The sequence below is a fragment of the Meriones unguiculatus genome, chromosome 11 (genome assembly GCF_030254825.1).
Source record: "Meriones unguiculatus strain TT.TT164.6M chromosome 11, Bangor_MerUng_6.1, whole genome shotgun sequence".
NCBI classification, from domain to species: domain Eukaryota; kingdom Metazoa; phylum Chordata; class Mammalia; order Rodentia; family Muridae; genus Meriones; species Meriones unguiculatus.
Genome location: NC_083359.1, coordinates 72673590 through 72745678, shown reverse-complemented (window position 1 = coordinate 72745678; position 72089 = coordinate 72673590). Strand labels below are relative to the sequence as shown.

The 72089-nt window shown below is 42.4% G+C and overlaps 3 long non-coding RNA genes and 1 pseudogene across 5 annotated transcripts; 1 reads left to right on the top strand and 3 right to left on the bottom strand.

Moving 5' to 3' along the window:
* Positions 1-6004: 6004 nt before the first annotated feature.
* On the bottom strand, positions 6005-11182 carry LOC132646489 (uncharacterized). The gene is made up of 4 exons (XR_009584785.1): positions 11114-11182; positions 10109-10187; positions 9812-9910; positions 6005-6170 (listed from the first exon to the last, which is right to left on the bottom strand). It is a non-coding gene; the product is annotated as an uncharacterized LOC132646489 (long non-coding RNA).
* Positions 11183-14223: 3041 nt separating this feature from the next.
* LOC132646488 (uncharacterized) lies at positions 14224-17455 on the bottom strand. Of its 2 annotated transcripts, none has more exons than XR_009584783.1 (3): positions 17393-17455; positions 15320-15530; positions 14224-14744 (listed from the first exon to the last, which is right to left on the bottom strand). It is a non-coding gene; the product is annotated as an uncharacterized LOC132646488 (long non-coding RNA). The 2 variants fall into 2 exon arrangements; XR_009584784.1 differs by having other exon boundaries at positions 17389-17448.
* Positions 17456-36542: 19087 nt separating this feature from the next.
* Positions 36543-37355, bottom strand: LOC110561904 (large ribosomal subunit protein eL13-like; annotated as a pseudogene).
* Positions 37356-42181: 4826 nt separating this feature from the next.
* LOC132646370 (uncharacterized) lies at positions 42182-53443 on the top strand. 2 transcript variants are annotated; one of them, XR_009584586.1, is made up of 3 exons: positions 42187-42313; positions 43011-43096; positions 52770-53443. It is a non-coding gene; the product is annotated as an uncharacterized LOC132646370 (long non-coding RNA). The 2 variants fall into 2 exon arrangements; XR_009584587.1 differs by lacking the exon at positions 43011-43096 and having other exon boundaries at positions 42182-42313.
* The last annotated feature ends 18646 nt before the right edge of the window (positions 53444-72089 follow it).

The following is a 72089-nucleotide window of genomic DNA, read 5'->3' as shown; positions in this document are numbered from 1 at the left end:
TTCAGTTGTGGTGGTACATGCTGTTAATCCCAAATAATGAAGGTAAAGTTACTTTGTAGAAGGAAGTACCCACGTTTCAAAGTGATGCTTAATTGAGTGGAAGGAGCACTGCCGAATCACAGAAAGACTTGACAGAACAGCATATGCCCAACTCTCATGGGAAGAGAGAGGAAAGAGAAATTAAGGTACAATGCAGAGAGAGAGAGAAAAGGCAGTTTTACTGGGACAGTAATAGAGAGACAGGTTGAAGAGAGAGAACTCAGGTGAAGACCAAATGAGCCAGAGAATGAGAAGGAGACAAAAGATTAGAGAAGATTGCTGGAGCTAGTTTGAGGCCAAGGAGAGCAATTCAGGAGCCGAGAGAGAAGCCAGATTAAGTCAGTTGGGAGAGAAGTTTGAGCCAGAACAGCTGACTTGAACCAGCCAGTCCAGAGCTCAGAAAGCACAAGAAAGGGTGAGCTTATTCAGCAGTAAGTCTCAGAGTCTGAAAACATTCTAAGCCTAGATTAGATTGTACGGAGGCTAGAAGCTTCCAGGGCTAGGCCTAGGTTAGCAGAGGAAGTAATCCCTTGTGACAACTCCAGGAGAATAAAAGCTACATTTACACACACAATAAATAAATTGTGTATCACTGGGTGAGTCTCCAGGAATTAACAGCAGTGAGCTATTTTCAGTAACGAGCTAAAAGGCTGAATACGAATATTGTCTCTTCCTTTCTCTGATGCATAGTTGGCTTGACAGACAGCCATAGTTTGCACCCAATGATTCCCATAGGCAAAGGGATGGAGGTACAATGCCTGCTTTTATGTTTCTGCAGATTGCTTCTTCCAAAGTGACTTTTTTTTTTTTTTTTTTGCCTCCCAGTACTGGAAGTGACCCAGCTCACAGTGCTTGATGAAGACAGTGGATTCCTACCACAGTGGCTCAGAGTGACCTTTTCCATCCCAGGTCTCTCTTTCTTTCTTTCTTTCTTTCTTTCTTTCTTTCTTTCTTTCTTTCTATTATAAAAATCTTGTAGGACCTTGGACTATTGTTGTTTCAACGCAAGGGGCTTGAATGTGGTCACTGGCATGGTCATCAAAAGGCAGGTGTTATGGTCATCCAAAATCCTGGTGTTATGTTATTTTACATCTACTGCCTTGAACTTGGTCATTAAATACTAATATTTGTGACTTCAAAATGCCAGTATTTCCCAAGAAGTCAGGGAAGTCTGTTTCTACTGTATTAATCTCTGGCCTTTAGAAAATAGCCAATGAGACCTCCTAAGACTTCTCAACAATGCAGAAGCAGTTTTATTAAAAAAAGAAAAAAGGTCTGAAGGCTTCCTCTAACCTTAGTAGGGGCTATAGTATGAGCCGTTGGAGTCTTCCAAGGTATCTCTATTGCAAACCTTTGAAGGTCCTAGTCCTTCATCATCCCCACCCTTAGTTTTCTCTAAGGAATTTTCCTTGACTTTCAAACTCATCACATTGTAAATTGGCAACATCTAAGGACAATCTTTGGGTGTTTTGGCTGGAGGTTGTGTGTGTGTAGGGGGGTGAGGGTGGCAGTGAGAGGAATGCCACGGCCCACAAAATTATAGATGTTAATAGGAGACGCACACCATGGTAACTGATCATTTGCAGCTTCAGTAAATCATTTTGGGTTTTAAACACATCCTTCAACTGCTTTTTCTCATCGCTACGACCAAATACCTGACAAGAAGCAAGTAAGAAGGGAAACTCACAATTTGAGAGGGAGGGCGTAATCCATGCTGGGAAAGCCATGGCAGTAGGGGGGTTGAGGCAGCAGGTATTTGAGGTAGTTTGTCAGGTTGCAGGTGCAGTCAGGAAGAGGGAGGTGACAGGAAGTAGAGGCAGGCTAAGAAACCCTAAGGCTCACACGTAGTGTTCCACTTCCTCCAGCTCAACCCTACCTCAAGCTCCATGCCCAGGTGGGGCCGACAGTTGAAATACATGACCCCGTGGGGGACATTGTACCTACGACATTTTATCTTGGTCTGTCCAATGCTAGGAAGAATAATGTCCCCACACTCACTGTCCCTGCATTACTTCACTCCTTCATGTGAAGCTGGGTGTCCCAGGGCTTTTCTACAATGAAATTCTCTACAGAGGTGACTGAGGGAATCCCACCCGTTAATATCAACTGGGTCTTGATTCTTTTCAACCAATCAGATCAGATTCTGATTTCCAAGTTGCCCCCATTACCTTGTGTCTATACTTGGATAGTGTGCATACCTCATGTAACTCCATAATTTAGGGTGTTCCCCCCCCCAAGACATCTACATCCTAGTTGCTAAGATCTATACGTGAGTTAAATTACATAGCAAAGGGGAGTTAGAACTGCAACTGAAATTAAGATTGCTTAAGATAAGTTTACTGGAAATAAATAGATTATCCAGATGAGCTCCCAAGGGCCCACATAGGTAGAAAGGGAAGGTAGAAGAAAGGGATAGAATAGAAGAGAAATGCTCAGTGAGATATGTAATATTACTGCCTTCCAAAATGAAGGAAGAAACCTCTCATGCATGGCAAAAGCAGAGCGCTTGTGTTTTCCCGCAGAACTCTCCAAAATGAACACAGCCCCGATGAAACCTCAGTTTCGGGGCTCCTTAACTTCCTTAACTGTAAGAGTGTGAGTGAATGTTCTTTTCTGTCAACCCCTTTTGTGCCCACTGTTAACATGCCAGGATTTTAGTTTCAAAGTCTAGAAAATCAGCGGCCATTTTAATTATAAGACGGCTATCAAAAAAGGTTTATCTGCCTCAAGGGTTGCCCACGAGGGCCGGAGGGGAAGGGTTGCAGAGCACACGTGGAAGTCACACCAGCTTTCCCTCAGGCATGCGTCACTGAGCTATGACCGTCTCCACAGGGAAGTGTTCTTCTGTGTGCACCAACATTGAGTGCTAACACCAAACAATGTCTTTAGATCTGCAGCCCTTCACCTTCTTGGGTGTATGTGTTTCCCCATGTCACCCTCTACACAAACAGATTACACAGTCTCAACTTGTTTAGATACAAAAGAACCTCTTTTCCTTTTCAGGTGCTTCCCCCCCCAAAAAAAAATTTTTTTTTTAATGATTTTATTAAACAAATGAGAATGGTGCACATTTATGAGACACGATGTCGTGTTTTAATGTATGTTTATGTAGTTTGTGGAAGTTTAAATTTATACAGCCAGTGTGGGAAATGGTATGAAGATGTATCTATAAAGAATTACCATTTAGCTGACAATCCCACTTTTGGGAACATATCAAAAGGAAATGAAATTAGTGTGTCAAAGAGACACCTTGCTCACTGTGATGCTAGTGAAAATTTAGAAGCAACCCACATATTTATCAATAGCTGAAGAAAGATATCTTCAAGGGGATTCTAGGGTAGCCTTAAAAAAGCAAGAACGCTTGCCATTTGTGGGAACCTGGATCTGGAGACACTATGAGTCAGTAATTTCTAATCAAAACCAGGAATCTTTCGTCTCAAGCTTTACTCCTGCACTGTAGCTGCAATGAACGTTGAAATGGACTAGCTGCCGTGTGACCAACTTTTCCTGGGAAAAAGCAACACACATGCCTATTCAACCCAGACAGGGATCACATGACAGACCAAAGTACTGATCTCACCAAAGTCCAACGTGGTGAACCAATGAGCTTTATTGGTGCTCCTTACAAGAGTATGGGTGAGGGGTTAGCTACAAAAGCAGAAATGACTCTGAGACAGCTGAATCACCAAAGTCCACCCCAGCATGGGTGACAGCTCACAGAAGCTGAGAACCTGGAGCACACTGAACAGCCTGCAGGCAACATGACGGGTTAGAAAGGGTCCCTTCCAAGTGCTCAGTTGGCCTAAGTCTCTTCCAGGTGGCTTAGCTGGTCTCTGCTTCTTCCAGGCAGGTGGTCTGGTCTCAGAGGCTTCTTTGCTGCTTCGCTTAGCTCATCTGAGAGGGACCCTCAGCTTTTATTGCTTACTCTGACAGGGAGGGACCTTGTGAATCTGGTCAGTTTCGGGGACTTCCGGAAGCTGTTTTGATTTGTTTACCTTCCTGTTTAAGGATGGAATGTTTCAATCTCAGAGGAAACTGTTGCACAACACTATCTGGTATACTAACTTCTTTAATTTTTTTTTTAATTTATGTGTATGTATGTATTCTAACTGTGCAGGCAGTTGAAGATGCCAGAAGAGGGAGTTGGAGCTGGAGAGTTGTGAGTTGTCTGGCATGGGCGCTGGGAACTGAACTCAGGTCCTCTGGAAGAACAGCAAACACTTGAGAACACTGTGTTCTTCCCATCCCAGCCACTTGTTAAGTGCCTGTCTTCTTGAATGGGCTCACACTTTACTGCTGAGGTGGTAGATTCCTCACACACAAGGTGTTTCAGATGTCAGGTTAGTGAAACAAATGACACAGTCTGCCATCACAACTGCAGTCCTAGAAGACAAGGAATTATCTGTCTCTCAGGGTGTATTTCTGAAAGGGACTGTCATTGGCTTTGTGTGGGTCCTTCTTGCTGGTCTCTGGACCCAATTCTTGTTTAAGCTGAGTAAGAATTTGTTGATTGGCTGGTTTCTGTGGTATCTTTGATTGGCTGTCCATTATGGAAAGGTATGGGTATGAAAAGGAAAATGTATTCTATCATCAAAGGAAGAGAAAAAGGAAACAAAGGTTAAGTGATAAGTCACAGTATGAAAACTAACAGTCACAGCTAGACTCACAGGCATAGTTAAATCCCAGGCCTGCAAAATCAGTTTACTCAAAGTTAAGAATACTGGTTTTGGTGTCAAGCTGGTTGCCTGTATCATATTAGTTTCATGATTTCCTGTTCTACTGTGTAAGAAGGGTAACTATTTTACAGAATTATTGTGATTAATGTATGAGTAATACCTTTAATGAATTTAAGATAGTGTCAGGTACAAAATAACAGCCAGTACTGAAAGGGTTAGACTAACTTTGTAACCTGTATGTCTTCTAAAGCCTATAGTTTTGAGTTTTAGGTCCAGGTTAAGCTAAAGCCTCTTAGTACCTTTCCAGAGAATGGAGGAATGTGACCCTATCTGTGAGGACAGATATATATAAAAAAAAAAAAAGGCAAGCAAGCAATGACCTTCACTCAGAAAAAAAAAAACCAAAAAAACAAAAAAAAGCAAAAAACCTCCTGTCTTTGAGATAGTGTTTCTTAGCAACAAACCCAGACTTTTTCTGAGTAGCTTTTGACCTCCAGCCAAAAGTCTGCAGCCCTAATCTTCAAGGATGAGCTAACTACCACCACCTTCAATTGCAGCTGCATCCACACTTGGCAGGACTGGCCAAGCTTGAGCACCTAAGACTAACCAATTATCTTACTTTATAGCTTCCTCATCCAATCCTAAATTGCCAAGACTGCAACTTCAAATCTCCCGCAATTTATCTTTTAAAAACCTAAAGGCCTTTGTCTCCCGGGGCCACTCTTTGCTGACTGGCAGGGGTGACCCCGTTGTACAATGGTTAATAAACCTCTTGCTTTTGCAATGAGTCTTGGTCTGGGGGAGTTTCTGGGAAGGGCGCGATTGAACTCCTGAGCTGTGAGACCCCAGGTCTTACAGTACTAGTATTAGTATGCTACCACAATTCAGATTCGCAAGGAATTTAAACTCACTTTTGTGTACCTGATCGTATCTAGTTCCAAAATTGCAGGTTTACTAATGCTGAGGCAGAGGTGGATAATGTGTGTGTGGACACTAAAAATGCCAGACAAAAATGATCTAAATAGCTTTTAAAAAGTTCCTTCAGCCGGGAATGGTAGCACACGCCTTTAATCTTACTTAGCACATAGCAGGCAGAGGCAGGAGGAGCTCTATGAATTCAAGGCCAGCCTGGTCTACCAATTCAGTTCAAGGACATCTGGGGCTACACAGAGAAACCCTGCCTCAAAAAAAAAGCAAAATTTTTAAGTTTTAAAAAATTCCATTTATTTACATTCATTCATTTATTTATACATTTAAATGTGTGTGGGGGTGGGTGGGTGGGTGGGTGGGTGGGTAGGTGGGTGAGAGAGAGAGAAAGAGCAAAAGTCTGTTCACACAGACACACGTGTGGAGGTCAGAAGACAACTGGTAAGAATCAGATCTTTCCTTGCACCATGTAGGTCCTGGGGATCCAACTCAGGTCACCAGGCTTGGTTTCAGGGTCCTTTAAATCGCCTTTCAAAGATATAAATAAAATAATTTTAAGATCCAAACTTCTGGATTCTCAATGTCTCTGTCTCCCCTGGCCCACATCCTTAGTTATGCCACTTACACTCTGTGCAGCTAATCTTTACCATGGCATGTTAATAAGATCATGTGTGAGACTCGTATATACTTATGTAGCATAAATTTGCTAGTTCTTGTTCATGACAAAAATATAACCAATCTCCCAGAGATCATCTGACGATTTTTGTACCCGTGTGAAGGATGTGAATGTTGTGCTATGTGTGAAATGGCATTTTTTTTTTTAATGTGAAAAAGCTTTTAGAGCGATAGCAGATATGTCAAGATAAAACTGAGGAGGCTTGCCCGTGCAGGAAAATGTCACATATAAACAGTTTGGTTTGGAATTGCAATCCTTTTTTCTTGTAGGTCTCTGAACTAATTGAGCACCACCCCTCATGTGCTAAGAAGACTCACACAGGCACTCAGAAGCTGTGTGAAGCTGCTGCCTTGTGTACTACAATGAATATGGAGAATGATCCCAAGTTACCAGTCTCTCCTGGAAATAAGGCAAATGCTTGAGAGACTTTTTAGGACCTAGATGACGGAAATGGTTTTCAATTTTGAGCAGATTCTTTTTGTAGAGGATAGGTTCTATAAGGCTTAAAAATCATGTATTTGTGATGTAATATTTACAGTGTATTAAGGGGTCATCTTATTTAAAAATCTCAAGACAGTCTCTTCAGTAAATATCATCTTGGGAGTCGTGATTAAGTTTAGTTATTTTTATACTTTTTTTTTCTTAAACATACAATGCAGAGATCAATGGATTGTGGGTAGCCTACCCCCAACGGGTAGGTCTGTGCCACAGCCCCTGAATCTGTGGCTCAGGGAACATTGAGGAAGAGTGGACAGAAATTATATAAGAGCCAGAATACCATGATGTCTGCCATGAACCAGTCCTCTGGAAATGGCTTGTATGAACAGTTTTGGAACAATGGCAGTATCAGTGGACATGTTAACACAAAAGCGGAAAAATTTGCAGAGTCCCACCCTCCAAAAGAGCTATCGGCAACTGAGAGAAAGGGAGAGTTAGATTCTCCCAGAGCTTCTTGGTTGTCTAATGCAGAGTGCTCAGCCTTGAAACCATATACACACAAAAACAACAGAGATGGACTCAGCCAGTTACATACACACATATGCAACAATAATAATGGACGAAAAGGAAGCTATCTACTTGAGAGTGGGCTGAGAGGACAGCGAGGCCAGGATGGATGGGGACGTGAACGTGGAAAGTAGTAGAATTCTGTTTCCATGAACTATTTTTAAAAAGACCCTTTTGTTGATTTCAAGTTACATAAAATAGGATGAATTGATTTTATCTAACACTGGAAATATTTTTGACCTTTGTTGTCACCAGTCCAGTAGAGACATGTGCGTGGTCTCTGCAAACACCGTGGCCAGCGGAGTGTTGATCCGTGAGAGGAAAAAGGAAGTCTGTTTTAACACGACTCAGTAGCCAGTGTGGGTTCAAATTCAGGGTCTGACACCAGGTAGTTTATTTTAGGCATTTTTAAGCACTGTCACTTTAGCGAAAACTTTCCTGGTGACAACTCAATCCTGTGTGCGCAATAGACTTAAGACATGGCTACAATGAAACTCTTTGTAAAGTACATGGGACGTACTTTCCACAAAGATAGGTTCTATGGAACCAATGGAGCTGTCTCAAAGTAAAAAGGGCACGTGATAAGGGTCTGGGGAGGGTAGTGCTATAGATTGACCAAGGAAGAAGATAAGGGTCTGGGGTCTAAAGAGGCCCATGTCACATAGGTGGCACAGAGGTCACCGGGCCATTAACCACCCTGTTCCCAGCCTTCTAGTTGGAGAGCAGGTTATACGGCTCTCCCTTTTGAAAGGCAGCCTTGTGTTTCATACCCCTGGCTTCCCCAGTACTTATCTATGAGTACAAGGACCTACATGTCTCCAACAGAGACAGCCTGTGGTCCAAGAATTAAGATAAAAAGTACTTTCAGGTAGTGTCCTTTAGAGCCACGGACTTTGTTTTGCTTCAACTGTCTTTTATTTTCTTTCTTCTTCCCCAGGAAAGGAATTCTGTAGCATCTTGATTTTATCTACTGGACTGAAAGTTATAGTCTAGGGGCCAAGAGAAAATAGTTCTGTGTGAAGTTCCAGATGTATGAACGAACAGGAAATAGACAAGGATGACGCTCATCCTGACCCACAGCTCATGGACCTGGGCATTGGGTGTGTATAAATCCCATGACTCATCTGCTTGCACTTCCACATCTAAGAAGACCAAGGCTGTGAGCCTGAAAGGCTTGCCTGTAAACATCTGTCTTGTTACTAGCCTGGGATTCAAACACTGAGCACTGGAATCTGGTTATCAATCTAACACACCATTTTACCCCAATATGGTGAACTTAGAGGGTATTAGAAAGACTCCAATTCTAAAACAATGCATCTACAAACCATAAAGTACAGAGAAACATTTGTCTTTTACAGCAGAGTTTTACATTTGGGCAAATATGTCAAAAGAACCCCTTAAATATTTTGTCAAGTACAGAACTATTTGGTTTGAAGACGATATCAGTGGGCTTTATTAAAGTCCACTTATCCTCATCATAATTGGTGCAACCATCTCAAGTATCATTTTCACAGTGTAAAAATATTTCAGTTGACTCATGTAAAGTGGTAGTTAATACTCTTACTATGCATTTATTAATTTTATATTTGAGTCAGGGTATCAGTAGTTCAGGCTGTTCCAGAACTCACTATACAGCCCAAAGTGGTTTTGTATGTATGGCAATCTTTTTGTCTGAACCTAGCTTTATTAACTTTTGTGTGTGTGTGTGTGTGTGTGTGTGTGTGTGTGCACAGGAGGCCATAGGTCAGCCTTGGCTATCACTCTTCAGGAGCAGTCTGCCTTGTTTCTTGAGCACAGGGTCTCTTTGGCCTGTGGCACTCTGGTTAGGGTAGGCTGGCTGGCCAGCAAGCCGAAGCTGGCCACCTACCTGTATGTCTCCAGCAGTGGATCTGGGTTCTGCGGCTCAACCTCTGGTTCTCGTGCCTGTGTGACAAAGACTTTGCCAGCTGAGTCACTGCCCCAGCCTTTATTAACCTCGTCTTTAACACACTGGCGTTACTATTATTAATCTCATTTTATGTGGAGGACGCCAAGGTAAACAGAATTATAGTAACTTCCCCAAGGTCAGCCAGCCTGAAAGGCAGGGCTTGCTTGCACTGCTGGAGAATGGTTAAATTCAGCTATGGTTATTTTGCTGTAGTGTCTTCTCCGTGAGCAGGGTATACACAGGTTGTTCTTTATCTTTACTCTTGGAGGATTTTTGTTGTTACCTTTTTTTTTTTTTCTGTTTTGCCTTTTTTTTTTTTCTTTTTACTGCTGCCATTTACCCAAGCACCCCTCTCAAAGCCAAGAGATGCACTTTACAGCCGAGCCTAGGGATATCTCAAGGTCAGACAAAAGGTATTGGACAAAATCAAGATCATTTTCCCTTTTACCTAAAAGAAATCAGAATTTGAAACGACCCCTTCTTGACTGCTAAGTTTGAACCTTTGAGTTGAGTGATGAAGCCCATGAACGGTGTTTATTTTCCAGGCAGATGTTCACATACCGAGCTACACTGCAAGCAAAGCATCTTATTTCTGATTCCAGCGACCTCCACTGCAAATCCATCTTTCCTTTGTTACCAATTCAATTTGCCAGAATCTGTCTGGAAACAAATATTTATATTCAATTCCATATAATTATTCTTTTGCTGTATGATTAAAAATGAGAAAAAGAGCAGAGCAGTGATGAGTGTCCACCCATGGATGTGATGTGGATGGAGGGGTGAGTGAAGGAGGATGGGGTGCCACAGCAGCAGGCAGGCCCTGGGAGCTGCATTATTGATCGTTTAGGGAGAACTTACCATGCTCCGTGCACTCTGTGATTTTATGTTAATTCTTCTCACCATCCCAGGGAGCCAGTGCTATTTTACTGTTGGTGAACTGGAAGAGCAAGGTAGTCAGTAATCATGGCAAGCAGAGGCAGAGCTGGGGCTTGACATCCGATCCATCTGTAACTAGGGAGTGTCTTCCTCATCTTGTGCCTGTAAAATGCCTATATGGGGATTCTGTAGAGATGCTCACGAGAGGCTTAACATGAAAGCGTGGCATCTTCATACAGGGGTGAAGGCAGAGGCAGCCACGGAACAGAGTGGCTCCAAGTTGGAGATCAGTTGAAAAGAAGAAAATGGCGAGTGTTCACTTAGGATGGATTTAGGAGGATGATATACTCATGACAGAGAGAACAAAGCCCCTGGTCTCCAGACCCAGGAAAGCATTAGTCACCAATCATAGATAAGTTTATTGTGGTTATACCTGGAGTCATGAGGATAGGCTGTTAGATTTATAGTCTTAGGACTTCTAAGAACAAACTTAAAGCTGCATAAAATTTAATTATCAGTTAAGTCACATGGCATGAACTGATGGTATGATTCTAGCACTTCAGAGACCAAGGCAGAGGAATCATGACTTCCAGACTAGCCTGGGCTACTTAGCAATAAGATTCTGTCTTGGGAAACAAAAAAACAATGGAAGAGAAAGGCATGAGGAAATAGCACACAGAATGTAGTTAATAAGATACTCCATGAAGGAAAAACAATTCTGGAAAGGCATTCTCACTAAAGGATTTTTAAAATTAAAATTTAAAGTTAACACACAAAGGTTTCACAGTGGCATGCTCATGCCTACGTGTCATTACACTTTTTCACCCCCTCCAGTCCCCTTCCTCTCTCCAAATAGCTCTGCTTTCATGTCACATGCATTTCTCTGGCAGTTTTTATGACATCATGCTGCAACTTAGCCTAAGTCCACAAAGCTATCTGTCTCCAGTCCTTTGACTCAGCTCTGGCAAATGTAACAGATCGGATTACCTTTCTTACCCAAAGCTGTCCACCTATTGCAGCCTCTTTGTGCAAACTGACCTTGCGTGAGCTTCCAAGGCAGGTCCTCTTCTAGTGCTTTATGGGAAATCTCTGTCTTGGCTTGCTGAAAGCCAGGCCCTACCCCCAGCTGGGACACAGACTGTGCTGCCTGGATCTTAAAAGGGATCAAATGAAATGGGAAGAAGAAAGAATGTGCTTGGTTGTGTTCTGTTGTACTAATACTGTTTTTTTTAAAGTCTTGAGTTTCAGCCCCTACCTCTCATTAAACTAACCACAGAGTGTTCTGTTTGCTGATACTGCCTTTCCATATGGGGCTTCAGGACATTAATCAAAAACAGCACTGAAGCCACATTCACCATTGATCCTGGATCCTGTTTTGTTTTGTTTTTCCTTTTAAAGACAGTCTTCCTATCCCAAAGCCTGTAAGTTTTTGTGTCACTAAGAACCAACTGAAACCATCTTCCCTTTATTCCTTCTTTCTCTTCTTTTGTTTGGAATCATCTTGGTTCAGAGTCCCAGGTGTCTCAGTAGGTTCATCAATGACTAGCAATGTGGCTAGCACACTGCTCTCAACGCTTTAGCCCTTAGCCTCCTCTTCTATGAATAGGCATCCTAACAAGGTTATGGAGATGAAGGGAGAGAGTTCTTCTACATTCAGCATGTATGTATTCCTGCTAGCAGGTGGAGTACCACATACTCCCACATACACTCGCATCTTCCTTATCCCTTTCTCTCTATCACTTACACTGCTTTTTCCCTCTCCTGCTGCAAGGAGAGGCCGTGGGACAATCATGTTGAGTCTATGCAGCATTCCCACTGGAGTGAGTCCACATTGTCTTTGATCCCCCAGGCAATGCAGCTCAGATATTTTGAAGTTGTGTTCAACTAGGACATTTGCATATTTCTTCCAAATCCTTCTCTTTGTTAGTTGCCTGTTTCTCTACTGTTTAGATAAAGTTCAAGGATTGGTATATCAAAACCAACCAACCAACCAACCAACAACAACAACAACAAAATAAAAACAAGCAAAATAAAAAACTCCAACCAAGCAACCAAAAAAGCAATAAGGGAGGACAGTTAACTTGGTGGCTATTGAAACTGTCCCTCTATGGCATTTCTTTGTGTCTAGAGAAGCTTTTGGATCATCATACTCTTTTTGATGCCAAAGCAGTTCTTAGAATGAAGGTTTTTTGGTTGGAACACACAGCTGGATCCTAGTCTCATGCTTGATTTGTTTTCTTTGGGGCAGAGGTGACATGGACTGTGGTCTATGGGTGACTCTTGGACCATCAGTTTTCTCTGTGTCTGTCATGAGAAAAACACCAGGGAATCTGAGTGAGGTGTTGTATAGACATAGTCTTTGTTCTCTGTATAGGAAAAGCAAATCATTCTCATTGTTTAGCTTGGTGGGTTCTTGTTTTGTTTTTCCTTTTGAGACATGGTTTCATGAAACCCAGGCTGGACTTGAACTTGTTATGCAGCCAGAGCTGCCATTCAACCTTGATCCTCATGTCTCTATATCTCAAGTGCTGGGATTACAATAGTGTTGACCACTATGCCTAGGTAATACTTTTTACTTTGTTTGTTTGTTTGTTTGTTTTGTTTTTGTTAATAGAAAAGCAACAATTCCCTTGTCCCATTCCCCACACTTGACTTCATGGTAGGTCTCAAGAGTTGGCTGGTTGCAAGTTAGGTAATTGTGAAGAGAGACAGGTTTATGCCTAGCTGCTTCAATGCCTCAAGGTTCCAGATCACACCAGAGATGAATGGTCACACCCTATCCAAGAGACCTGACATTATTGACTGAATGGAGACCCCTCCCAAAATATGGTCCAGACCTTCCCCCTGGTATGTGATTATACTATTCAGAAGTGGCATTTTTAGATGTAATCAAGTTAAGGTGGGGACACACTGAATTCCGATGAACCTTCGCCCAATGACAAGAGTAAGGAGAGCAAACTTCGGTGGAGATGCAAACAGGGAGAGGACACCACGTGACGATAGAGACAGCTCGGAGTGACCCATCCATGTGTAAGCCGGAGCACAGGAAAGAAGCTACAAAAGAGGCACCTAACAGAATCTCACTCAGAATCTTCAGGGGGAACCAACCCTCTTCACATCCTCATTTGCATGTCTATCTTCCAGGACTAGGCAAATATTTTGAGTTGCTTCAAGCCACTCAGTGTGTGGAAATTTGTGATCGCATGCAAGGAGACTAATATACACATCAATCTTCGACTATGAGAAATGAGTGTGCCTGGCCCGTTCAGACCTTGTTTAATTTAGCGAGCACTGTCATGTGCTCTGATACAGGATGCATTTCTGTCTTCCCAGCTCGCATGTGCCTGGGACTCTGGGTAGTGAGCTGCCCCCACAGAAAGCTCCTGGTCTTTTGGATTTAGTCAGGCACTTGCTTTATAGTTTTGGATTCTCTTGATTGGATTCCTCGTGATGGTTATTTCAAACCTAGACTGAAACTAAGAAAAGCTTTTAGAAAACAATCCTGGACTCCCTTTAGCTGATATAGTTTTAATTTGCAATTTTCTTGTCAGGGTGAGTGCCAAAGAAATTGTTAAAAAATCATTACCCAGCAGACTCATGACAGTGTCATTTTATGGTGATGGGGTAATTTCTCCCTTCAGAAAGAGCTATTTCTTGAGTAATTATTTTCGGTAGTAAGTGACAGGCTCAGACTATTTTGGGACTCTGTGGCCTTGTCTCCTGACTTGCGTTTACCTTGAGGAGAGTGTGTGTGGCAGGTATCACCTGTGACTCATTCTTCTTCCAGCGATTTTCATGTCTTCAGCAGAATGTGACAAGGATGGCTCAGGACACCTGCTGCTGTGCAGCTCTTATGTAAGACCAGCGGAGAGGATTGCTCTCCATTGCTTCTACTCAGGCTTTAGGTGTCACACACACACATACACACACAGAGTGGGGAGGGGATAATGAGAGAGGGAAAGGAAGAGAGGGAGAAAGAGGTGGAGGAGAATGCTTAGGAAGTGTACTAGAGGTGTGAGGAAGTATACAATAGACAAGTATGCCAGCTTCATGTAGGGCTTCCGACTGAAAGCCACCCAATGAAACCAACACAGGTATAAATGAAGTAAGTTTCTTTCAGGGCTCCTCCAATACAACTTTTGGGGCTTCTTGTTAATTTCTGGATGATGACAAATGAATTAAAATACTGCTCAGGCGTTCCAGCTCCCATCTTGTCACCACCCTCCCCCAGCGTGACCCTCACTGAGTCTCTGCTGGCTCTCATCTCACCGTTGCGAGGCCTGGATTCTTTTTTCCATGGTCTCTGTTTTAAGGCCACAGCCTCCGGCGCTAACGGTTCTTAACGTTTGATGGGTGGAGGCGCTGTTTTCATAGCGTGGACTCTTGAGCAGCTACGCTTTCCTCCAAAACAAGGATGGTATGGGCGATGCTTACTGTGGCCAGCAAGGTTGCCAGGATTACTTCCGTGATCCTCATCTCCACTGAGCACAAAGAAACTGACATCTAGGTACGCTCGATTCGTCATTCTAGAACTCGTGAATCAGCAACAAAACAGGAAGAATGTTCTGGTGCACAGGCCACATAGTTCACATCAAATGTTGACAGCAGGAAAAAAAATCTACATTTAGAAATAAAATTTAGGGCTGGAGAGATGGCTGAGCCATTAAAGGCTAGGCTGAGAAAATCAGATAAAATCTTAGGCTGTGCCATTCTAATAACTGATGGGTGTTGTCTATATTTTATTTTGATTTCTTTGTTTTACAGAACCGGGGATCTAACCCAGAGTCTTAAACACGTTAGTCATCCGGGTCACTGTTAAAGTCTCTCACAAGCCACATGGGCTTTATGTATTTGCCGGGACTCAATCTAATTACTTTCCCGTTACTTAACGTTTTTTCAAAACTCCTTACTGTCTTTGTTTTGTTTGGGGACCAGGTTGCACTGTGAAGCCCAGGCTGACCTCAAGCTGCTCCCCTCTCCCCGCCTTCGTCTCCAGGGTGCTGGGATCACCACACACCACCATGCCAGGGTCTTTAGTGGTTTTTAAACTGTAGAGAAAACCTCAAGCCAAAGTGCCCAAAACACTGTTTCACCCTCCTACCCCACCCCCGGCATTTTCCAGAAATGATTTTCCCCCCACCGCTGTCAGAGTGTGATAAAAGGCTTGACTTTACGGTTTGACCCAAGAGTTACCTGGGACATGCAGAGCGAAAATATGTGCTTCATTAAGCTAACAGGAAAAGCACAGCGATCCTCCACATCAGCAGTTTGTCTCCATAAAGAGCAGATGTGCCGCAACCACAAAGTCAACCCGATGTAATTATTGCGTTTTTCTTTCCTCAGTCTGAGGGAGAAACGGGTGGTTTGGGATTGTTCCTTTTGGAACAATCAAGGATTTTTGAGGCTGCAAGGAAAGGATCGTAAAGGCAAAGTTCATTGAGTCATTGACTGCATTCATAGACAACAAGAGATGGAACTATACATGGTTTGGACATTCAAGAAATGAGACTTTCCAATTAATGAAAATAGCAATAGTAACAGAGCTCTTTTCATTCACTAAGTAGTTTTACTTGATTCGTGTATTCTTCCTATAAGATAGCCAAGTCATTGATATGGCGACACCAACACCCACACACCAATACACACACACACACACACACACACACACACACACACACACGTACAGAAACAGCTGGCCCCCCATACCTACTCCTGTATGTTTAGTTTTCTGTTTTGTAGAAAATTCTACAATTCTTCTGACTTGTCAAACTGTTGGCCTTTGTCTCAGACTGTTTGCTTTAGTTGTTTTCTTTTTTGAGACAGTCTCATGTATCCAAGGTGTCCATGGTGAACCCACCATGTAAACTGAGGGTGACGTTGAGCATCTGATTCTCCTGGCTTTTCCTCCCAAGTGCTGAGGTTACAGACAGACACTATGCTATTTTTTCAGTGCTGAGGCTTGAACTTGGGATGTTGTTCATGGTAGGCACATACTCTACCAACTGAGCTACATCCTCAACCCCTCATTTCTAACACATTCACCTTTCCATGGGCATCTTCATTCCTTAGTTCCAGCCTACGAAAAATGATTGAGTCTATGTTTGTAGGAAACTTTCTTGATTTAAAAAAAAAAATGGTGTTGTTCTTGTGGCCAAATCCACTAGATACTGGTCTGTGTTAATTCGGATCTTTTTGTAGTTTCTGATTTGTAGATAAGCTCCAGTCTTCTTCCATTTAGTCTTTCTTTGAAATGGTCATTCATGCCTTCTGAGAAATTGCAGTTTGCTTCCCTCTTCTATTGCTGTTCCAATCTCAGCTGTCTGTACTGGCTCCTTCTCTGCTTCTTTGGGAAAATGTTTACATTCTCTCAGTTGGGCCTATGTTCCCCTTTGCTTTCATTGTTGGCATTCCTTACATCATAATCTCAGCCATTTTGTCCTTGCTCCTCTCCCACTTTCTACAACAGCCAAGTCCTACCCTCTCCCCTTCCATCTCTGTGGATGACTGTGCCCTCCCACAGATCTGAAGGCTGTGAAAAAACAGATAAGAGGGCTCTGCTCTTATGGCCTCTATAGATGATATGGAAGAGGTGTGCCTTTCCTCTTCAAGATTGACCTTGTTCATGATCTTGTCCCTTCCTGCCCGTTTGAGAACACAAGCTTGCTCTTTAATATTTCCCTCTGCCTGGATGTCTTTTTCAACAACCCCTTGCTTGGAGTTTCCATACACACTTACATGTTTCCAGTCTTTAAAAGGCCTGGCTATTGGCAGTGTCCTCTCTAGCCAGCATCCATTTCAGTGAGGAGGAGTCTACAAATGCTCCCACCACCTCCTTGTTTCTAAATCATCTTCAGGACTGGTATCACTGTCAGCCTCAGCACACCCCGTTGCCTCACAACTATGGGGCTAACCTTCCCGGCTCAGTGAACTGCCCATCAGGCCTCCTTTGGTTTCCCCCTTCCCACCCCTCTTCTGGATTGTGATCGACTCTTCCTTCTTTTCTTTCTACTCCCCAAATTCTTTATAGCTGCTCCCTCTACCCCTCTCCCTTTCCTTCCTTCCTTCCTTCCTTCCTTCCTTCCTTCCTTCCTTCCTTCCTTCCTTCCTTCCTTTCTTTCTTTCTTTCTTTCTTTCTTTCTTTCTTTCTTTCTTTCTTTCTTTCTTCCTTTGTTTCTCCTTTTTCATTGAGTCTTCCAATTGTATTACAAGTTAGAACTCTTCCCCCGCTCCCCACTGTGGTGCTAATGGCAGACACTGCTCACCTACCACGCGCCTCCTCCCGTGGTCAGGCACAGAGTCCTTGCCTTGAGCTCTTCCTGCTAGTTTACCCAGGGGTATGAATGTGAAAACATGTGAGTGAAAGTGGTTACCATAGAGATCACCTTGAAACTAGGCCTAATTTCTGAGAAGAAAACAAGCTAATAAACTTGCATTTATGATACTTTAACCTTTATCAGTGACAGATAACTGGAGACACACCTTGCACTTAACTGGAGTAGATTAAGATGTCCCAACAGTATGGTTGGGAAGGGCTGATATGCGAAGTCCTTGAAAGGTTATTGAATTGTTCCAGATTTAATATTAATTACCTGAGTTATTTCCTGCAGAGTTTGATTCAAAAGTAATTTTAATCCATAAATTAATTTATCTATTACCTCACAAATAGGTAAAAATTCTAAATCTGTAAATATTTTGGATTTGTGGTGCATCGTTTTCAAATTCTTATGGAGTTAAGCAATGAAAAAAGAACATTTTCTGAATCTTGATAGTTTTAAATATCCTAGGGTTCTATACTGTAAGGACAGTTTCCAAGGGAAGAAGACTTTGCCAAATAAGTTTAGAGACCCTTTCAGGATGGGCTTGTTGTGAAGAGACTTTTCTGGGAGCAGGGATCACTCACAGTACCTGGAGTTGCTTGGTCAACTTAAAATATCTTGAAACTTAGGAAAAGATTAGAATTGCATGAGGATCAGGGCAGCTTTAGATGTCATATTTAGCTGATCTATTTCATCTAGAAATACCTCATGGGGGCTTTAAATGTACACAAGCTTTGTGACCTTAGTGAGCATAAAATCCGAATGAAGAGGTCACCCACTCCTCTGTATAAAAGTGCTGAGCAAGCACATTCTCTTATTTAAACGTGGTCTCCATAATGGCTGAAGCCAATGCTGTAACATGGCAAATTATTAAATTGGATTTAACCTTAACACTTAAGAGTCATAAGGCTAAAACCTAGGTTAAAAGTTCACACAGTCCCAGCACATAGTCACCGAAACAATCACCTTGCCAGGCTCTTCCTATCTCTGACAACTATTTTTAGTCACTTCAGGAAAAGAATTCAAAAGCTCCACACAGCAAACAGGTGGCTTTATCTTAGCAACACGTATCTAAAGCTTCACAGAGGGGAGGAGCTACAGCATAAACATCTCTCACAAGCGTTTTGAACATAACTGCTGTGTGGTAAATAGCTTGAGAAAGGTTTTGTTCCATCTCTAAGTAAAGCATTGTGAGAAACATGTACGCAATGTTTAAAAACTAAAAGAATCCATACCTAGTAACCTCTAAACGACCCCCTACCAATAGTCTAGCATAATCTAGATAGAACTCAGTAAACGTTTTTCTGTGACAGACAAACAGTATTTTGGCTTTGGAACTGCTGAGGCTTCTGGGCTCTTTCCACAAAGCTTTCTCTGCTCTTGTGGCATAAAATTGGACATGGAGAAGGAGGTCTGTGGCTGTGCTCCTGTCAAAAGGGATTTACAAAGTTGGGTAGATTCTGTCTCAAGCTGCAGTTTACTGAGCCATACATGCATACATACATACGTATGTATATACATACATACAAACGTGCATACATATATTCATACATATATATATACACACATACATACACACATAATACACACATACAGCAGAACAAGCTATCATATTATAAGGGATAATTTGTTTTGACAACTAAGGTATGAAATATTGGGGTAACCTGGTTATCATATGCCTCCTAAGTCATAGAATTAATAATTAGCTCCAAAGAGACAAAGACTGGATCTTGGGTAGAAAACAAGCTGGAATGGCACGTGGCCTCCCAAAGTTCAGCTTTAATTTGGCAAAAGCTCATTTGCACGTTGAATTTTAATTTGGTGAAAATGTCTATAAAGTATCCCTAGAAGGCAGTAATGAAAAGCAGGTGTACTAAGGCCCCAAAATGTGGCCTCTTGTCTCTAACTGGTCCATTTTTCTACTCTGTACCCCTCAGGTAACTGACTACTGCAGCTGTAAACAGTTCTTATCTGTAAACTTGCAGTGACTTCGGCCCACTGGAAAGGCAGTCTCATTCTCTCCCCAGAGGAAGCCAGGTTTGTCCCTGTCAAATGCATTTCAACACTCACCTCCTCCACGTAGATTTATGGTTCTTCAGTTTCTCCATGGAAGGACTGAATACAGCTAATAGACTCCCAGCTAATTGACACACAGCTAATCATTTCTCTAGCTCTAACTACATCATGGATTTTTAGTTTGTTTTTGTAGATTTGTACGTAAATTTATATATTCAATAGTGAAAGTGTAGAGTTCCAGTGAAGCTTCGTTGCCTCAGCGTGCCTATTCTACCGAATAGAGAAGTTCACTGAGATGAATAGGCTTTGGATCAGGTTAATATTGGTGTGTGATGTTTTTTATTTCTAAATTGTTTGTAATAAAGGTTCAAGAAAATGTCTTTCTTCTTCAGTTGGCTGTGACATGTAATTTCTTTTCATTAAATAACTAATCATATATTAAATAAGCGTCTTTGACGTGTGCTTATATTGAATATATATGAGACTCACAGTTTTCCCCTTTCAAAATATAATTCAACAATTTCCACTGGTTTATAACAGCCATTTTTTAACTTGCTATTTTTAAAAAATCTTTGTGACACTATCCAACTGAACAAAATCAGAAATGAAAAGGAGACATAACAATAGACACTGAGGAAATCCATATAATCATTAGGTCTTACTACAAAAGGCTATACACCAAAAATTTTGAAAAACTAAATGAAATGGACAATTTTCTTGCTTAATTCCACTTACCAAAGCCGAATCAAGACCAGGCAAATGAATTAATTAGTCCTATATCCCCTAAGGAAATAGAAGCTGTTATCAAAAGTCTCGCATGCAAATAAAGCTCAGGGCCTGATGGTTTCAGCACAGAATTCTACCAGACCTTCAAAGAAGAGCTAACACCAATGCTTTTTAAACAATTTCACAAAACAGAAACAGAAGGAATATTACCAAACTCATTCTATGAAACCACAGTCACTTTGATATCTAAACCACACAAAGCCCCAACAAAGAAAGAGAATTTCAGGCCAATCTCCCTTATGAACATTGATGCAAAAATACTCAGTAAAATATTCACAAATTGAATCCAAGAACACATCAAAGAAATCATCCACTATGACCAAGTAGGCTTCATCCCAGGTATGCAGGGGCGGTTCAATATATGGAAATCCATCAATGTAATCCACCGTATAAACAAACTGAAAGAAAAAAACCCACATCATTATTTCCTAAATAATGTGGTATATTCATTTAGTGGAACACAGATCTGCCTTATATCAAAGCAGATGCTGAGACTCATAGCCAAACTTTGGGCATAGTGCAGGGAATCTTATGAAAGAAAGGGGAGATAGAAAGACCTGGAGGGGACAGGAGCTCCACAAGGAGAGCAACAGAACCAAAAAGCCTGGGCCCAGAGGTCTTTTCAGAGATTGATACTCCAACCAAGGACCATGCATGGAGATAACCTAGAATCCCTGCACAGATGTAGCCCATGGCAGCTCAGTGTCCAAGTGGTTTTGCTAGTAAGGGGAGCAAGGACTGTCTCTGACATGAACTCAGTGGCTGGCTCTTTGATCACCTTTCCCCAAAGGGGAGTGTTCAGCCTTACCAGGCCACAGAGGAAGACAGTTCAGCCACTCCTGATGAGACCTGATAGGCTAGGGTCAGATGGAAGGGGAGAAGGACCTCCCCTATCAGTGGATTGGGGGAAGGTCATGGGAGGAGCAGAGGGAGGAAGGGCATGATTGGGAGGGGATGAGGGAGGGGGCTATAGTTGGGATACAAAGTGAATAAATTGTAATAAATAAAAATAAAAAAAATCTTTGTAAGTTTATGTATTATAAGGCAGATCTGTGTTCCACTAAATGAATATACCATGTTAAAAATTTACTGCTGGACAACAATAGATAATTTTTATGAATAAGTATAGATTTTTTCTCTTAAAAACATACAAAGCGTGGGAAGTCATGAAGTGTGTCAAAAGACTGTTACTTCATTTTTCTTGGCATGCACTGTGCTTGTTTGCTTTTAGCTCCATGCTGACTTTTTTGAGGACATGGGCCAGTAGACATAAAGGCCAGGGCTATTTTCATGGCTGTTTGTTGACAGGAGGTTGCCTGCGTGGCTACTGTGAATCTAAAGATCATTTTGGGAGAAGCACTGAGCCCTGGCCTCCTGAGAAGCGCACATGAGGCTCAGGACATTCAGTACACTTTGACACTTGGCTCACACGCACACTCAGGACTGTTTGGCTACAATTTATTTCAGGATCATGGAATCACCACTGTTTGTCTGAGCCTCTCATTTGAGCCAGTTCCTCCTTCCCTCTTCTTTACCCCCTGACAAGGCCAACAGCCTCTGTGTCTTATCTGTCTTATATTTATGAAGTTGTAAATTTAAGCCATTTTGAAAGGGAATCTTTCTTCTCAACTTGATCTGCCCTGAAAATCTTGTTTAGCAGCTGTTAAGCCTGCTTTTCTCTCTCCCCCACCATTCTCAATTTTGACAGTTGCCCATGAGTGACTGAGGAGTCGGGGCCTGTTGGCTTGGAAGTCTGTAGCCTTGTCTTGAACTTGTGACTCTTCTGCCTTTGAAAATCCTTTTCAGGAGACCATATAAGTAACTCTTTCATCCGCAGAAGAGAAAAGAAATATAAAACATTATATATATTTTTTCAAAGTGGATCTTAGCGGTAGGCATAGAGAAAAGAGATGAAAGTTGTCTTCAGTGTCTTATGAGACCCTTGTTCTAGCTCAGCAGCTGTGGTGGGAGATATCTAATCTAGCAACATTTTTTTTTTCTTATCAGGTTACAAAATACATTATATAACACTTTCAAGATCCAAATGATGCTAAGTTAAATGAATAGAAAATAAAGATGATATAGATTTCTGATTTAGATTTAAGTGAAGAACATTTCAATGTTTTAACTTTTAGAAAAATATATTCCATTTCTTGGGAAACTTCCACATGTTTTTTTCATAAGCCCCTTGAGGCAGATGGGCGGCCAGGCCCATTCCCTGAAGATGTCTAACTGCCAGGTTCGAGCCACAGAACACTCTGCCCTAACAACCGGACCCAGGCCCTGCCCTACAGAGTAATGGGAGGAGATGAGGGAGGGAGGGAGGATGAAATTGGGAGGGCAGGATTGGGAGGGGACAAGGGTGGGGGCTACAGCTGGGATACAAAGTTAATAAATTGTAATAAATAAAAGTTATATTAAAAAAATAAGTACCCACACAAAATAAGCCCAACCTCAGGGCTTGAAATTCCAGGAATCCCCACCCTGGAAATCTCTGCCCCATGAAGTTCCATTCACCCCTTCAAGAAATCCTACATAAACCTGTCCTCAGCTCAGTTCTCTGCTGTTTCTCTCTGCTGTTTCTCGCAGAGGCAGCCATGCACCTGGGCTCTTTCCCTCCAATAAATCTCTTGTGTGAAGTTTGTTGTGCAGTGTGACTTTGGGGTATTCCTTGGGGTCTGACAACCAGGATACCTCTCCATCTGAACGGTAACACTGACAGCTATGCTAATTTACGTTCCCTTCAGCACCACACAAAGGTTACATTTTCTTTGTTTTCTTATCTATGCTAATTAGCTCTAGTCTTTCTGTGGCCATTCTTTCTGGACTGAGGCAATGTGGTATTCTGGTTTTGGTTTGCATTTTCTTGATGATTAGTGATGTTGAATGCCCTCTCCCCTTTCCAAATTCTTGGTGTCCGTTTTGTATGCATTCTTCTAAGAAATGTTTACTTAGGTATATGCCAATTTTTAATTAGTTTTTAAATTTTTATTTTATTATTATTATTTTTTTACAGTTTATTCATTTTGTATCCCTATTGTAGCTTCCTCCCTCATCTCCTTTTGTGCCAACTCTCCCCACCCTCTCTCCCTCTTCCTCTCCTATCCCTTCTCTAGTCCTTTGAAAAGGGGGAGTCCTTCTTTCCTACTATCTGACCAGAGCTTATCAAGTCTCATCAGGACTGCCTGGATCCTCTTCCTCTGTGGCCTGGTAAGGTCACCATGCCAGGGGAAAGTAATCAAAGAGCTGGCAGCAGAGATCATGTCAGAGACTTCTCCTGTTCTTCTTACTAGGAGACCCACTTGGAGACTGAGTTGCCATGGGCTACATCTGAACAGGGGGTCTAGGTCCTCTCCATGCTTGGTCCTTGGTTGATGCATCAGTCTCTGAAGTCCCCCTGGGCCCAAATTTATCTGTTGGTCTCCTTGCGAAGATCCTGTCCCCTCCCGGGTCCTTCTATCCCTCCCTTCTTCCATAAGACTTCCTGCGATCTGCCCAAAGTTTGGCTGTGAGTCTCTGCATCTGCTTCAATCCCCTTCTGGATGGAGTCTTCCAGAGGACATCTGTAGTAGGCTCCCATCCTGTTCCCTCTCTTCTGTTTATCCTGCTTGTCCTTCTGAATGAGAATTAGGCATCCTCCCTAGGGTCCTAGCTTGCTTAGGTCTGTAGATTTTAGTATGTTTATCTTATATTATATGGCTAATATCCACTTATAAGTGAGTATATATCATGTGTATCTTTTTGGGTCTTGGTTACTTCACTCAGGATATCTTTTCTAGTTTCCACCATTTGTCTGCAAATTTTATGATTTCCTTGTTTTTAATAGCTGAGTAGTATTACATTGTGTAAATGTACCACAATTTCTGTATCCATTCTTTGGTTGAGGAACATCTAGTTTGTTTCCAGTTTCTGGCTATTATGAATAAAGGTGCTACAAACATACTTTAGCAAGTGCCCTTGTTGTATGTTGGATCCTCTTTTGGGTATGTGGCCAGGAGTGATGTAGTTGGGTCTCAAGGTAAAGCTATTCCCAGTTTTCTGAGAAAGCACCAAATTGATTTCCAAAGTGGTTATAGAAGTTTGCACTCCTACCAGAAATGGAAGAATATTCCTCTTTCTCCACATCCTCTTCAGCATGTGTTGTAACTTGAGTTTTTGAGCTTAGCCATTCTGATAGGTGTTAGGAAGGAATCTCAGAGTCATTTAGATTTATATTTCCATGATGACTAAGGATGTTGAGCATTTCTTTAACTGCTTCTTGGCCATTCAAGATTCCTCTGTTGAGAATTCTCTCTTTAGCTATGTACCCTATTGGAGTTAGTTTCTTTTATTGTGAAGTTGGTGGTGATAGTGTGTGTGCTTATTTTCTTTCGATTATTTGTTGTGAAGTTATTTATATCCTGTGTTTTCTTGGGTGTAGTTGATCTTGTTGGGTTAGAGTTTTCCTTCTAGTATCTTCTGTAGGGCTGGGTTGCTACATATATATTGTTTAAATTTAGTTTTGTCATGGACTATCTTGTTTTCTTCATCTATGTTGATTGAAAGTTTTGCTGGGTATAGTTGTCTGGGCTGGCATCTGTGATCTCTTAGTGTCGGCATGACATCTACTTAGACCCTTCTGGCTTTCATAATCTTTGTTGAGAAGACAGGTGTCATTCTGATAGGTCTACCTTTACATTTTACTTGGTCTTTTTCTCTTATATTGTTCTGTAAATTTAGTGTTTTGACTATTATGTAGCTGGAGGAATTTCTTTTCTGGTCTAAGTCTATTTGGTGTTCTATAGGCCTCTTGTATATTTAAGTTGGGGAAATTTTCTTCTATGATTTTCTTGAAAATATGTTCTGGGCCTTGGAGCCTGGAATCTTTTTTGTCTATTTCTATTATCCTTAGGTTTCATCTTTTCATAGTGTCCTTCATTTCTTGGATGTTTTGTGCCAGGACCTTTTCTGTCTTTATGTTTTCTTTGAGAGATGTATCGACTTCTTTAATTGTATCTTCAACGCTTGAGATTCTCTCCTCTATCTCTTGTGTTCTATTGGTAATGCTCACCTCCGTGGTTCCTGATCTCTTCTCTAAGTTTTCACTCTCCAGTTTTTTTTTTCAGTTTGTGTTTTCTTTATTGATTCTAATTTTGTTTTCATGTCTTGAATAATTTTATTAATTTTCTTCACCTATTTGATTGTGGTTTCCTGTCTATCTATGACAGCCTCTATTTATTTGGCATTATTTGCCTATATTTCCTTGAAAGATTTGTCTGTTTTCCCTTTATGTGCCTCTAATAACTGCATAAGCATAGATTTAAGGTCATTTTCCTTGTTTCAACTGCCTTAGAATATCCGTTGTTTTTTTGGGGAGGTTTCTGTTGGAGCCATGAGGCCTGGTTTTTGTTGGTTGTGTTCTTACACTTGCCCTTTAGCCATCTGATTGTCTGTAGCCTTGGCTGTTTGTTCATGGAACCTGCACCAAAGACTGGATCCACCTGTCTTTGGAGTCTGGAGTAGTCTTCAGGAAGACAAGAGAGGTCTAGGGGCTCAAGAATGGGTGCTGTCAATGCGATGTGAGTGTCTTGAAGGGTGGGGTGCAGGCATGGGTGCAGGTGCAGCTGAGGCAAAGGTGAGGTTGAGGATGCATGCAGGTGCATTGAAGGGCAGGGCAGGGCAGGGGGGATGTTCAGGAGCCCCAAAGGGTGGGGTGCAGGCACAGGCACAGTGTGGGGGTGCAGGCACAGATGGAGATGTACCAAGGGCTCTGGGCATGGTAGCAACCATGGGGTACCTCAAAAGGGAGCTGGGCAGAGGCTTACAGTCCTGCATGACACTGCATTCTGGTACTCAGACAACTGGGCTTCACCATCTTGGATCTGGGATCCCTATAATTCTACTGTTCACCAGGTCTCCATAGGGTGACCAGCAGAACCGTGGCTTGGAGGCTGGGATGCTGTCCCAGGAATCCTGACACTGCCTTCAGGAGAGCAGGGAGTATCGATGTCTGGCTGCTAGAGCAGAGGGTCCCTGAATCTGGGGGTCTGCTCTCACTGGAGTATGTGGAAGGGCAGGCCCACAGTTCGATCCTCCTGGACCTGGGAGATGGCCATAGAGACCTGGATCCAATAAACACCAACTCCCGGGATGTCCCCTCCAGTCCAGGAAGCACCAAAGCCAATGCTCCAGATCTAGCTGCCTGTCCATTCACCCGTTTCAAAGTCTCCAATCCTCTACCCCTTAGAAATGGTACACACTGGTCGCCACCATGTTGGATTCTCCTTTATTTCTCTTTCTTTCTTTCTTTCTTTCTTTCTTTCTTTCTTTCTTTCTTTCTTTCTTCTTGCTGTTGAGGTTTTTAGATTTCTTTATGTATTCTGGATGTCAACATGTATTAGTTACTTTCTTTATTGCTGCTATTAAACACTTGAAACAATTTAAGGAAGGAAGGTTTATGTTGGCTCACAGTTTGAAGGTGCCATCCAACATGATGGGGAGGGCACGGCAGCAGGAACATGAGGCAGCTGGTCACATTATGCCTGCAGTCAGCAAGCAGGGGGTGATGAATTCCAGCGCCTCCTTCGTATTCAGTCTGGAACACCAGCCCTTAAATCCAATCAAGATGAATGATCACATAACCTTTATCCTATACATGACTTTCTAGGTCATCTCAGCTCTCTGTTAACTGTTTCCTTTTTTTCTCTGCTGAGAAGACACTCTTTAGTTTGATGTAAAACTACTCATGTGCTTTTTGTTTCTTGTACTTTGGGGGTGCAAGAGCTTTTTTTGTGTGGATGCTGCTTTGCCTTGTAAAAGCTTAAATACTTGTGCTTATGTAGGCCTGTAGAACAAACTGATGGCCATATAGACTTTTTTTTTTTCCCCCACACAACCTTCAGATAAACTTCAGGGATGTTTTGAAGAGACGACCCTGTAAGATATTAAATAACACATCCTAGTTTGAAGATAAGACGCGCTGAGATGACTCACCACAGAAGTCACCCAAAGTCTAGAGGGGAGGAGGAGCCGGTTACAGAGCTGCACAGCCTAACTTACGATTATCATCTGTGGATGTGAGTAGGTGTTAGTTGACCGAAGTGACTGCAGCACAGCAGGTAAATCTTCACAGATGTCTAATAGAGGGTAAGCCTGTGGGTAGAAAGCCATCTCTGTCAACTTAAGCTTCAGCCAAGGGCCCATCTGAGTGTGGGATCTTAGAGACCCAGCGGAGAAGCCAAGAAACCCAAAGACCTAACAGGTTTTTACACCAAGAAAAGTGGTGTGGGTTGAGTATTAGAAATCTACATAGGCTTCAGGTTGACCTCATTGACCAGGTGGTATGTGCGGCTTTGAGCTCTGGAGCTCAAGTTACATTTCTCTACTGTGTCAAAGTCCAGTTTCACTTTGTTTGTTCCATTTTCATCATCCTGTTGCTGAGATGCTCATAAAGCTGACAAGACTAACCTCCTCTTCATCCATGGACACATTATGTGTGCTTCCAGGATGTGAAATCTGCAACTCAGGTTAGCTTTTATCAAACAGATTGACTTGCATTTCAAAACTTCATCTATGAAATTTTTAGTAATCTAGGGTTTTCCTGTATCTAAGTTTTAGTGTTTCAGGTGAGTTAAGGTACCAGCTGGGGAGTCCACATTTCTTTTGGAGTTCTTCAATCAGTATGTCCTCCCCTGCCCACTTCCCCTGGCCTGAAGAATAATTTTGGAGAAGATTTGTTCTTGCTCATACTGAAAGAATCAGACCAACTTTGTAACCTATGTTTCTTTTAATTGCCTTATAACTTATATTTGCAAGTTTTAGGCCCATGTTAATTAAAGCCTCTTAGTGCTTCTCCAGAGAACCGAGGAATGTAAAAGTTCCTGACATTAGCCATCTGTGAGGGCAGAGATAAGGAAGAGAACAAGCAGAGATCTCTACTAAATGGAGAAAAAAATCACTGGCTGGCGCCGGTGAGATGGGCTTTGTTTGGAAACTGGGCCAAATGGCCCCAATCCTTCTCCTGACCTTTGATCCAAAGCCTGTAACCCCCACTCCTCAGAACAGACATGGGATGAGTTAATCACCCCCCACATTTAACTGTGGATGGCAGGAAATTCCAAACTGACTTGAACATCAGATATTTACTACAGGGCTGACCAGACCTAAGGGTGCCAAGAACCAACCAATTATTTTAAAAGTTAGACACTTCATCCAATCCTAACTTGCCAAGAAGTCAACCCCAGGAGATTCCCGCCTTGTGTCTTTTAAAAACCTAAGCTCTTTGTCTCCCGGTGCCACTCCTAGCTGACCAGCAGGGGTGACCCCATTGTACAATGGTTAAAAAGAGTCTCTTGCGTTTTTGCATCGATGGATGATTAGTTTCCTGAGTTCTCTTCATACCTTCTTATATTTAGGCTTTTGCTGGGCCTAACAATACTGCCTCCTAGTTCTTCATTTCCATGGAACTCGTTCTTTCTAGTCTAATAAGCTGGCTCGTGAAAGTGAAAGGGACAGAACGTGGCTAGTTTCTGTATTTTTCTTTTCGCTCCTACATATTTTCCCTAAGGCAAGGCACAAAAACCAGCAGAGCAAGGCAAACGGATGCAGGAAAAATTGAAGCTGTGGGCGTGGGAAGGAACATACGTGAAAGGCCATCAGTTAAGGTTCAGGTTGTACTCTCTTAAAAGACAGGGCAGCCAGTCCTGATATGACCTGATAAACTAGGGTCAGATGGAAGGAGAGGAAGACCACCACTATCAGTGGACTTGGGGAGGGGCATGGGAGGAGAAGAGGGAGGAAGGGTAGGGTTGGGAGGAGATGAGGGAGGGAGCAACAGCTGGGATACAAGTGAATTAATTGTAATTAAAAAAAAAAAAAGACAGGGCCTCCCTTTTCTCTCTTACCTGGCCTTTCTAACATGCTTTGTCTAAACCAGCATTTCTCAATTTGTGGGTGGCTATCCCTTTAGGGGTCACTTATAAGATACTACATTATGATTCATAACAGTAGCAAAATATCAGTTATAAAGTAGCAACAAAAATAATTTTATGGTTGGAGGTCACCACAACATGAGGAATTGTATTAAAGAGTCATAGCATTGGGAAGGTTGAGAACCACTGGTTTAAATCCTGACTCTTCCAGCACTGACCATTATAAATCATGTAATTTATGCTGCATCCTTTAACGATAAGTGTTTTGCAATTGCTATAGGACAGAAATAAGCATCTGAGGCGTCCTTGACAGAAAATTGTTTAGCCCCAAAGTTCTCACAGTGTATTTTTCTTTACTATGACAAAATACCAAAGATAATCAACTTAAAGGGAGGAAAGGTTTCTCTTTGCTATAGTTTTAGAGGTTCAGTGCACGGGGCTTGGGTCTATGCTTTGGGTCCTGCATTATTGCAAGAATGCATGGCAGAAGAGGGATGTTCACTCGTGATGCTTGAAAACAGACAGGGTGGGTAGAGAAAGGGTCTGGGTCTCAGTACACCCTTCAAGAGCTTTCCTTCACTGATCTAACTTCCTCCCAGTAGGCTCCACCTCGAACAGGTGTCAGCACCTCCTAGTGTGTAACAGACTGGGCCTGAGTTTTCAACGTGGACTTCTGGGGAGCGTGGGGGATCTAAACTCTAGCAAGCCCTAGGGAGAAAGTTGTTTAAGATGCAAGTTCTCAGGTGCCTCTGCAGAATGTTGAGTCAGACTGTCTGGGACTGGGTATAATCCCTGTATAGGTACGTGACACATTTTTCCAGTATGAGAACTCCTGGATTATTGATGGTAGGAGAAGCTACCTAATGGAGGTAATATTTGAAAGCCTGTTGAGTGAGCTTGACTATCTCCAAATGACAAAGCATTAACTCTGCAAAGCAGTACATCCGACTTTGGAAACCCTTAACCTTGGTGGGTTTTTGTTTTGTTGTTGTTTGTTTTTCCGAGACAGGGTTTCTCTGTGTAGCCTTGGCTGTCCTGGACTCACTTTGTAGACCAGGCTGGCCTCAAACTCACAGATATCTGCCTGCCTCTGCCTTCCTGAGTGCTTGGATTACCGGTGTGTGCCACTGAACTTGGCTTTGATCTTAGTTTTAATGTAACTTTGACACATCCAGCCAATGTCTGGATTTGTCTTGCTGGAACCATAGGGAAAGAGTCAAGTCCTTTCTTCTTGCTTCACCATTACTATCGCTTGCTAGTAAAGCTAAAGTGTCTACCATCTGTTTGCTTCTAGGCGCCACACACAGTGGTAAAGACTAATGTGGTCTCGGACAGATACTTTTAGAGAGTTATACTGTTAAATTTATACAAAGCATATTTGCTATTTTCTCCTATTTCTTGGTCTTTTCTTTTTGTATATATGAGGCTCTCTCATATCTGCTCTTTTCTATAGCCCCAGGGTCAGTTCCTTCAAAATGTTCATGTCCGTTTATGTCTTCTGCCATTTTCTTTTATGTCATTATTAAATGGCCATGAATAATCTCCTAGCCTTTCTGATCTTTGACATAACTTACATTTTGGGATGGGGGTGTATATCTTCTATAACAGGAAAATACTTATTATGAAAGAGACCTTTGGCCTTACCTGCTTTAGCACTATCATGAAAACAAATCTACTCAGCTTACAGTGCATGTGGCAAAGGAAGGAGCCAGGGCCGAGGAGATAAGAAAAACTTTGAGGTAGAGAACCCACTTTAAAATGTTTATAGCTGTGTATTAAATAGGGCTGAAAGGACCTCAGAAGCTGCAGGAACAACAAGAAAAGAAGCTACAGCTTGCCAAGGACTTTCAGAGCCATCAGAGACATGGATGAGATTTGGTGGTGGCCTGGGAGCAGCAGGCTGTCGTCAAGTTGGCTGATGTGAGCTGGCAGCCAGTTAACCAGTACACTGACTCAGTCAACAGCACGGCTGTCAGCCCCCACCTCAACTATCCTAGCTGTCACCATCACCACCAACTCTATTTACAACTCCATGAAACTTTCTTAGTCTTAGTTTCACTGAATCGAAGAACTGATGCTGACTATTTTCCCCCAAATCATCTGCTTGTAGTAGTTAGCAAGTTTTACAGAGTTCAAGTTTCTGGTTCCCACTTAAAAAGCAACGATCTTTCTGTCCCTTTATTCTGCTCATCCTCCATCCCTTTACTCAAAGGCTCGCTTTTATTTTTTATTTTTTAATGCTTTTCTTCTCAGTTCCTCTTCCCTGCTTCCTTCTTTCCCTCTCCTTCTCTGACAAGTTCTGGGGCATCAACCTTTTGCTTTTGTGGGAGATTTTGATCAAGACAAAGAAGATAGATTCTTGGATTTCCAACTTCTTCTGTAGCTAGCAGTCACAGAGGAAAGAGGGTACTGAATTAAATCACAGGACAGTATACACCCATGGTCCTTCCTTCCTCATTACCTTCTCTGTGCTGCCTAGTCCCCAAATCTGCTTATTCTCAACTCTTCCTCCTTCTTCTCACCTTCCTCCTCCTCACTTTCTACTTCCTACTCCTCCTTTAAAATCAGTGAGGATTAAAAGGTGAATGTTTCCCTAAACCCCAGGAAGGGCGTCTTTAAGACTCACCGTGTTATTTATGCAAATTTTAGAGAAATGATCAGTCACCAGAAAGGCCATTCCTTCCTCTTTTTTTCAAGACATATTTACCAAGTGCTTAGGAAGACACATTTCACCATTCACTACTTTCTTTAACTTGATAAGATTTCTAGGACTTCATCAAGTATGCACTGTATTTACTGTTTTTAAGGTTTATAGTGTCATTCCCCCAGCATTAATTCATAGTCACCTCAGTCTGGTAAAGTGGTGACAAGTCCAGAGCAAAATAGATATGGATAGAACATGAATGCAAATACATCTAACTCCAAAATATGAATGTTTTTATGATCTCTGTGCATTAAGAACAAAGGACCCTTTTCACAATCTTTTTGCTGCTCCCCAAAATAACTGCACCAGTTTTAAAAAACATCATAAGATAAAACACATATTAAAAGCCTAACATACAGGCAGCAGGCCCCTTGAAATAAAACAGCAACCATTTGATGAGCATTTGGCATTATCTTAGTTAGGGTTTCTACTGCTGGGATAAAACACCATGACCAAAAGCAACCTGGGAGGAAAGGACTTAACTTCTGACATAGTTCATCATTAAAGGAAGTTAGGGCAGAAACTCAAGCCAGGAAGGAATCTGGAGGCTGGAATGGACGAGGAGACAGACCATGGAGAAATGCTGCTTACTGGCTTGTCTCTATATCTTGTTTATCTCCTTTCTTGTATGCCCCAGGACCAGGCTCGTGCCATCCGCAGTGAACTGGGCCTGCCCCCATCAGTTAACAATCAAAAAATGTACCACATATTTGTTTAAAGGCCAGTCTGGAGAGGGCATTTTCTTAATCGGGGTTCCCTCTTCTAAACTGATTTTAGCTTGTGTCAGGTTGACATGAAACTAGCCAACACAGGCAAGAATTAAACAAAAACAAAAACAACAACAACAAAAAAAATATGAAAGTCAACCAAATCAAACCAAACAAAACTCAAACAAACAAAACCAAAACACAATAACAATAAAAAAAAGTCAGCTAAAAATGTTTTAGTCAGAAAATTCCATGGCATAATTTTTTAAAGTTCAGACTTTTCCCTCCTAATTTAATTAGTACTTAATTTTTAAAACACAGATGGCCTTACACACAAGCTTCTACCAAACTGAAATCTTAAAAATAACATTGTATTACCCTGTTAGACTCATTTTAATTTTTATGCCGTGAAAATATGCTACTGTCCTAATAGTCAGTAGTGAAAATTTATCATTGAATAGAGACAATGGATTATGAGATTAGAGTATGTTCATTCTTTTGTCTGAATTGAACCTGATTGTGTGATTGTTGAATGAACCATTGTAGTCATGCATGTACTGTAATATAATTCATTCCACATCTACACACTACATAGATATTAAACAGTGGTTGTTACAACCTCCTCTGTTTATATTACACCAAAATAGTGTCTGGAACATAGCTAACCTTGAAACTGATCTTACTGTAGCAATTTATGAGCTCTATTATAAGAGCAAAGTATTGCTAGTGACGTTGCCTCTATCACGTGTGACTAAAGATAAATTTACCACTCATATAATACTAAACCTGCTTAGGTTAGTACAGCTCCTGTTCCATGAAAGAAGAAAGCTTTGGACAGGCATTTGATCTTCTGCTAGAAAAATCTAACAGATGAAAACTGACAGCAGCTTTGAGATGCCATTTAGCATGACTGTTCATTTTCAACAGGTTTAACAAACAGCCATAAGGTTGTCCATGAGAACACTATCCTTTAACTCAATAAACAACAAACAACACAGATCATACTCTTTCTTCTTCTTCTTCTTCTTCTTCTTCTTCTTCTTCTTCTTCTTCTTCTTCTTCTTCTTCTTCTTCTTCTTTTTTGGAAAATTTATAATTAATGTATTAAGGGTTTAAAGATTCCATGTCAAAAAAGTTTTTTTTTTTTTTTAGTTTAATTTCACCTAGCTTTTCTTAAACCAACTTGACAATGAAAATTGAACATATATCCCTAATACAAGCCTTCCATGGGCTTTTTTCTAGAGAAATGCTGATTGCAGAAAAATAAAAACTCCATTTTTCCATTCTTTACATGAGGCATTTAAAACAAATAGTTTGAGCAAAGAGCCTTCCAATTTACCTTCCCATATATGCTTAAGAGTAACACGTTAATAGATTAACAAGTTAACAGCCACGGATCCTGGGCCATGTAAAAGCCAGGTATAATTTTATTTAATTAAGATAATAATTTGAGACTGTCAATGTATTTATATTTCCATGCCCATTTCCTACAAATTATGAATAGAACAAAGATGAATCAAGGAGACAATATCCTAGCGGGAAATTATGATAGGATAAATGTGATGTTATTAGGCCCTGTCCAAGTCTTATTTGACAGTGCCGGGCATGCTAACAAATATTTGACTGTCGTGTATTCTCACAGCTAATTTTCTACCTTGTATTACTTATCTATTCTCTATAAGAAATTATCCCCCAACTTAATAGCTCAAACAATAAACATTATCTTGCCTTGTCGGAGGTCAGGAACTGGGTATGACTTAGCTGGGTCCTCTGGCGCTGGGTCAGTCACAAGGTGGCAACCTACATACTGACAGGAGCTGTCATTACTTCCAGGCTCAACAGGGAGGCTCCTTTCCCAAGTTCAGGCAAGTGCTTATCGGCAGGAGTTAGTTCCTGATGCCCACTGGAGAGAGGCCTTCAGTTGCTTACCAGCCGCTGGCAGGAGGCTCACTCCACCCCCTCTTACTTGGACCGTCTCATAAAACCCTTATGGCAGCTGGCTTTCATCATGTGAACAAGTAGGAGAACAAGAAAGGGGTGGGCAAGATGGAAGCCAGAGTCTTTTGTAACCACGTCTCAAATGGTAATCCCATCGTACTTGACACTTTTTGTTTGTTAGATGCATGTTGCTAGGAAGCCCACGCTCAAGGGGACTATGTTACTCAAGGTTGTGACTACGTTACCGGGAAGTGATGGCGCCATCTTAAAAGCTGCCTGGTGCACACATCAGTGAGTGATGCTTAGTGAGGATGTTCCATGAAACGAGTCTGATGCTTTGGGAGATGTTGATGGCAGTCTATCTGATCCTGTGGTTGTAAGCCCACGCGCTGAAATCTGGTCAGAGGGTTACAGCTGCATGTAAAAAAAGACACTGCATTTGTCTAGAAAGTACCCTTTGACACCTCCGCATGGCAAGATGTATAGAAGGCAAGGGTCAGTATTTAGTGTCCAGGTCAGTGCTGTACAATGGAAATGTTGAGTCAATCAGATTGAAATGTCTTAAAGAGAGGAGTGCCCACTGAAGTCTAGGTTACTTTCAGTTGCAGTGCAGAAGATTTTAAAGAACACTGGAACTTGTTGCCAAGAAACAAGCTATCTCAAAATTTTGTGGCTTCAAAGAATAATTATTTGTGGCTCACAGGCTCTTTAAGTCTGAATGGGGAGAGGTTTGGCTAGGGCTATCCGGCTCAGGGTAAGTCAGGAAGTTTCATGGATGTTAACAGGAGGCCCTGGGTCCCTGTGGCATGCACCTCTCTCACTAGGAGTGCTTGAGTCTCCGCACACCATGACATCCGGCTTCCCTTAGAGAGACCCATCCGAGACAACGGAGTCAGAGGGAGTCATGTCATCTTTTATGATTCACTCTAGGAAAGCAGATAGTGACTTTGGCCACATGCTATTCATTAAATTTAGTCATTTCATCCAGTCCATCCTCAAGGGTGAAGGGAGCAATCTGGCAAAGTACCAGAGAATTCTCAGACAAAGCTCAGAGGTACCTTTCTTCACAAAATGAGAACTAGGCTGGGGCACCTCATCACACAGCAGGGTGACTGCAGGCAATGAAAACGAATTCTGTGCTTCTCCAAAGGCACAGCTAATGTAGATGTTCTCACCAGAAGTAAGTAATAAATAATGAAGGAGGGTTCTCTCTCTCGCTCTTTTTGATTTTGCTTTCGTTTCTCTGTGTAGCCTTGGCTGTCCTGGAACTCAGTTGATCAGGCTGGCTTTGAGATCTGCCTGCCTCTGCCTCCCCCAAGTGCTGGGACTGAAGGCATGAAGATTCTTAAAAGACAAATCAAAACAAAAACCTTAGCTTCTAAGCTTAACAGAAATAATACTTGTTGCTGACTAGAAACATGCTTTAAGAATAAAATGATCGACTTTCTTTAAACAAATACATCATTTTCACATATTAAAAACTAATTACCAATCTGAGAGCTTGAGTTGTGGGATAATATTTTTTTAAGTCAGATACCAAAACAGCAGCTGGGCTGGTGGTATAGACTTGTAATTTTAGCACTTGGAGATGAGGCAGAATAAACACAAGTTAAGGACCAGCTTGGGCTACATGGTGAGTTTGAGGCCAGCCAGGGCAATTAAACACGACTATCTCAAAACAAAACAAAACTTCAAAATCGTGAATGTTAGCTTACTGTAACTCTATGGGAAAAGTGAGAAAAGAGTATGTGAGGCCAAGAACTAATTTATGTTAATAGTTAGCTCTTAAGAATTTAATGAATCAAAATGATTTGCTGTGTGATTTCTTAAAATTTCGTAATTTTAAATTCAGATTAAACTCAGATCAACCCGACTTCAGATCCCCAGAACCCACATTAAACAAACAAACAAACAAACAAACAAACAAAAAACTAGGTGTGGCAGCATACACCACTTAGACCTGAGTGGTAGGAGGGTTGCTTACGGTGTTTTGTTTTGCTTTGCTTTATGGAAAATTTATTGCAACATTCCAACAGCTCATTACTTCTTCTTTTCCACATCCTTCTCTCCAGCTTCCTTCACCCTTTTTGCTCAGATGCCAAAGAGCAGGGCATTGGCCCCGGCCATGAGAAGATTGGGCAAAAGCCTTGACACTTCTTTTCTTCTGTGATGACTCCAGCTTCTCCTTTTGTAGACATTCTGGACTGGCATCACAGGTCCTGTTAGCCGGGTGGCCAGCTGAAGCTCTTCAGCAGAATTATCTCCCTTCTTTGGAGCACAAGGCTGCCCGAGGAAAAATAGGAGCTTCGAACGCTGCTCCTTCGAGCGCTGTGGCAGAATGGCCTGTACTCAGTGGATTTGTTTGGCCTCCTTGGGTCCACAGAGATGCCGATTGTGCCAGCCATTTTCTTATGGATACCAGCCACAAGGAGCTCTTCCAGGCCGAAGCCCCTTCCAGCTCGGACCTTGGTGTGGTATGTAACGTAGGACACCTCGCTATGGGCCTGATGGGACCAGACACGGACGAAGGGCAGTGGGGCCCGCTTTCTCCTACCGGGCCTTACATGCCGGCTAGTTGAACTTCGTGCCCATTCCCTGCTGCCAATCCTTGTGGAAGCGGGGCTTCAGGATCTTGCCATTCCACCTGGGCGTCGTGGCTGCCTCCTGCGCAGGAGACCGGAAAGGACTGGGTACCGCAAAGCACCCTAGGGTTGTAGAGGACTGCTGAGGTCTTCTGGCTGCCAGCTGAGCTGAAAAATGGAGAGCTTCAGGTCCAATGAGACACCTCGTGGGAGTAAGACCATTATATCTGTGTGCCTGCGAACTTTTGAACACATATGCATAAAATATACACAGAGAAAAAAAGACCCAATTTACATATTAACATCTTTCTTTCTTCAACCCCAACACTTCATTTTGCTACCTCCGTTTTCAAAAGAATGTGTAAGAATTGCTGTGTGTATCTGCTTTGATCCCCTGTTGGGTGAATCCCTTCAGAGGACTCTCTATAGTAGACTCCCATCCTATTTCCTCTCTTCCACTGCTTCTGGTGTCTATCCTGTTTGCCATTCTGAATGAGATTTAAGCATCCTCCCTGGGGTCCTTCTTAGTGTTTAGCTTCTTTAGGTCTGTAGATGGCTGTCCTATATTATACAGCTAATATCCACTTATTAGTGGATATATACCATGCCTGTCTTTCTACTTCTGGGTTACCTCATTCAGGATGATCTCTTCTAGTTCCACCCATTTGCTTGCAAATTTCATGATTTCTTTGTTTATAATAGCTGAGTAGTATTCCATTGTGTAAATGTACCACAATTTCTGTATCCATTCCTCTGTTGAGGGACATCTAGGCTGTTTCCAGATTCTGGCTATTACAAATAAAGCTGCTATGAGCAGAGTTGAGCAACTGTCCTTATTGAATAGTGGGACATCTTTTGGGTATATGCCTAGGAGTGGTATAGCTGGATCTTGAGGTAGTGCTCTTCCCAATGTTCTGACAAAGTGCCAAATTGATTTTCAAAGTGATTGTGCAAATTTGCACTCCCACCAGCAATGGAGGAGGGTTCCCCTTTCTTCACATCCTCTCCAGCATGTGTTGTCACTTGAGTTTTTTATCTTAGCCATTCTGATAGGGGTAAGATGGAATCTCAGAGTTTTTTTGATTTGCATTTCCCTGATGACTAAGGATGTTGAGCATTTCTTTTTTTTTAAATCTTTTTTTAATTTTTTATTAATTACACTTTATTCATTTTTGTATCCCCCCATTGTTGAGCATTTCTTTAAGTGTTTCTCTGCCATTCTATATTCCTCCATTGAGAATTCCCTGTTTAGCTCTGTCCCCATTTTTAATTGGATTACTTAGTTTGTTGGTGTTTAACTTCTTGAGTTCTTTATATATTCTGGATATTAGTCGTCTATCGGATGTAGGGTTGGTGAAGATCTTTTCCCAGTCTGTAGGCATATTTATCGGTGTTTCACTTGTTTGAGTCTTGTTCAGGTGGCCATATGCTAAGGTATTATGGATGAAGCTTCCCAATCATTTCTAGGAGACAAAATTTCATGCCAGATTTCTTGATCTAAAGGCTCTTACATTCTTACTACCCTTTTCACAACATTCCTTGAGCCTTAGAGGTGCAGAAGTTGTATTATAGATTTATCCATTTGGCCTGGGTTCCCCACGATCTCTGAATTTTGATCAGAAGTGATCTTCTGTGCCCGTTCCATCTGTTGCAAAGGGAAGATTCTTTGATGAGGGGCGAGGGCGCCACATATCTGTAGGGGTGAGGGTAAGTAGTTAGGAAGTATGTTGGTATCGTAGAGTGGAAGTGAAAGGTCCTCCTCTAAGGTCCATGACCTTCAAGCCCCAGGCGTTTGGCTGGGTTGCTAGTACCAGGTTTGATCTCCCTCTTTTGAGCAGGCCAATTAGACAGCTGCTGGCTACCACCAAGACATGAGTGCCACCGTTGGACCCTTATGGTTGTCTTGCCACACTGATCACTGTTGTGGGTCATAGGTATCACAGTTGGGTGGATTCCACAGACCCATCTTTGAGGTTGGAATCAGAGCTGCTGTTTCTATAATGTCTCTGATGAAGCCTATTTTCTCATTTCCTGTTAAAATGTACTATTAAGTTCCTTCAAAACTCTGGAGGCCAAATAAGGAAAGTCCTGCATCTCACAGAACACCTCTGGCATGGTAACCATGGCCATTACATATTTATTTATAGGCCGGTGTTTGGTTGAGTTGACCTTGCCGGTATGCCCAGCAGCGAATCTCATCAGAATCTATCTCGGGCTTCTTCTCTGCCTCTTAATAGGCAGAATCATTTCCTTTTAGTAATTTGGAAGCCCATTCAGTGAACTACTGAGCTATGCTTTGTTTCTGCACTGAGATGACCATAGAGGTTTGGGTAGGTGGATGCGTGTGGTTAGGTCATTCTGTCCTTTTCTCTCCTCTGGAAAACCTCTTAGAAATAAGTCTTAAATATAGGATCTGGAGGAAAGGGCTGCTTTCAGAATGTCGTTTTGGTTCTAATCAGAAGAGAAGTTTCCAAAGCAGAGTCTGTGGTGGGGAATCTCCAAGAAACGGCATGGGGAGGCTTAAAGAAGATGCTCTCACTGAAGTGGCTACCAGCATATCCGTGTGGCCCTTCCCCTTACCAGCTATATTAGGCATAGTTGTTTAGAGAAATAACTGGGCATGCTTAATGCCTACAGTTTGTTCTAGTAAACGATTTTTTTTATTAGCTTAAAAAGAAGCAGCGCTGGCCAAAATTAACATCTTACTTCCTGTTTTCCAATCACCAATGCCTGAGAAATGGAGAATTTGGGGTGTGCCAAAGTTCTTTGCTCACTAGAGCTATCTCAGAAATAAATATTAGAATGCAACCCTGTCTTCCCCACTCTAACTGAGGGCCCAGGAAGGACCCTCTGTGGGCATAGACCTATCCACTGCCTGTCCTGTCTGAATGGCCTCCACAGAACCTTCTGCACCATCTGCCCTATCATCATCTCTCCAAGGCCAGAGCTATCTTGGGTCAGGAACAAGGGCTTTCAACAGGAGAGAGTCCTCAAGGTTTCACTGATTGAGCTGAGGCAGTCTTCATTGGAAGAACAGATTAAAGGCTTCTTAGTTGAAATCTACTAGTCCATTGGTAAAGGAGCCAAGATAAAGGGCTAGGAATAAATTGATAGAACCTAACAGCCTTAAGACACGAAAGGTCCGTAATCTGACCTGTTTTTGAAGGGGAGAAAATATTTACTATCTGATCTTGAAATCACGGGAGCATATACAAACAACAATAATGTACAGCAGAGAAAGATCTTATGTGTTGAAATGACTGGTGCCTGTGTGCCTTTTGACTTAAAGATGGCCCTCTTGCCCAAAGACTGTTATCAGGAGCATTCTAGTAAACCCTTCCATCCTCAGTTTTTATTGTCAACTCCACACAACCTACAGTCACCTGGGGAAGAGAGAGTCTCAACTGAAATGATTGCCCAGATCAAATTGGCCTGTGGCCATGTCTGTAGGGATTTGTCTTGATTCTTAATTGGTATGGGCAGTGCCAACCCGGGCAAGCTGGTCCTGGCTTGTGTAAGAAAGCAGGCTGAGCTAGAGACAGCGATCCACTAAACAGGTTTCCTTCCTGGTTTCTGCCTCTGCTTCTGCTTGAGCTTTTTACTCTAATTTCCCTCAATGATGGGCTGTGATCCCTAAACTTCTGGGCAGTGTTTTATCATAGCAACAAAAAGCAAACTAGGACACCTTCCCAAGCCTTGTCACTTAAAAGAAAGTTGCCCCATGTTTTAGAAATACGTGTGTCATGTGCACTTCAAGCCAGATAACAGACAACTCAGTTCTTTGCATGTCTAGTACCAATATAATTATTATTGTTGTTGTTTTCATAGCTTTTGATCATAGCTACTATTTAATGTTCAGAGTGCTCAAGCTAAAGTTTTTCTTTCAGCAGAGAGGAGGCTGAGTTCATAACTGTTTGATTTCTGTGTTGTTTATCTACCCTCATCCCCATCTTTGCTCATGTAAGCTTTATTTGGTTCCCTTCTTATACCTTTATGACTGGTTGTCTGACTCTCAGTGTCTGTGGAGAATGTAAACTCATTTTGTTTGGCTTTTTATATGCTTCTGTGATCTTAAGGTTTGACCATAACTTTTTCTGTCTCCCCTCCAATGAATCAGGTCTTCTTGCCAGGATCAAATAATGTCACATAATAATATGATAATTAACATTTCCGAGAATTTCCTGTATAAAATATGCGCTGTGTGTATAAATTTTTAGATTTTTAACTCAAAGCTAAGAGCTAAGAGAGGCACATATCCTTCTGAAGCCTACGTTTACCTTTCTATGATTTCAGCTGCCTACTAAACGCTCCTGTGTGGATCCGTTCAGGCTATTTCTGTATCTAGGTGACACTGGCTCTGGAGAAGGGAGGCTGAAGCTGAACTATCAGGTCCATCTGTTGATTTGGGGCAAACTCCTTAACTTTCTGACATCTCATCTCTCCATCCCTAAAGGTGGGGACAGTAACAAGACCCCACTTTATGATGAACAGAAGAATTAATAGTTGCTAAGTTAGGCCCTTCATTTGGGTGGGTATCTGGGAGAAGGCTGTAGAAAGTCCTGAGCTGCTCACAGCGAGTCCCTGATGAGTGGCTGGAGACTACCAGTGTGCCCCTGAGGCGTTCCCTTAGTGAAGGGCTGGTTGAGATTCAGCATGACAGCTGTCTTTTGGCTATCACCCCACAGGCCCTGGTGGAATGGCTTTAGAGTTAGAGGACTGTTAGACCCTGAGGTGAAGGGTCCCTGAAACTTTTGATTAAAGGAATATGGTATAGTTTGAATCTATGTGCCTCTCCAAATTAATATTAGGATTTAATAGCCAATGTGACAGTATTAAGGGAGAGGCCTTCTGAGAAGTGATTAAATCATGACCAATTTGCCCTCCTGAGTGGGATAGGAATTCTTCTAAGTGAAGTATAATGAACTGTCCTCTGCGACAGTTTAGGTCTGGAATGTCCCCAAAGGCTCACTGTGTCAAAGCTTAGGCTTGTCACTATGCTATGTGCTTCCACAGCGGTAGGCTGCATTACTCAACAGGGGACCTGGTCACGGACTTTAGTCTCATACTGTGAGTTTTGTCCCTCTAGCATGCAATGGTGCACCATTGTCCTCTCCAGAGGACACAGTATCAGGTGCCATCTAAGAAGCAGAGTGTAAGTCCTCACCAGATACTCATCCGCAAGTGTCTTGGTTCTGGACTGCTTAGGTTTCTGAACTGCACAAAGTTCTGGTATGTAGAAACTAATAAATTTATGGCATTTTGTTATAACATCAGGATCAGACACAGCTAACCAAAAGTAGACTCTAGTAATTGTTTTATGGTATTAAGCCTTTCAACTTTCAGAGTGTAGAACTTCTATTCATGTGTCACCTAGAATAAAGACATTATTGTGTATGTTTCCTTGCACCTACATGGACATATGACTAATTTACAGGCCATGAGACATGTATAAGTACAGTGTGACAGCTTTGGGTAGTTTTGGATTAAGGTGCATTTTGCTATCAGTTGCATCTTTGCTTCCCGGGATGTAAATGTTGTGTGGAATATGAATGCCACCATCTTGGAGAGTGAACCAGTAAGTTTAAGGAAGTCTGGGTTAGAGCTGTTGGATTTAGTGAGTCATGATGCAGGCTTTCTGATATATTGCATGGGACATGATGAGAATGAAATATTATTCGATGTTTGTCTTAAATTCAAATTTTATTGAGTGTCCTGTGCTGTATCTGGCATTCTGACCTGGAATCCCACACAGAATGCCATATCAGCCTCCAGGAAGTCTCCCAGGGATCTTATATAAGAGGAAAGTAAGCCCCGTCATATTTTTTGTTATTTGCATACAAACTTAATTCAACGAATTCAAAGCCGAGCCTGTTCTTATACCAAACCCCTCACCCTTAATATTTTACTGCAATGCCCTTTTCTTCAGTTTTGCTTACAGGTACAAAATTGTCTATTCCATACACTCCTTTAGAGGTTCTAAAGGAAATTTTGGTTGTCGGGATGACTCAACAGGTGAGTGCTTGCTACTCAAGCATGAAAACTAGAGTTAGGACCCTCAACACCTATGTAAAAAGTCAAGTATGGCCACACTCACCTGTAAACCCTGGACTGTGGGATCAGGAGGTGGAGACAGAAAGCTCCCTGGAGCTTGATGGGGACCAGCCTGTCCAATAGACAGCAACCTTGAGGTTCACTGAGACACTGTCTCAACTGAGTAATGGAGACAGGTGGGATAGGACCCCAGATGTCCTCCTCTGGCCTCCACATGCCCAAACACCTGCATACTCCTGTGCAATGAACCTACACATCTGGCCACAGTGGCTACCACGATCTGGTCATCTTTATGCTCTAAAGCAACCTCATTTCTTCGTTTTATACACAAGGTCTTGGTGATTTGGCCTCATCCATGTAGCTGGTGAGAAGTCAATGTCAGTCTTGAATTTGGATCTGCTGGCTCAGGCTATGGGTGTCTCTGCTGACTCACAGCCTCTGTCCTCACCTTAGCTGGTTCACCGGCAATGAAGACAGGCAAGTGAGCCTTTACAGAAAGCTCCTGAAAGAAGGGAGACGGTCTGCTCTGCTCTGTGCCCTTATGCTGTGGCTTTGGGAGAGGGACTGTGCCCAGATGATAGCACTTGTAGGTTGGAGGGGAGGAACAAGTAGCCTCTCACACTGTTACACAGAGGCATAAAACTAGGGGCCATCTTGGCTGTGCTGGGGTCCCAATCAATCCCTACAAGACTTTATTTTTGGTGACTCTGAGTTAAATTGTCTTTCTTGCAGCAAGAAAGTCTTGCAAGAAATCTCGGTCAAAGTTTTTCCGTTTGTTAAAGAGTGGCTTTGGGATAGGAGATCCGGGTGCTTAGTAAACATTTGATTCAGATTGTGTTTTCATATTTACTTTGACCATTGTATTAATTAGTAAGAGTAAATAACACTACTGCCATAACAAACTCCCAAACCTTGGTTGCCAAGCACAGGATAGATTCACATTTTGCTCTTCCAAAACTGTTAAGGCCGTTCCTGTGGATATCTCCTGTGGATGGTCTTCTCCGAGAATCTCCAGAACATCAGGCCTCCAGGAATTCCCTCCACCTTAAGATTCTGTCCCTGTTTGAACACTCAGAATCCTTACACCCAGCCAACTGTTGGGGAGAGGGTTGTGGGGGCTTTGCCTGTCAGAGGTTTGTAGACACCAGGTCTGGAAGGGGCTCACCAGCTAGAGGTTAGACAAATGGACAACTGGACAGGTAGGGTTGAGTTTTGTAGCCAGGAAGTGGAGGAGCCAGGCTTCATTTGTCTTGTTTTACTTTGTGGGTACCTATCTTTACCACAATCATTTAAAACATGATTTTGATTCAAGATAGCCTAGGCGAACCACACAACTAGCTCATTTCAGCGTACATTTTGGAATTAAATAAGTTTGGTCTCTAATTAAACTTCCAGACTATCCCAAGGTTTCCAGAAAGACCATTACAAAGCATCCAGCAGCATTTACGCTGTTTTAGCCGAAGCAATTGATATTATCATCTACAAATGTTGTTGCAACAAAAAAATAACTAAAATTGAATTTTGACTGACCTTGTTTACAAATTTTCTACAAACCTTGATCTTATCCACCCTCCTCATTTCTAGTCGCTGACTTTAAAGCATTTAACAGAGAATGAGTTTACTACAACACTTACACTAAGATTGTGTTTTCAAATGCTTGCCATAGGCTGAGGATACATATAGGATTTATTTTTAAAAAGGCCCCCATTGCCTAAACAAAGTAAAAGCAGTAGTACCTGAAGTTTCTTTCAGCTGCTATATTTATAATGCTCGCTATTTTTAGCTGTCATTGAAAGGACCAACTCCTGATTGCATCTACATGGTGCAATGCAAATTACTTACACTGTTTTCCTTAGCAGAAAAGTTAGTCTCACTAGGGACCTTCTTACACAATGCTTGTCTCCAGCTTGTCTGAAATCAATTACTTCAGAGATTCTTAGAGCTTGAAGTCTCCAGAGGTGTCTCCCAGCTGATAACCCATGCTAATAATTTGCACAGCTTATTCGATGTTTGCAAAGCAAAACATGCTTTTGCCCGTTCATAATTAAGCTCATCTCTCTTGCATTAAGTATGTTGTTCTGTCAGGGCTTTGGTTTAATTAAAGAGCCACAGGCTTGCTACGCACCAACATGGATTATCTCCTGCTTCAGACTTCTTGTTTAGATTTGGACATCTGCTTTGGGTCTGAAAGACTCTCTCACTGCTCCTTTGACAGCATTCCCCTTTGCATATCTCATCCAGGAGAGCCTTAAGCCATATATGTAGAGCTAAGCCATACAGCGAGTCTTGTGGCAGCAGCTGCTGCGGTTTCTGTTTTTAGGGCTACAGCTTGAGGTGACGGTCATAATTTCTGTTCTTGTGACTGCTGGAAATGGCTGCAGGGCTCCTGAGGGAGCAGCCACAGACCGGAGCATGACGGGAGAAGTGAACTCAGGTGACCTCCCCTGTGTTGCGTTAGTGTGATACACCTTCACTGGGGAGTTCTTTCCTGGGGCCAGGGCTCCTGTCACTGCCCTCTACTGGATCAGTGTAGACGCCTGAGGCGCACAGTGGGGCAGCTGACGAGGTCTTCTGGAGCCCAGCTCTGGGAATGCGGAGACAGAGTTCGCTCCTCAGGTCACCTGCAGGCAATTAGCTGGTGCCTACGGTTTGCTCGCTTTGACTTTTGCTTGTGCTGAAACGAGTCACATCCGTGAGACCTGCCAGATGTGGGTTCTATTTGATTTTGCACAGTTGCAAAATAAATTGCATTTGGTGTTTGAAAGAAGATATATTTAGATCAGAGACATGAGAAGACCAAATGTTTCCAGAATGCTGAAAAAGACCGTAGCAAGAGTGCTCCACTCAAGGCGGATGGTTTATGTCTAAGCAGACCCAGGGAAGTACATTAAATTGTCCTTCAGAAGTTATCATTACTTCACCTTGTAAGTATTTGATGTGCAAAATGTGGAAGGGGACAAGCCAACTTTGGGGGCCATTTGTTTAGCTGACAGTGCCACTTTATGCTTCAGAGCCGCTTCCTCTTTTATGTCCCCTGTAAATCTATCAGCCCCTAGTCCCTTTGGCTTATTTGCATGGTTTTGAGACTCACACCTACATTTCATTTTTCATCCAACTCTCTGCAAAAGTGACAGAAATGGAATGCCCAGGAAAAACAACCCAAAGATGAGGACTATATGCTTGAACTTTGTTGTTTTTTTTCTTTGGGGAAAAAATGTAGAAAATTCAGGAAAGAATAGAGAGGAAAATTAAGTCACTCCTCTTGTCCCTTCAAGTCCATCTTCCTTTACCTCTGTGTGTAGCTCAGGAGGGTGCTTGCATCCAAAGGCCACGCCCTCCCGAGGGTGTATGAGCTCAGGTTGTTTATGCCCTGTTTCCTCCCTCAGTGGTGGCTGCCAGCTAGCTGCACTTCTTGAGGGAAGAACTCAGCTTGTGTCTAGCAGCCTCCTGTGCATAACTTCCTCTTGCAGCTTTCTATTCTAGGCATCGATGGCGGAGTCCACCCCAGCACCCGTAACGTTCTCCATCAACACCTTTCAAACAGGCCCCTTAATACACTTCTCAGATTACTTAGTGGAAGAGTTTTACTTTCTGCTGAAATCCTGCATAGTACAGTTATAGTCACTACCCCCAAATAAGCAACTGTGAGTATTTTCTTACTTCAAGCTACCATTAGGATCTTGTATATAGGTAACAGATATAGCATGTATTTGTGCGTGTATCTCTGCATCTTTTTCTATAATTTCTCTTCTATAATCTATAACCACTTGTGAGAGAATGATTCCCTATTATGAAAACTATCTGTGTTTCAAATAATGAATTTTTAAATTGTCTGCATTTTGCTTCACTGTGTTAACATAACTTGAATTTATTTTAGAATGTGAGGGTGATTTGGTAATCTGTATTTTTTCATTCCCTAAATTAACTGGCATCTTCTTTCTTTTTTCCCTTTTCTTTTCCTTTCCTTTCCTTTCCTTTCCCTTTCTTTCTTTCTTTCTTTCTTTCTTTCTTTCTTTCTTTCTTTCTTTCTTTCTTTCTGCTCCTTCCTTCCTTCCTTCCTTCCTTCCTTCCTTCCTTCCTTTCTTTCTTTCTTTCTTTCTTTCTTCTTTCTTTCTTTCTTCCTTGAGACAGAGTTTCTTGGTGTAGCCCTGGCTGTCCTGAAACTCACTCTGTAGATCAGGCTGACCTCAAACTCAGAGATCCAAGTGCCTCTTCCTTTGGAGCACTGGGATTAAAGGTGAGTGCTACCACCACCTTTCTATTTCTTTTTTTTTTTTAAGCTTGTTATTTATTTATTTTTCTTTCTTATTATTAATTTTTATTTTTTATATTAATCACAGGTTATTTACTTTGTATCCCAGCCGTAGCCCCCTCCTTCATTTCCTCCCGATCTCACCCTCCCTCCCTCATCTCCTCCCTGCCCCTTTCCAAGTCCACTGCTAGGGGAGGTCCTCCTCCCCTTCCATCTGACCCTAGCTTATCCGGTATCTTCAGGACTGGCTGCCATATCCTCCTCTGTGGCCTAGCAAGACTGTTCCTCCCTCGGGGAGGGGGGAGGTAAAAAAGCCAGTCGTTGAATTCATGTCAGAAATAGTTCCTGTTCCCCTTACTAGGGTTACTGAGCTACCATGGGCTACATTTGAGCAGGGTTTCTAAGTTATATCCATACATGGTCCTTGGTTGGAGAAACAGTCTCATAGAGGGCCCCTGTGCCCTGATATATTTTGTCCTTGTGGAGCTCCTATCCTCTTCCGGTCATATTAGCTCCCATTTTTATCGTATGATTCCCTGCACTCTGCCAAGATTTGGTTATGAGTCTCTGCATCTGCTTTGATACACTGCTAGGTAGAGACTTTCAGAGGCCCTCTGCAGTAAGCTTCTGTCCTGTTACTTCTTTTCTCCTACTTTCCCTGTCCATCCCATTTGTCTTTCTAAGTGAGGATTGATCATCTTATTCCAGGTCCTCTTTCTTGTTTATCTTCTTTAGGTCCACATATTTTAGTATGTTTATCCTATCTTATAGGTCTATATAAGTGAGTATATACCATGTTCATGTGTGTCTTTCTGCTCCTGGGATACCTCACTCAGGATGATCTTTTCTAGATCCCACCATTTGCCTGCAAATTTCATGATTTCCTTGTTTTTAATTGCTGAGTAGTATTCCATCATGTACCTTTCTATTTCTTATTTGAATTTATTTCATGGTTTTGTTTTGTAATTTTGTAAGTCACTTCCCAGCCTGGGGCCCTCCTATGGGGTACAGTCACAAAATGAGTGATCTCAGAGATACTTGAGTTTGTTGCCATGTTGATTTCCCTCTCCTGGGTAATTAAGTGAATTCCTTGGGTTCCCAGCCTAGAGAACTCCAGGTCAGGACCACGGATACCATCTCTAAACCAGGCCTTATCTTTCCAGGGATGTGTTTCCCATACATAAACTCAAACTCAAACCCTGGTTCTAAGTCGAAGAAAAAGGCTCATTTAAAGGAGGAGGGACGTGGAGTTAGTTCAGAGGATTATGGCACTTGTCAAGCTTGACTGGGTTTGATTTCTGCAACCCACATAGTGGAAGGAGAGAATGGATTCTCATTATGTTCTCTGATCTCATGCATGTGCACAAACATATACACCAGATAGTTAGTTAGATAGATAGACAGATGGATAGATAGATAGATAGATAGATAGATAGATAGACAGACAGATAGCTACATAGAGTGTAAATTTAAAAATGCAGTTGCAAAGAGTCTGAAAATGCTAGGAACTGTGGCACTCTAGCTCTATGCTATTCTGGAGTATATAAAGTTAGATCATCAGCCATTAGCAGTAGTTGGAGTTGGAAAATGGACACAGGACAGAAATGAGCTGTGGGGAGAGAAATGGGTTTTGGGCAGTGAAGTACCTCTGTGTGGTGCTGTCCTTAGGTCTACGTCCTTAGACACTAGCAAGAACTCATGGAATATATATCAAAAGTGAACCGCACAAAGGAAGCCTCCCACTTTTGGAGGTGATGACGCGCCAATGCAGGCACTTCAGTTATAAACACATGTACCCCTGTACCACTCTGGTAGGGGTGATGGTGATGAAGGAAACTACTTGTGTAGGGGGACGGAGGGTACTTGGACATGTTGTTGCTTTTAGTTCAGTTTTTCTGAGAATTACTCAGAAGTGCTCAAATCACTGAACCACCTTTATTCATTGCTTTATTTATTGTTTGTCTGTTTGCACCTGCACATGTTGGCCAGAGAACAACCTCCCAGAGGCAGAGCTACCTTTCCAACATGGGGGTTCCAGGTTGGACCTCAAGCTGAGGTCCTCAGGCTTGGGTTCAAACACCTTTACCTGTGTGTCTGAGTTTCTATTGCCGTGACGAAACAGCCTGACCAGAAGGAAGTCTACTGGAGAGGAAAGGGTTTATTTGGCTCACACCTCCACATTGCAGTCCTTCACTGAAGGAAGGCAGGGTAGGAACTCAGACAGGGCAGTAACCTGGAGGCCACGGAGGTGCGGGGCTTGCGTACTTACTCCCCGTGGCTTGCTCAGCCTGCTTTCTTAAAGAACCCAGGTCCATCAGCTCATGAACACCACCCACAATGGGTTGGGCCCTCCCTATCAATTACTAATTAAGAAAATACCCAATAGGGTTGTCTGCAGCCTGATCTTATTATGGAGCTATTTTCTCAGTTGGGGTTCCCTCCTCTCAGATGACTATAGCTTGTGTCAAGTTGACATAAAATTAGCCAGCACTTCCACTGAGCCATCTCTTTTGCCCTGAAGCTCAAAATACTAAACCATTTTTAAAATGTGTGGTTCCCTTTAAACTGGCACAGAATTCTCAGTGCTAATACATTTTGTCATGTCTGATTTATGGCTGTAGTCTTTGCTTAAGAAAAACGACACCTTTTTTTCTTTCCTCACAAATGTGTGTAATAAATTGGCGCTCCCAGCTCTGGTGCTTTCTTATTTCTTTCCCTGTCATTATTTTACAGCAGGGCAGTATTGCCATGCTCAGATAATGTGGACACATGATTAATTACAATGTAGGTCTTGCTTCGAAGCTGTTTTCTTACTGATGACTTTCACAGCCAAGTCTTTCCGTGAAGGTATTCGGGATCGTTTTTATTTAGAGCCCTGAACCTTTGCAAGAATAGTCTAGATCAACGTTTCTCATCATGTGGGTCTTGACCCCTTTGGGGGTCAAATGACCCTTTCACGGGGGTTGCATAGCAGATATCCTGCACACCTACATCTCCATTCACAACAGAGCAGAGTTACAGTTAAGAAGCAGTAATTTAAAAAATTTTATGGCTGGGGTCACCACAGCATGAGGAACTGTATTAAAGGGTTGCAGCATTAGGAAGGTTGAGAGCCACTGGTGTGGGCGGTGAACTTGAGAGCCTGTTAAAATCCCAAGGTCTGTCTTGGCAGTTACTACATGGAACACGTGACTAGACTGCGCCCACCATTAGGTGCATGGCTGTCTGCTCCAGCGGACAGTCTGAGTCTTTCCTTGGTGTAGAGTCTTAAGGCACAGGATTTTTATATTACTGTGTGCTCGCTAACAGTGTAAGGGACTCTGCTTCATTTGGGAGCATCTTAGTGAGCTCAATGGAGAGGCTGCCCCACTCATTTCTCAGAAGCTCCATGTTCGCCCCGTGTGCACACACGTTTCCAGTGAGGGCCTTCAGCAACGCGCAAAGCTTAACTGTGACGTGTGATATGCGAAATGTGAATCCTTCTGATAGGTGTGTACCCTGACCTTCCCTGCTTCCACGGCCTTTTACCTGTTCACAGAGGCTCACGGCAATGACGTTTGGAAATCTGGTCCCTAAGTTTGTAAAATTAGGGTCTGTTTGGTTGGTTGGTTGGTTGGTTTTGTGACCAAAGCTGTTGTTTTGTTTTCGTTCCCATTGTTTTCTGAAATAGAGTCATAGAAAATTCTTGACTTCTGTGCGAAGTGGAGAGAGGTGAGGTATAGGTTTGATAAAATCGGATAATTCTGATTTTTTTATTTTTAGTTCTTTGGAGGAGTTTTAGAAGCTTTATTAGTTGGGCACACAGTGGAATAAAGCAGTTCGGGCACAGAACCCAGGGTCTTGTGCATACTAAGTAAGAGCTCCCCCTTAGCCCAGCACAGGGATTTTTCAATCAAGTTGAACTATAAAGGAAGAAAACAAAATGAAAAATTTGCCAACCTGGTTTTATGATATTTGTTTAACAACACTATCTTAAAAAATCTGTACCATAAACTGGGTGTGATGGTATGGGCCTTTAATCCCTGGATTCCGGAGGCAAAAGCAAGCAAGTCTCTGAGAGTTCCAGGCAAGCCTGGTCTACAGAATGAATACCTAGCCAGCTAAGGCTCCATAGTGAGACCCCGTCTTAACCCTCCACCCCCTGAAACCAAAAAGGCAAACAACTGTTGCATGATCATTCTAACGCATTTATAAGCACATTTATAAGCACATTTACTCTCATGTTATTATACTACAAATGTAATGTTTAAAGGAATACGCTATATATTACTACATTACAGAAAAGTAACGTGAATTTATTACAATATTACATAACAATATATGAGTTAATAAGTAGGATATTGTGTGTCATCAGTTTTGTATATGACTAGTGTGTGACCAACCATTTCTGTAGCCCTGGGACTTAGGAGTTTCCAGGGATATGGTTTTTGGTCTTAAGATAAATGTAGAGCACATGATACTCCAAAATGTTCATCCCTAGTAGGGATGAAAAGTGTTATGACTAGCCTGTAATTTGGATGTTCTTCTCTATGAGAAACAGTTTCGATGTCTTTTCTTGAGCAGTTCCTATAGTAGGCAAGAGAGCTGCTGCCCCAAAGTCATGTTGATTTTATTTAGTGTACTACCTACATTGATTAATTCAACATTTACAAACTGGGGATATTTGAGTACAGAGAAAATAGGAGCAAAGAAAGAATGATAAATTCAGAAGGAACATCACAAAATATACAGAGAACTGTTTGTAAAATGGGCAAACAAGGGCCACAGGTTAGCTGTGTGCCCAGGGAGGACACGGTCTATCATGGAGTCGGAGTCTGCCAAAACAACTAGTGACAGAAAAGTCCCATGCTTCTCTGTGGCAAGGCGAAGGAGCTTTGTAGGGTCTACATGAGGACAGCACTCTGGGTTGCAATGAACAGCATAGTACCATAAAAGATCACAGAAAAGCTTTCAGTGCCACTGAAATGAAGCTGAGGGCTTACCTTCCCGCTCCATTCAGTCAAGAATTCCATCCTAAATAAGTTAAGGTACAAATATGTCATTTTTAATAAAAATAAATTGGATGAACTGTACAAAAGGTCTAGGTATAAGGATGGTTAGTGGCTTGGTACAACCCGGGACAGACGCTGGCGTCATCACAAGGTTGCCTAGATTTCCTAGCCTTGAGGCAGTGTTCTATGATGATATTTCAGGCAAGCTTTTGAAGTCTTGAAAGCTATGATTTTGAGGGATCCCGCCTGACACATACCTCCTGGAATTCAGTCTGCATGTAGGCCATCATGCCCAGAAGCAGTGGGATAGGCTTTTTCATGGGGTGTCGGGAGCCCAAATGAAGAAGCCAGCTGAATAGGGACATCTCGTGTGTGCTTGCCGTCCTTACAGTTGTCTTCTGTTGTAACCCATGAGTGAATCGATGAGGCCGAACACTGTCTTCGTAGAACGTACGGCAGGGCTGCAAGAAACAGTTCTCTGGGTCCATGAGGAAATGAAGTCCATTGATGACCAGGCTCCAGACACATCTCTGAAGTGGAAATTTCTGGACTCAGTCTTCTCATGTGATGTTTTGCTGTAAGCTGGGCACATGATATTCTGCCCAGGTTGGCTTGTGAGAGAGCATACGATGTTTTCCTGTGACCCTTCATGTGTGAGGGGCTTGACTTGGCCAGCTGAGAATACCTGTGGGTGGACTTTGAGGAGAGGACATATATAGATGCCCATGAAGAGTGAGACATTGCTTTTTGGATCTACATTGCTGCACTGATCTTTGTGCTTTGACACTTGGCTTCGCAGAGAGAAACGTTCCAGAGATCTTTTCCAGGCAATCCAACTGAGTCTTTCAGCTTTCACTGCTTCATGTTGTCCTTTGGACTGGACTGCTGGTATCCTGACGACTGAGTCTGGAAATCCCCTAATGACCCATCAACCCTGATCAGCAGGAAGTAAATAAAAGAGGACTACAGCCCCTTTCCCTACTAATCACCTACCTAAGGTTGTGGGAGATTGGAAGGGATGTAAAAGTGCTTAAGAACCCTAAATAAAGTAGGTTTGGTGAAAAATCTAAGCCTAGACATTTCTTTCCATTTTGACACTGCTCTCAGAATCACTCAGATGATGACCTGGCTTCCATTTACTGTACACCTGAACTTTTGTATTGGTTTCTTTGGGTGTCACCAACCCTTGAGCAACTTAATACTTTCTTTCTCTTTCTTTCTTTCTTTCTTTCTTTCTTTCTTTCTTTCTTTCTTTCTTTCTTTCTTTCTTTCTTTCTTTCCTTCCTTCCTTCTTTCTTTCTTTCTTTCTTTCTTTCTTTCTTTCTTTCTCTTTCTTTCTCTCTCTCCTTCCTTCCTTCCTTCCTTCCTTCCTTCCTTCCTTCCTTCTTCCTTCCTTCCTTTCCTTCCTTCCTCCAGACAGTGTGCAGCCTTGGCTGTCTTAGACTCGCATTGTAGACAAGGCTGGCCTACAAACTCACAGCAATCCTTCTGCCTCTGCCTCCCAGAGTGCTGGTATTAAAGGCAGGCACCACCATGTCTGGCTCTAACCCATGCCTTCTCTTGGTCTTTCTGTCATCTCTCTTCTCTTCTCTCCCTCCCTCCCTTCCTGCACGCTTGCCTTTTCCCCCATTTTAATCACATCTAAGTCCACAGGCTTCCTGAGCACTTTGAGATAAAACTCTGCCTAGGACTCTGTAACTTTTCCATCTACTGCTCAGGTGTGCTGATGACCAGGGCTCTAATTTTTCCCATTTCCATCATTTCTCTTGATGGAACTTGGAGGCTGCTTGTGTTACACAACTTTTTTTTCTAATAAGCACAGAGGCCTAAACATGATTATACAAACATACCCAAATCGCTGTGACACCAACCTGTCTGAAAAAACAAACAAACAAACAAACAAACAAACAAACAAAAAACCCCTAAATCAATAATGGTTTGGGGCAGGGTAGGAAGCTCTCAAAGCATGACTGTTGGTTTTGATACAGAACCTCATGTAGACACTGAGCTACTGGTTCTCCAGCTTTTACTCTCCCAAGGCTGGGATCACAGGTGTGGCCCCACCTATGCCTCTCCGTGTGTCATGTTATATCCCACACCTGACATTGTGACAGATTCTGGAAGACCCACACAGAATGGGAGTGCTATGGTCTTCCTAGGACTAGTGTCTTGAGATGCTTACAGTGTTTTTACACACTCTTCTATTAATTTCTATGACATTCCTATGATTTAGGCTGACTGAATAACTTTTTACTTCTAAAAAGCTTTGATATTTGGAAGACATCTTTCTTTTCAATCTTTTCCAGAAATAGAGATCCTTTAGATTTCATGAGCTGTAAGAAACCATAAAAATTCTTCAGTAATTAATTTAAACTGCTACTTTGCATATACACACATATATATGTACACACACATATATGCATATACACACATATATACCTGCAAATATGAGAGAGGAAGAGGGAGACAGACAGACACACACACACAAGGGGGGGAGGGGGAGAGAGAGAAAAAAAACATGCTTTTAGGAGGACTTTTAACCAAATTTCTGGTGTTGTATCGATAAGCTTGAGGCTGACTACTTGCTCATTGGAGAACCAGCATTTTGCACCTTTTTATGAATTAAAAAAAACTAAAACGTCACTTGTCTTTTAAGCAGAACTTTTGACTTCTCTGGAATTTCTAACTACTCCCATTTAAAAGACGTGTCCTCTCGGTAGGAACCAATTCGGAGTCTTAAGTATCAAGTTTTAGCATCTTCTCTTTAGAGCTTAGTCACGAGGGAGGCTGAACTCAATTAAATGAAGTGTTTGCCACCTCCCTGCTGTTCCAATACTTTATCACCTGCTCTGCTTTCGGCTAGCTCTAGAAATCTAGGTATTTACTACCTGACTGTATAAAAAGGTTTGAAGTGTTTTAGCAACCAAACAAATCACACAGTGAGAAAGAGGTTCCAATGACTTGCTTGTGGTTATGGTTGCCAGGGCAACCACTTCCTTATAGAGTGTTTGATAGAGCCATGGTTTTGTTTTGTTGATTTTTTCCCCCCAAAGCTATAGAAGCAAAGTTTGGTCAGAAGCCCAGAGAAGTTAAGTATATAATGAAATAAACCACAAACCAAACAAAGTTATGAAAATGCAGAAGAGGAAAAATTCTGGATATCAGCTGATATGATATTTGATATTTTGGAAACAAAACTGAAGCAGGATGATCTGTTGAAGAGGGGACAGAATAAGGGTGGGAGGTGAATGTTTTTGCTGAAGCAAGCCCGGGGACCAACTAGGTTCTGAAAGAACACTACGTCTGGTTAAACAAGACAGCCTCCTCTCTGCTGTATACAAACCAAAAGATAGAATTTCCATCAGATTTGGGAACATAACCAGTGAGAGGTTTGGCTCTACTGGTGCTAGACTAGACTAGCACAGACTGCAGAAATGAAGACAGACTTTCTGGGGCTGTATAGTCCCTGCTAGGCTTTACTTTCAAGGAAAGAAATGAGTTGTAACGCACGATGCTGCTAAAACTTCATACTGAGGGGGAAAAAAAGATTGAAATAGATAAAGCCTGTTTTTAAAAAGCACTTCCTCAGCCTATCATCGTGGCACACACCTGTAATCCCAGCACTCCCAGGAGGCAGAGGCAGGTGGATCTCTGTGAGTTCAAGGCCAGCTGGTCTACAAAGCCAGTCCAAGACAGCCAAGGCTACACAGAGAAACCCTGTCTTGAAAAACCAAAACCAAACCAAACCAAACCAAAAGGTTTTCTCAAGGCTTCTGAGTTTAGAACAAGATACCTACCAGGGAGGGAAGAGACTGGTTTGATCCCATAGCTTTTTAAACTTTGTTATTTCTTTCATGTGTGCGACCGTGTGCGTCTGTGTATATGTGTTCATGTGTGTGAGTGTGCATGCGTGTGCATGAACGTTCTCGTAGAGGCATGAGGACAACTTCAGGTGTCATCCTCATGATGACTATCAGCCCCTTTGATCCAGGGTCTTTCATTGGCCTGGAGCTCACTAATTACGTTAGGCTGCCTGGCCAATGAGCCCCAGAGATTCTGCTGTCTCTGCCACACCCTGTACCCACGGCACTGTGAATGAGAAGTGGATCAGTACATGTGGCATCTTTCCGTGGGTTCTGGGAATTGAACTCAGGACCTCACACTTGCACAGCAGTGCTTTACCGCCTGAGCCACCTTCCCACCTAATCGTGTAGCTTTTGATTCTGAAATGTTGGGTTATTACTAACTAAGTGCAAGGCATAAGGTCTGAAAGCTGTGGAGAAAGCTGAACTGGAAGTTGGATAACTTTATAGGGAAAAGAAATAAGTTGACCGTAGTCTCTGTCTATCAACTTACAAAAAAGGATGTGATTTAAGAGATAGGTAATTCGAAATGCTGCAAGTCAGATGAAAGTTCAATTGGAATAGATAATTTATGAGTAAATTCTAATAGCTAGGAAAAGTTGTTTCATCCCTGATGGAAAGTTGCCTCCTAAATTTAGTAAACCATTAAGTTATTCATATAAAACTGTAAAACATTGATGTGGACTGTTTCTCTGAGGAGAGGTGAACGAATGTTTATTTATCCAGAGAAAGAGCCGCACCATGTCTGGGTTGGTGAGCAATGCGTTTATTGGGGTCACTCGCAGGAGCATGGGTGAGGCATTACTAGGAGGGACGTGGCCAATCAAATGGAGTTGTGTCACAGGGAAGCCCACCCCCAGCATGGATGAGGACTCCCAAAAGCTGGATCCCCCGAGCTCCCTGGCAAGTTGTGGGCAGTTCCACAGGAAAGCCCCTCACCCCAGCGGTTATGTCCTGCTTTAACAGCCTCGGGTGGGGCCCTCACAAATTCTGTGACTTTCTGAGCTTTCCAGATGGGCCTTGGAAGTTTCCTTAGCTTCCTGAGTCTCATGAACATTTTCGCCTTCTGGGAGGAAACGTTTCAGTTCAGAGGAAATGGGTACATTATACCGACCGACACATAACTGCAGCGCACGGCGTGGTAAAGTCTCACATTTATTTTTCTTTCCAGTTTTCCACATAGTTTGGGTGATTTACTTTCAAAAGCAGTTGATTCATCATTGCTTGTTGCCTCGTATCAAAGTGCTTTTGATTTCTAAAAGATTGCAGAGCATTTATCCCAGTGTCTCTAACGTAATTCTACCACATTGTAATACAACAGATTAGAAAAACCAAAGAGAATTCTTCAGATATTTTTTTAGGATGAGATTAACTAACCTCAGTAAAGATAATGCTATAAAAAAGCAGGCAAAATAATAATAATAATAATAATAATAATAATAATAAAGCTAACTGAAAGAGGAGAAATGACCTTTTTGTTTTTCTTTTTTAAACCTAGTTAGTCGGTACACGAGTTAGGTACTCAGTAAATTTGCCACTTTAGCTTAGGAGGTTGACCTATTTGTTCAATGAACATTTTTTTTTTGAGCATCTTTATTTTCAGTACTGTGGCTATACATGAATAAATAACACAGAACTTCCTCCTGAAGAAGGAAAAGATACAAACAAACAAACAAAATCTCTGCTTAAGCAATGTTATGAAAAATAAACAGACTTTATCAGTTTAACTGGACTTTAAGGGTCAGAATCCCACCATTTGGCCAGGGTCCTTCAGACAACCCAGCTCAATGTTCTGGGGCTGAAGTGGTCTCTCTCCCTCTCCCCTTCCTTCCTTGTCCTCCCCCACCCCCAATGCCAGAGTGTATGTATCTCAGGCTGTGAAGCTAGCTTTGTCTGCACATCATAGGGATCTGCATCTGATGTGGTGATCCAAGTGAGGTCAGAAGGGAAGACACAGCTCTGACTCTGACCACCAGACTCTCCTTTCCATGGTCAACAGCAGTGGCAGCTACGACCCTTGAATAGATTTCCTCGTGTTGTGGTGACCCCCAGCCATAAAATTATTTCTGTTGTTAATTCATAGCTGTAGTTTTGCTACTGTTATAAATCGTGATGTAAACATCTGATAGTTATCTGATATGCAGGATATCTGGTAGGAAACTCTGTGTAAAGCTTGTTCTACCCCCAAAGGGATTGCGACCCACAGGATGAGAACAATGGTCCACAGATTCTCATGCTTTCAGTTTTCTGTGCTGTTCTCACATCTTTCTACATCAAACTCTACTCACAATGGTTAATTCTCAGAATCAGACCACCTATTCACAGACACACATAGACATATAACACAAAATCCTGCTTCAGTCAACAATGGAACATTACAGATGGCAGTGGTCCCCCAAGATTACACCTGTAAAGTGACAGCTGGCTAGTTTAGTCTGTGCAAGTCCACTCCATGCTGCTCACAGTGACAGAGTCGCCTGGTGACAAAGCTCTTACTTCTCCATCAGTAAGTGCTCATGGCTGAGAAACTTGGCTTTTCATTCTGAAACCACTTAGAGTTCAGGCTCTCTGCTTGGCTTCACAAACACAGTTAGCTGTTTTACGGCAACCTCAATTATTTATTTTTTCTGTTTCCAGTGTTTGAATCCAAGCAAATATGACGTGTTACCCATGAGAGGCCCCAGCACCATTACACCCTCCCTTAGCCAGCTCACTGGAAAGAGCTGCGAATTCCTTTTCCTTCCTTTTCACCAAACACTGATAAATCAGGGTTTCTCTGAGGCTTCCGTGAGAACGGCTTCACACACCTACCCTGTGTTTAAGTAGGAAACACATTCTGGCTGAGCGTGGCCCAGACTTTGCCTCGCTCCAGTGGTGTCCCTTCTAGTTATTTCTGGTTTTAAATAATAAATGTCCCTGAGATATAGCTCTGAAACAAGATGTATGACTGTTATTCTCACCTTCTCAGCCTCTTCCTGAATAAGCAGGGTGGGCATTGCTGTTAAATAGAAGAAAACTGGGCAACTGATCCAGTGCGTCCGGGTATGGAAAGCAAGAGTGGGTGAAAAGATCCCAAGAAAGAATCGGATTAATGAGTTGGAAAAAGCAAAGCCCACTTTCCTTAACATCTTTTCCTTCCTTTTTTTTTTTTTCCTTAGAGTTTCCACCATTTAGTTTCTGTTTGTCCTGTCAGTCAGACCCCAAACAAGGGTCTCATGACCCTTGACTCTGCTTCTCTGCGGTTGGAGTGACTGACTCCTCTCTACCTGTGTCACACTGGAGCAGGGCAACACCATCACATCACAGCAGTCAAGTGGGGAGTGGGTCAAGTCTAAAGTCCCTTGCTGAGGTCACCTGTCAGACTGCTTCCTCAAAGCACTGTACTTTTAAAAAGGCACATCCTGACTTTATACTCTAGTCAGTTACTAATTCACTAAGACATGTGGCTTGTCCATGACACATTGTTGCATGGGACAATGGGTTGTTAGGCAACTGGGGAGACAAACTAACACAAACAGGTTTCCAAGTTTCAACTCACCAAGAAGTTCAATAACTCTAATGGGTGTTTGTTTTCCGTCACACTTTCCAAATCTTGAACTCTTCTGCGGAGCTGACTATAGAATTAGGCATTTCTCTTTTATCTCTTCCTTTTTAGTTGGAACTGTGAATTGAATGATATCACCATTAACAATAGTTTTTTTCTATGTATTGATGCCTAATCTTGACCGTGAACTTGATTGTATTGAGACAAGTACCTTGGAGATTAATAAAGCACACCTCTATGTATATCCGTTAGGATGAATCCAGAGAGGATTAAGTGATGGAAGGAGACCCTCTCTGAGGGTATGGCTCCTGAATAAAACAAGAGGAAAAGGCTGGAGACTTATGAAGGAAGAGTAGAAAAGAGGAAAGAAAGCCTGTGAGCACAGGTGCCCCTCTCTGCTCTCCTTCCCTTTCTTCTTTTCTCCCTCCCCTTTTCTTGGCTTCCACAATGAGCTGCTGCACTCCGCTGCATCCTTCCTGCTGAAATGAGAAAAAACAAAACAAAACAAACAAACAAACAAAAGCCTCAAGATTTACTTAGGAAAAAAAAAAGTACACAGATGATCTCACATTTACATTGTTTTGCGAAAATTAGGCAGCACGTTTAAGTCAAGGGAAACTAATCATCTTTCTAAACTTACCCCATGTCCTCTGCCAGCTTCTGCTTATGTGTGAGTTGCTGGTCTATTTTTTCAGAGTCTCTTGCATTTCTCTAAGGTCATGTTCTGTCCTGGCATCGGGTACCTAGTTGCTCACACAGAAGGTCAGATTCAGGCTGCTACATACAGATGGGCAAAAAATAGAAATCCCCGGAGTGTCCTGAATCCTGAGACCCCAGGGAAGGCCACATCTGTCCCGAATCACATTAAGTAGCTGCTGAATGGATATATGGCTTTATGCAATATACAGACACGCCAGGCTCAGGATTTGCAGTCATAGATCTGGTGGCTGCTTCTTATGGCGGAGAGGAGCTAGAGTGACTTTACAGGCTTAACTGATTGTGTGAGTCTCAATCATCTCAGCTAGAGAGACTGAGTCTTAGGAGGGAGTTTGTGATAGGCAAACAGCAATGACAAGGAAGGAATTGTGCTCTACTTTGAGCGTAGGTGCCGAGAGCATGCTAGAACACTCCATCAGAATATTTGGAGGAGTTAGACTCAGAGATATACACCCTCACCAAACAAACAAAACCAACAAGCAAAAAACCCCCACAGGAAATGGAAAGGCACAGCAGTGTCTTCATTACTACAACAAAGAGAAGTTCCTGAATAGTTGCATGTTTAGTGCTCTGCGGGTAGGTGGAGAAACAGATGCTTATGAGATGCCTGCTTGATTGCATGAACGACTATGCTAAGGACAGGCAGAAGCTGAGTCCGTAATTCTAGTTACAGACACACTGCTTCCCTCCCATCCTCACCTGGACCTCTTCTCAGGGCTGCTGGTTGACCTCAACTGGAGGACGAGGCAAAAGACAAGGAGGAGGGATGAAGAGACAAACAGAAGATCATGATGGAAGACAGCATCTTGAGATGTGCTTAGTAACATCTGGTCTTTCTCCGCTTCCAAAAAAGAGGCAGACTGGCATTTGTTTCCTCCAGCCAGCTAACAGCATGTGCCTGACTGAAAAGCAATTTATGCATACTTCTCGGGCTCAGTCCCAGAGCACAGAAGCTGCCATCAAAGTGGTGGAAATGATGGATATGTGGCCTTGCGGGACCTCCAGAAGAGTTCTAAATCAGATCAGCTGTCCTTCAGGGATCGGCTGTAGCCTACTGCCTTTGGAGCAATTTGAGCCTTCTATCATTATGTCAGGAGGGCAAGTTGGTGGAGGGGGCTGAGTCTGACACTTGAGAGCTGCGCTATTGTTGTCTCAGATCATAAAGTGAAGTGGCCGAAAGGAGGAACCGATCCCATTGTGGTAGCACGCTCAGGGCATCTGTGTGCCTTCTGGATTCTCTGACTGTTTTCTTCCTTTCAATGCAAATGCGTGGCTCTTACTCAGCAAACTGTGTTTTGATATTTGACTTAACTGGAGTCTCCAACTGTGTCGTGCCAGAGGATGAGAAAAACTGGCAAGAATCTTGAGTTGACACCTGAGATCTGTGCTATGCGGCTCTGTGGTGCGATGGCCGAGAAGCAGGCTCATTGAGATGGCTGTTATTATCCCCCTCAGTGGGAGAGGAGGTACCTTCCCAGAGGCTGAGAAAAGGGCCTGAATTTATAGAAACAGTTGTGGAGGGAGTAAGTAGTCTGGCAGGCAGAAAGCAGGGAGGGGGGAGGAACAAAGAGAGGCAACGTGAGAGTCTTAAAAACAAAACAAAACAAAACAAAACAAAACAAAACAAAACAAAACAAAACAAAACAAAACAAAAACCAACCCAGGAACTGATGATGTAGAAAGAAAGCACTGGGAAGGTTTCAGTGGTTGGTCTACCATACATTATTTGTTGAGGTTCAGTCATAAATTCTTTGAAATTTGGGCCCGTTATCAGTGTCAGCTGTCTTCTACACAGTGTGGATAGTCTTTTTTTAAGAAGCCAGTGGGCGAAAACAGTCTTTGGTTGGGAACCGGCTAAATGTCTATTGAGGAACCAGGGACCAGGCATTCTCTGCTGCCGATATTTCAATAAAGTGGTATGATCCAGCCTGGATGGAGGAATTTCCTTCACAGCCTTTTACTCTAATAGACTCAGTGAGCAAGGGTCCAGGAAAGGCACGGTCTACGTGCTCCTTGGCCTGACGTTGTTCTGTGCATCTTGTTCTTTACTAGGAAGTTAGAAGGAAAGCGAGGGTAGCAGCAAAGGACATGGAAATTTGAGGGGATTTTTGTTGCTGGTGTTTTCTTTCACTCTCACTTTTCTTGAAGACAGGGTCTCACTATATACCTGTGACTGGCTGGTCTAAGCATGCTGTGTTAACCAAGCCATCTTCAACTCACAGAGATTTGCCTGCCTCTGCCTCAGCCTCCAGAGTGCTGGGATTAAAGGCATTATCCTTCTACTCTTAATATTAAAAGTGTATTTAAATAGCTGTACTTTTAAATAAAAATTGTATTTATCCTCTGAGAATCTCATGCAACATATTTTGATCATATTCAGTCCCCTCTCCCAAATCCTTCCAGATCCTCCACCATCTCCCTACCTCGCCCCCCACTCCCCATGGACCATTGCTTTGGATGACGCCCCTGCAGCGTTTCCCATCAGGCCAAACAGATATGGAGTCATTGTTGTGGGGTGTGCGCTAGAGTGGGTAGCTCAGACCTGGGCTTGAGGCCATAGACAGTCTTTATTAGCTGACCTGCAACTACAGTGAGTGTTCAGGATTCAGGGATATCCCTGAGCCTTCCTCGGGGTGAGCTTTTAGGCACAAACCCCACAAAACCCCATATTCTGTGTTGACACACTTCAGTTAGCAAGAACAGTTAGGCAGGAGTGGAACTACAGCAGCCAGAAAGCAAGGATAGCACATGTAGAGGCTTTCCCAGGGTTCCAGAAGCAAGGGTGAAGGCCAGTTTAAGATCTTGAAGTTTGATGCAGCCTGTGTCTTTAGACTGTGCCACACCAGTGACACCATATAAATGAGCAGGTTTAATGCTTCCAGCAGACTGAAAGTTGTGCAGACATCAGGGAAGTTGGCCTGTGGCGTTTTACAACTGCCAGAAAAAAAAATGGATATTGGGTTCATGTTCTCAGTGAGGGATGCTGGATCCATTAACCCTGGCTTCGCAGAGGACCGGGAAGAGGAATGTACAGCCCATTCGGGGAAGATCTGGGAAAGGCCAGTTTGCACATCTAGAGCAGGAAGCTCATCTAGAACACAACTGTGAGAAGAGACAAAAAAGGCTTCTTACCACCCAGGCCCTTGTATTTCTCTGCATTAGGTCACATTTTTCTTTGAAAACAGAAAAAGGCTGAGAAATGGCTCTTCCAAGGGTGAATGGGCTGCATTATTAATTTTAAAAATCATGTTTCAATTGCTCTCAAAATACGCTCTGTGCCTATCTCTTCAAAACTGCCAGATCCTGGGAAGTATCTGCTTTGATAATGGTCTGAGGAAGGGCAGACCGGCTCCAAATTCTGACTGGAGATGGTGAAAAGCACAGATGAGGCTGTGTAACTCAAGCCACTTTAAATGAAATATACCTCTTACAGACCATGCTTCACGGATAGATGTCCAAGGGACTGGATTGAGCATTTGAAAAACACTTCATTATCTCTTGCTGGATCTTAGAACTTCATCCTTCTGAGTTATTAGCATCATTCACAATCTTATTAGAACATTTGTATCGGCTCTCTGGAGAGATCAGCTTTTCAAAATAATCACTCTTTCCACCAAGAAGGCAGATAACTCAGTGCATGGATAGGCCCTGCAGCCAAGACAGGAATGCTCTCTCCTATGCTGTCACACCTGCCACCAGGAGCCCTCTGCCTTCTGCCAATGGTTTTCTACTGATAAACAGTGACCCAGCTTCTGACGGTTCATGGCATTATTCTGGTGTGTGTGTGTGTGTGTGTGTGTGTGTGTGTGTGTGTGTATGTGTGTGCTGTATTCCTTATGTAATTATTCACCTATCCAATATCTATTAAACAATTAGGAAATGGAAACTACTTGGTACATGATAGTAAGAATGGCAGGATACTTGGGCAGGGTATGTCTGACTTATAGAAGCCAATGATAAACTAGCAAAGGACGACATCAAATAAGGAAACAGAACAAGAATATCTAAGAGCATTATGGCTAGAGGAGAACCTGACCTGGGGGACATAACAAGTCCACACCTTGTATGGGAAGGGAACCAGAGAAGCTCCAGGGTGGTAGCTGGGAGGAAGTGAACCTAGGAGTAGCTGGACCAGGAAGTACTGCCGGGCCAGGGTTTGCAGAGGCAGAGGAGAGTCTGTCTAACTCTCGCAAGGAGCTGTGTGTGTGTGAGATCAAAGAGATGGTCTCCGTCCTAAGGAAGTAACACCTCCAATAAGAAATAACACGATCGCTTCTTCACAAGGCTTATACTGAGCGCCAAGTGGAGATCAGGGGCTGCATGAGAAAGAAAGAGAAGGACCAAGCCCGGGCCTACCCAGTGAGGAGATTAGATAGATTCAGGACTCCCAAATATTTCAATTTCTGTTCTCAGAAATATATACATATTGGCTCATTAGTTCTGACAACTCAGTTAATACCTTAAGTTACTGTCTTAGTTATTTTTCCATTGCTGTGGTTGGACACTATGACTAAGGCAACTTACAGAAGGAAGGGTTTATTTGAGGCTTATGGTTCCAGAGGGATGAGTCCAGGACCACAGTGGTCGGCCAGCCTGGCAGCAGGCAGGCAGGCATGGTGCTGGAGCAATAGCTGAGAGTACACATCTCAGTTCACAAACAGGAAGCAGAGGGAACGAATCGGGAGTGTCACGTGACTCTGGAAACCTCAAAGCCCATCCCTAGTGACAACACTTCCTCTAGCAAGGCCATACCTCATAATCCTTCCCAAACAGCACCACCAGCACCCACCAGTTGGGGACCAAGTATTCAATGCCCAAGGATATAGGGGACATCTCCTTCATACCACCATGGTTTTGCTGTTGTATTGGCAAGGAAACGGATGCTTAGAGAAATTCAGTCACTTTCAGATCACATTGCTGGTGCAAACAGAAGCTCAAGCATTCCTTAAATGAGAGATTTCTGTACCCACAGAAAGAAGTGAATACCCCTGATAACTATTAGTTCTGTGATTTGAATGTAAAACGTTCCCCATAGGCTCGTGTGTTTGAACACTTGGTCCTCAGCTGGTGATACTGCTTGTAAAGGCTGTGGAACTTTTGAGTAGAGCCCTGCTGGGAGAAGGGGTAGGCTTTGAGGTTTCATAGTCTGGCCCTACTCTTGGCTCACTCCCTGCTTCCTAACTGTGCCTGCAATGGAAACAAGCAGGCTTCTGCTCCTGCCGCCGTGCCTTTCCCACCATGACGGACCATGTCTCTTCAAACTGTAAGCCAAACACATTCTTCCCTTATATTGTTTCATGGTGGGTATTTTGTCACAAGAATGAGAATTCTGATATGTGGAGAAATTAGTCTGAAAGAGTGATGGAAAGAAAGAAGCTAAGCTTGTGTCCTGTGTTGGTTAACAGGATGCATAGTGATCTAAGTTACTGATGTAATGAAACCTGAAAAATTTAAAAGATGTTGTTGTTGTTGGGAAGGTGCCTGTTGAGGTTCCACTATACATTTCCATAGAGTTGCTGGAACACAATCCTGTTGGAGCTTGTGGTTGGGTTGGTCCACACTAGAAACATGACTTCCGCAGTCACCAGCATATGGATGTCCTTTAAAGCCATTGGGTTGCATGAGATAGCTAGGCAGAAATACAGAGAACAGATGGCATTTTTCTTTCTGGACATTTAACTTTAAAAGTGACAGAAGAATTTGGCAAAAGAACCTAAGAAAGAGCAGCCAGTGATTTTGAAGGGAAACCAGGAGAACACCGTGTCGTGAGAGCCAGGAGAAGAGAAAGTGTTGAGAAGAAGGAGGTGTTAAGTAGTGAAACTCTGCTGGCAGGCTTAGAAGGATGAGGACCGGATCTAGCGACCAGTCAGGGGAGAATGAAAGTTGGGAAATACTGAAATCCAGACAAGAGTAGGCTGAGAAGTCAACCTTTGAATGAGGGAAGTGGGTGAAATAGCTTTATTTAGTAAAATTTGTTGTGAATTGTAAGTACAAGAATGAGGAAGGTTTTTTTTTTTTTAATGTAAATAGGAATGATACAGTAGAGAGGGAGATACTTATCAATTTTAATCATTAACCCAAAGCATTCAATTTGGCTTCCACATGTAAGCAAGAACAAAATGGAATTTCTTTCTGCTTGAGTTACTTCACTTAGTATAAAGTCCTTTAGTTTATCCTGGTTCTGGTCTCAGAGAGGTAGAGAGGAGAAAGGTTATTACCAGAACCTGGGAAGGGGTGGAGGCAGGGGACAATGAACAGAGGGTCGTTTGTGGTAGAAGGGTACAGCTGGGTAGACTGATAACCTCTAATATCCAGTAACACAGTAGGATAATGATGGCTGCTAATAACTGAGCACATTCAGCATGCTAATACAGGACAAATTTTGAATATTTCTAACAGAGAGCAATGATAAAATGTCTGAGATTAGGGCCAACTACCTTAACCTGATCCCCACACATTGTAAGCATCTATCCCATGATTGCCTTGGAACTTAATGGAGATGGTGCTGTAGAAGGATGTCACTTTATTGTAAATGAGATAGATGTTCAATGGGACAAAGATGTTCTTACAGAAAAGAAGGAGACGGCATCTGGAGATGATGACAGCTTCTTTGCTTGAGCTACAGATGGGGATATGAAGCAGATTGTGGTATTAAATTTGATAATATACTAATATATATTAGTCATTTAGCAATTAATAATTTTTACTAATGCTAAAATTGTTAAAGGCTATTTTTAAAGTAACTCTTTGAATACTGTATCATTAACTTAAAGATCTGAAATAGTTCATTCATACTAAGTAGTTTTAACCATCTTATAAACTATTTAACCTCCTACAATAAGCTTGCAGTTTTACTTATCTTCATATAATACTCTTATTAGAAAATAGAAGTGGATACCAGTTCATGATTTTAATACTAGTTAAAAGTTAGCCTACACCATGCATGGAGATAACCTAGAACCCCTGCACAAAAGTAGCCAAAGCAGCTCAGTATCCAAGAGGGTTCACCAATAATAGGACCAGGGACCATCTCTGACATGAACTCATGGGCTGGCTCTTTGATCACCTCCACCTGAGAGGGGAGCAGCCTTACCAGTCCACAGAGGAAGACAAAGAAGCCAGTCCTGATGAGACCTGATGGACTATGGTCAGATGGAAGGAGAGGAGGACCTCCCCTATCATTAGACTAAGGGAGGGGCATAGGAGAAGAAGAGGGAGGGAGGGTGGGATTGGGAGGGGATGGAGAAGGGGGCTACAGCTGGGATACAAAGTGAATAAACTGTAACTAATAAAAAAAATGAAAAAGAAAGTTAGCTTACCACAGAGGGCCTCTGAAAGACTCTACCCAGCAGTGTATCAAAGCAGATACTGAGACTCATAACCAAAATTTGGGCAGAGTGCAGCGAATGTTAGGAAAGAAGGTGGAGATAGTAAGACCTGGAGAGGACAGGAGTTCCACAAGGAGAGCAACAGAACCAAAATATCTGGGCACAGGGGTCTTTTCTAAGACTGATACTCCGACCAAGGACCATGCATGGAAACAACCTAGAACCCTTGCACAGATGTAGCCCATGACAGCTCAGTGTCCAAGTGGGTTCTCTAGTAAGGGGAACAGGGACTGACATGAACTCAGTGGCTGGCTCTTTGATCACCTCCCCCTGAGGGCGGAGCAGCTTTGCCAGGCCACAGAGGAGCACATTTCAGCCAATCCTGATGAGACCTGATAAGCTAGGGTCAGAGGGAAGGGGAGGAGGACCTCCCCTATCAGAGGACTTGGAGAGGGGCATGGGAGGAGATAAGGAGGGAGGGTGGGGTTGGGAGGAAATGAGGGAAGGGGCTACAGCTGGGATACAAAATAAATAAACTGTAATTAATATAAAAACATAAAAATTTAATTAAAAAAAAGCTGAAAAAAAAAATTCAAAGCCAGGCATGATGGTGCATGCCTTTAATCCCAGCACGTGGGAAGGCAGAGGGAGGTGGATCTCTGTGAGTTCAAGGCCAGCCTGGTCTACAAAGTGAGTCGAGGGCAGCCAGAGCTACTCAGAAACCCCGTCTTGAAAAGCAAAACAAAAGTTCTTTCAGATCGCTGGTAATTTAAACTTTCTAACTTTCCTTAGGGCTCTATGATATTCATCGAAGAGTATATTTCGTTACTTATTTTTTCTTTTAATTTAGAGGAATTTGTTACTAGGTGATAGTTAAATAAACCTACACACTTTTTTTTTTCAAAAATACATATCCAGTTAAGTAATCACTTCCTCCTTGCATTATATGACTAATGAGATTTTGTACATGGCGTTTACATACTATTTTGTAAACTTTTTTGTTTGTTTGTTTGTTTGTTTGTTTTAAAGAAGTGGGCATGTGAAAGCTGAGTGTGGTGGTGCCATCTGTGGTCCCAGGCTACTTGGGATGCTGAAGTGAAAGAATCGCTTGCGCTCAGGAGTTCAAGGCCAGCCTTGGCAATATAATTAGACTCCATTTCAAAAGAAGGGAAGACTAAGACACTCGATAACCAGCTTTGCAGATACTGCTAACTGATGCTGGCTTTGCTGGTTTAAGGACTAATTCTGAGGTAGTATGGCTTTTTTCTTAAGTACAGCTGCTACCAGATGATTCTTCTGTTTTCTAGTAAGACAAAGTGTATGCAACAGGAAACAACGGAACACCAATCGGCAGCAGATTTGACGGAGGTGATTCCTGTCTGACAGCTCTTGTGACTATCAAGAAGCCTAGAGTGACTTTTAGGTAAAGACCACTTAGGTAAGATGATAAGTTAGATAGGTTAATCAAAATCTCCATACTTTTTTTTTTTTTTTTTTTTTACTCATGTCAACTAATGTTCAAGGATGATAAAAAGTTTTGGTTATTTGAAATCATTATTACTCAAATCCATCTGATCATAGTAATTTTCCAGGAGGCATGGGAGTTGTTCAGATACCCACACAGAGGGGTCCAGTCTAAAGGCGACAGATTCAGTTTTCAGGTGAGGTTGCTTTAGGGTGTGTTGGCATCACAACTGATCAGTTCTGAAGGTGTGGATAAGCTGATCTTCCCACATTTGCCAGCTGACAGGAACAGCCTTTATAGGCCCCTTTAAAGGGCTCTGAAACTCTCCTTTTACAAAGCTGAGATTGAAAGTGGCCGCTTATATAATTCCCTATCACGGTTGTTGCTAAAAGTGTATTTGAGTGTTGAAAGTGGTTTTGGATATTTTCAGGCCACGTTGGAACTGCCCTGTTGAATTGTTAGTGTGTAGAAACAATACTTTTTATTTTAAATTATAATAATGAGCACCTATACGGTGCTTTGCCTTGGGCTGACCTTCAACATTTCAACATTTCTTTTATAAGAGCACTGTGTTCTGCAAAGTCAATATGATCTTATATGGTGCAAATATATAAAAACTACTGGCAGGCATAATAGAATTTCCTACCATAATTTACAAATGATCTTTGCAAACAGTGGTGAGAGGCATTTAGCTAAGCTAAATTAAATGCATTATTTTCCATCTTTTACTACTAAATGTTATTCGCATTTAAAATAAGCTCAAAAATTGTTTTGTTTTGTTTTGTTTTGTTTTTTTCAGAACTAAAATGCATTGTTATACAAAGCTATACGTTGTATAACTGTTTTGTGCATGGCACAAAAACTCAGGAATATAATGTAAAGGAGATATTAAATTAAGATTTTCCCAACAAATTTAGTATGTTAACCAAAGCCTGAAATTTTCTATCCAGTTAGATATGAACTTTTACTGACATTGGGCATTTACTGACATTAATAACTGTCAGTTGCCTATTGAATATCAGAAAGATTTTTAAAATAAGTAGCTCTATGTTAGTTGTTCCTGTAATTCTAAACTTTGATAGTAATCATGATACACTAACTACATTTGATTTCTGAATAACTTAAATGAAAATTAATAGCAATAAAAAGTGACTTTATTGTCATATTTGTTTGAACATCTTATTAGTTTACTTCTCTTGCATTATTACTGCTATAGCTCTTTTGCATCTGTATATTTACATGTAGCTTTTATATGTAAATTTTTCTAGTGTTTATAAAATGTGCTTTGCAATAAATGTTAAAATTAAGATGGTTTAACACACACACAAATAAAGCAACATATTAAGGCCATTGGACACAGCCCAGTGGCAGAGTCCGTGTGCAGGGTCCCAGGTTTAAGACAGCACTATTACCAGCAAGACCAAGGGAACAAGCAAATCTCAGCACATCGTATAGAATTTCATTTTTGCCCAGATGATATACAAATATTCATAGACTTATTCAGTCAGCTATTTTATGTATTGATGACTGAAACCATTTTAAATTAAACATCAAGGCTTAATATAAAATAATAAAAAACGAGGAAACAAAGTTAGGTAAAGATATTTAACATTTTTTAAAATTTATTTTGTGCAATTTATCCATTTTATATCCCGACTGTAGCCTCCTCCCTCATCTCCTCCGGGGGCCCACTCTCCTGTCCTCCCTCCCTCCCTCCTTCCCTCTCTCCCTCTCCCTGTCTTCCTCCCTCCCTCTTCTCCCCTAGTCCACTGAAAGGAGGAGTCCTCCCCCTGCCATCTGACCCTAGGTTATTAAATCTCATCAGACCGCCTGGATCCTCTTCCTCTGTGGCCTGGGAAGGCCTCATCGCCAGAGAGAAGTGATCAAAGAGCAGGCAAAGGGGTTCATGACAGAGGTAGCCCCTGCTGCTCTTATTTGGGGACCCACATGGATAAGCAGCTCAGAGCAAAAATGCTTTCAGTCCCAGAGAACAGATCCAATCCTTGGCAAGAGATAGATATCAAATCCCAGGAGCCTACACAGCAGAGCAGGTGATTGATGTGCGTCTGAGCTCCCACCTATCAAGGGCCCCTTTAATGCTGTTGTTTCCAGGGCTCTGAGCCGGGCAGAGAGCTGCGACTGTGTCCAGCTGTCTTCCTGTTCTTCTCTGAAAGCGCCCACTTTTTATGAGCCAGTCCTCCACAGACTCTCCCCGCTTTTCCGCTTTGCTAACAATAACAGCTCAATTTCCTGACACCTTTCTTGAGCTACTTCTTGGTGCTCTGCTTCTGAATAGCTTCGCCGGGCAAACCCGATCCCCACCGCCTCCACCCCCCTCTTCTTTTGATTCTGTCTTCGTCCACAGAGCACTAAATCTCAGCTCCATGTTGGCTTAGGGTACAGGTTCGCTAGCTGGCTCTGCAGGACAAAAGCTGCTCTTCTGGACTGATGGCGTTGTCCCTGTGTGCCCGCGGTGGCCACTGGTTGTACTGTGTCCTGGCGCCCTGAGGCAGTGGCCTGACACTTGGAACTGGCACCTTGGCATGTCTCAGTGTCCTGGCATTCTTTGAGATTGTCCCCTCAAGGGCTTCATGAGAAACGAGAAACTTTGTGCTTACTTGGCGGCTGCGAAGAAAGTCTTTAAACTCGATTAAAACAAAAACAAAAAGCACCTCATAGTTTAAATAGTGTGTTTGGTGCCGTTAGCTTTTTTCTTCTTCTTTTAAATGCCCTTCGGAGGCGGTGAAGGGGTCGTAGACCGTTTCTGTTTATTCTGTGTTAAACACCGCCCCTC